The sequence below is a fragment of the Montipora capricornis genome, chromosome 2 (assembly GCF_036669925.1).
Source record: "Montipora capricornis isolate CH-2021 chromosome 2, ASM3666992v2, whole genome shotgun sequence".
In the NCBI taxonomy this organism is placed as follows: Eukaryota; Metazoa; Cnidaria; class Anthozoa; order Scleractinia; family Acroporidae; genus Montipora; species Montipora capricornis.
Window position 1 is genome coordinate 60,969,970 of NC_090884.1, and position 62,901 is coordinate 61,032,870.

At 38.1% G+C, this 62,901-nt stretch overlaps 4 protein-coding genes across 5 annotated transcripts; 3 read left to right on the forward strand and 1 right to left on the reverse strand.

The window, feature by feature from the left end:
• The first annotated feature begins 605 nt into the window (after positions 1-605).
• LOC138029815 (long-chain fatty acid transport protein 4-like) lies at positions 606-19,343 on the forward strand. Its single transcript, XM_068877638.1, has 7 exons — positions 606-1,294; positions 9,018-9,403; positions 9,915-10,082; positions 12,995-13,064; positions 13,704-13,908; positions 15,107-15,479; positions 16,240-19,343. The coding sequence occupies exons 1-7, from the start codon at positions 1,131-1,133 to the stop codon at positions 16,803-16,805; spliced, it is 1,932 nt and encodes a 643-aa protein (XP_068733739.1). The 5' UTR covers positions 606-1,130; the 3' UTR covers positions 16,806-19,343.
• Positions 19,344-25,009: 5,666 nt separating this feature from the next.
• LOC138029823 (death domain-associated protein 6-like) lies at positions 25,010-27,561 on the forward strand. The gene has a single exon (XM_068877650.1). The coding sequence runs from the start codon at positions 25,052-25,054 to the stop codon at positions 26,420-26,422; it is 1,371 nt and encodes a 456-aa protein (XP_068733751.1). The 5' UTR covers positions 25,010-25,051; the 3' UTR covers positions 26,423-27,561.
• A 3,624-nt stretch (positions 27,562-31,185) lies between these two features.
• Positions 31,186-48,688, forward strand: LOC138029836 (WD repeat-containing protein 47-like). 2 transcript variants are annotated; one of them, XM_068877652.1, is made up of 8 exons: positions 31,186-33,244; positions 35,869-36,058; positions 40,303-40,636; positions 41,413-41,517; positions 43,852-44,131; positions 46,288-46,559; positions 47,200-47,442; positions 48,227-48,688. In XM_068877652.1, the coding sequence occupies exons 1-8, from the start codon at positions 31,392-31,394 to the stop codon at positions 48,535-48,537; spliced, it is 3,588 nt and encodes a 1,195-aa protein (XP_068733753.1). In that variant the 5' UTR covers positions 31,186-31,391; the 3' UTR covers positions 48,538-48,688. The 2 variants fall into 2 exon arrangements, with proteins under 2 accessions (XP_068733753.1, XP_068733757.1); XM_068877656.1 differs by having other exon boundaries at positions 41,416-41,517.
• Positions 48,689-53,337: 4,649 nt separating this feature from the next.
• On the reverse strand, positions 53,338-58,715 carry LOC138029854 (uncharacterized). Its single transcript, XM_068877668.1, has 2 exons — positions 57,525-58,715; positions 53,338-55,473 (listed from the first exon to the last, which is right to left on the reverse strand). The coding sequence occupies exons 1-2, from the start codon at positions 58,588-58,590 to the stop codon at positions 54,632-54,634; spliced, it is 1,908 nt and encodes a 635-aa protein (XP_068733769.1). The 5' UTR covers positions 58,591-58,715; the 3' UTR covers positions 53,338-54,631.
• Positions 58,716-62,901: the final 4,186 nt, after the last annotated feature.

Here is a 62,901-nt window from a genome sequence, read left to right on the forward strand (position 1 = left end):
GCTACTGATTTAACTGTTGAAAAAGCCCAAATCCATTAGAAATGCTAACAGTTAAGCCTAAATATTGTTTTAGGCCTAAGGCTAGCATTTCTAAGGGGTTTAGGCTTTTTCAACAATTACGTTATATCCTCAGTCTGCATTTTACCCCCGGTCTGCAGTCTGCAGTCTGCGTTTTACCCTGACCATTTCTTAAACGAAGACCCAACAAGAAACTATTTCAAAAAGAAATAGAGTTTAGTTTCCGGGATGGTAAGGGCAGGAGAAAAGATAAAATACAGAAACTGTAGTGTGGCTCACTCGGTCTGTCATATTGATTTAGTTTCGTCTATAGAAACTCTGAAGAGGGAAAGATAGAAATGTGGACGCCAACTCTTTGAACGGCGAAAAGTCTGATACAGAGTGTCAAGGAATCTCAACCATTAAAGAGAAGGACAGATTATTATCTACAAATACCTATTTTACCTTCAAATGCCACTGCGTTTTACACTGACCGGTTTTCAGAGACTCCCAGCGTTTGGTTTTGCCAAGTCCGGGAAGGGGTGGAGGGAAAGATTTGTACTAAGGGAGCGGTTATTTGGTCACTAAGTGACGTTTAATTGCAGTGCACGGCTGATCGTCACATGGATGCTGACAAAGGGAGAAATTGAAATTTCGTGGCAAGTTTTCCTTCGTAGATAGATACCGAGACTATTCCCTTGAATAGCGGCTTGATGGAATCTTCGAACATGTCGCTGGCCGAGTTTGAGGGGAAGTGAGGGATTTTGGCTCGATTTCTCGGTTCGCTTGCCCGTAAGCCGTTTCCGACCTTCTCTCTCTTTTAGGGATAGGTCTTCGGTTGAGGATATCTCGCGAACTAGTGGACAGAATGGAACCAAATTACCAAAGAAATATCTCAAAAAGACAAAAGTTAAGTAAATGCAACAGCGCTGATTTCTTTCATTAAGGCCTTCTGCTTTGCATCGACTAAAACTCGCCATGCAAGGTCTCGAAACAAACACAACACAGACCTTAGGTGACCTGTGGTGTATCTGAATGTTCGGCTTGCCCTTGCGTGACGAGAGGACTGAAGAGGCGGCCAAACATAGTGACGTCAATGAGTAAAGAGTTCATCTTGTTGTGCATCGTAGGGCATGGCATACACTTGGGCAGCCGTTGTGGCGGGAATTTCATTTCTTCTTTACTACACTCATCTTCCCTGGGTTCTCTTCCCCGTTCTGTTGTTTGGTGCTTTTTTGGCTTCTGGAGGGAAATCTTTTCCACGGGTGTTCTTTCGTACGGCAATTCGTGATGTGAGGTGAGAGCTTTAATTTATAACAGATTATGTAACACACATATTTGCACAATTATTTAACTGCTGTACGGAATTGAAGGGTAGTTAAGCTTAAGTACAGGGCGATCGTAAATATACAATATTTTGTTCATTGCGCATTTCCCGGTTCCTTGATTTATATCAGGCCATAGGTTTGTGGTTTGTAGGCCTAGTATTATACGCGACGCTGGTGCTACGGCGAAACTGATGACGCTTTAAAGATATTTTATCCGTCTTTACTAATAATAAACGTCTGTAATTGCTCCCTCATTAGGCCTCGTTAGGCCTAATACCTAAGGTCAGGCAATTTGAATTTTGAAGCTTTTGGATTGCTCTACCTGTAACGAGTGACCTGTGGAATATGACCTGTGTTTCAATAAAGTCGGGGCTAGTACTTGGTGTAAGACCTAACTATTATGTCCCCAGTTACACCCATACACTACCTATGAGCCTGCAGTAGCTGTAGTACCTGAAGTAGCTGTAGTAGCCGTAGTAGCTGTAGTTGCTGTAGTAGCTGTAGTACCTGTAGTGCCTGTAGTAGCTGTAGTAGCTGTAGTAGCTATAGTAGCTGTAGTAGCTATAGTAGCTGTAGTACCTGAAGTAGCTGTAGTAGCCGTAGTAGCTGTAGTTGCTGTACTACCCAAAGTCGGCTTTTGATCGCTTTCATTGTCACGCAACGAAAAAGAAATGGAAAAAGGCCAAGAAATGTTATAAAACTAATACATAAACAACTTCTCGAAGTCCCAAGTCTTTGTGGTACACCATTTTTTAGTTATTGTCGGAAGCGTCTCGCACTTTCAAGAGTTTTGTATGGAGGGGCCATTTTGGATATTAATACACCAACATGGCCTCCGGAAATCCACAAAAACATTACTTTTGGTATTTGCTTTGTCATGAAAACCTGTTCTTTTTGTTGATGAACTGGTTTTCACACACTCATCAACATAATCTCTTAGGAAAATGAGGTGTCCGCGGAAAAGTGAAATTGTCACGCTGCTGGGAAAATATACTTAATTTGCAGCCCACCAATTAAAGATTTGCAAAAACAAAAAAGTTTGAGTGAGACGCCCAAATTTACCTTTGCTGAGACCTTAAGACTTGAAATGTTGAATGCAACTGTTGAAAGCTAAAAGGAAAGGGCTTTTTTCCAACCAAACAGCCAATATCTTGGTGTCATGCAAGGCAAAGATGCTTTATTTTTTTCTCCAGCTTCTCAGCGGTCTGGAATCCTAAATCCTTGAATTTGATTGGCTAATCATGCTCTCCAGCAGTCCATATTTTCCCATCCAGACCCTGAGAACGGGCCGCTCCGAAATTTCCAAATTTAGCAACTTTTCACGCTTTTTGTAACACGCAAAAGTGTCGTAAACTACGAAAAATGTAAATGTGAATAAAAACATTTGCTTCCTGCACAAATTGGAGGCAAGCACTTAAATACGCAACACCTGAATGGTGGAATACTTAAACACGGAACGTCGGAATGCTTAAACACTGAACAGTGTGAAAAATAACAGAATACATGTAGTTCACCTCAAGGTCCTTCTCACCATGTGAAATCAATGGCTTGGCACTGAGAGTACACCATTTTCAGTGATTGCAGTATAATACTCTCACAAGTGAGAATACAGCAAACAATGCGTATCCCCAAATCAAACCTCTAAAATTTTGAAGCAGTTCAGAAAAGTTGCATGTTTGCCTTTTTAATTCAAAACTATTTTTTGGACGTAATTTTTAATTGAACCCAGTGTCTATTCACCCTGGATAAAGTTATTTCATGTTAAATGCAACGTCAAAATTATTATTGCTGCTGGTAATTATGTTTGGGATTGAAGTAAATTGGCTGAATAATGGAATTAATTTGCTTCTATTTTCATAATTACTAGTTCACTGTATCCCCTTGGTTTGGATTTACCATCTTGAAACCAATATTACAAAATTCATTAATAATTATGCTTGATGGAAAACAAAAGAAATTTTAATATTAATGTCTGTAAATCTGATACAGATTTCTCTTCATTTACATAAACGTAAATACCTAGACTAAGTGTACATTTACACTTAAATGTTGACATTTAATAAGTCATATACGATATTTGTGTCAGATCTGAAATTATAGTTTTAGCTTCACACAGAATTTGTTCTGTTTTGCTAACTCCGCTGTGAGGTTGAGAGTTTGCTTTGTGAATTTCTCTCCCTCATTTTAGAGACTAATTTTTGCCTATGATTTTCCCACAACTCACCATCCATGCACACAATACTCCCCCCAATTACCTGCTTTACTAGTGATTATTATTTCAGTTAGTGGAGAGAAACCCCTTCCTGTGGGGGGATTCTTGCTGCAGCCATTATCATGCCACAAAGGTTGCCAGTCTACTTTTTTTGTTTTTTTTTCCTTATAAAATACAACTATACAATAGTTGTGTCAGATTTGTGTGTGGTACAGATCTGCCACTCATATTCAGCGTTCCAGAATAATTAATGTCCATAATGCAAAGAACAAAGCGAACATAACAATACCTAATCAACAAAGCCTAATCAGAATAACAATCGTTCTGTGGTCTTCCACAATTAATATTTTGGTCTGGTATATTAAAGTCTATGCTACAGTTTTTTTGAAGAGTTAGAAAAAAACTGCAAGGATTGAATAGACTAAAGCAATGTTTACAAATAAAATCAATAGGTCACCAAGCAAAAGTAGTATTTTGATTTGGTACAGGTTGTCAGATCAGAAATAATGTGAATCTACCAGCTCAGGGTGAGACAAAAATGAAAAGATGAGGTTGCCCTTCGGGCAAGCTGTTACTTGAGGCTACTATAGCCCGAAGGTCTGAGGAGCTAGCCCAAAATTAAATTGTTTATAAAGAATACGTAATCAGATTTATTAGTTATGCAAAATACAAGTAATGATACCAAGCATAGATATAAACTAATTCTTCGTAGTATTTTGGTTCTTGAATATGATTTTCGTTTTAACTTCAATCTCAAATTAAACAATTAATGTAACAGAAATGACCACTTTTTACACCTGGCCACTAGAAGTTTGCAGTTACAACTTACATCAAGATTTTGTGGACGAGAATTCCAAATACAGTCATGTGATCTAATCTTGTGATGCACTGAAAACATGATCAATTGATATCGCTTAAGGCTTTCAATAGTTTGCCTAGTGTATTAACTATTGAACAGTGAGCTATAGGAAATATTTCAGTTCCTTGTTTTTACTGCTAACATGAACGAGGTTCTCGGAGTGAACATCATCCACAAATTTGCTGAAAGTTTGGGAATGCCTATAGTCAATTTGAATATCTACAGAATTGCACATAATCAACGCAGTTAACGCACATGTATGAAAATCGTTTCGCTTTGTAAGACCAGAAAATTTTTATAAATCGCAATTGACTGTTTCAGACGGGCGTTACTAAACACAGGAACGGAATGGAACGGAACGGAATCCACTGGAATAAACCGGAATATGCTGGAACAAGGCGGAATGACACCGGAATGAAACGGAATGGACTAGAATGGTACCAGAATATACCGGAGGCGGAATGACACCGAACAAAGTTAACCAAGATTTATAACGTGGATACCTTTCAGGTGTTCCGAGTAAATATTGCAACAAAATTTAAAAAAACGAAAGACAGACATTTCTTGGCTAAAAAGTGCGTTGTTTAACTCGGAATGCGACAAATGATTTGACATTCTTCCAGGTAGTTCATTCAATGTAAGCAAGAAATTAAATGACACAAGGTGATCAAGTGCACCTTTGTGGTTTCCCAGCATGTGCTCAATTTCTTCCTTTTGACTGAACTTCCCCTTGATTCACAGAAGTTAGAGACTGTAGAAATCATAGTGGTTTTATGATCAAATGTCATTAATCTTTCCCTGAGAAGAACATTTGCGTTTCGCAAGAGTGCTCTTCGGAGCAGAAGCTAGTCCCTTCATGCTCGGGGCTACCCTCCAGTATCATTTCAATAAGCAACCACCAGAGTTACAAGATACTGTCCAAGCGCTAAAAGAAAACACTTATGTGGAAAATCTCATGAAAACCGGTAATGGCGTGGAGGAACTAAAGGAGTTCAAACAGGAAGCAACTAAGATTCTTGAAGATGGCAGGTTCCCAGTACACAAGTGGGAGTCCAACATCCCAGAATTAGACGATGAGGACAACCCAAGCAAGTTGCTTGGACTCGCATGGGACAAGAGGGAGGATGCGCTAGAGATCCAAGCACAGATACAGGGTGAACGAACACCAACAAAACGATCCATACTCAGTCAACTCTCAAGTATATATGATCCACTCAGCATAATTTCACCGACCATGGTGGAGGGAAAGAGAATTTACGGAGAGTCATGCGATGAAAAGATTGGCTGGAACACTGAAGTGAACTGTGTCAATGCACGAGATTGGTTCAAGTGGAGTAGTCAGCTGAGGAACATCGAAGTGCCCAGGAGTGTAGCCAGAGATATCAACAAGATAAAGGCTGTACGACTCCACGTTTTCGCGGATGCCAGCAACATAGCGTGTTCAGCGGTGGCCATTGCTGTAGTGGAGCACTCAACAGGTTTTGTGAAGGGGCTGCTAACGTCAAAGTCAAGGATTTTAAAACGTTACACATCGATTTCAAGGCTACATGTAGAACTGGTGGGCGGCCAAATGGCTGCAAACATGGTGAAAAACTTGCTGACAGCGCTGAAGCGGTGGCCTATTACTTCAGTGAACGTGTGGATGGACAGCATGGTTGCACTGTTCTGGATCTGCAACCCTGGAAGAGCATGGAAAATGTTCATATCCAATCGAGATCCCCCAAGAGACGGGAATCGAGTGGAGATATTGCCCAACTGACAGGAACCTGGCAGATTTAGGAAGCCGTGGCGCCTCACTAGAGAAGGTGCAGAGAGGACAGTGGTTTGAGGGGCCAGAGTGGTTGCTAAAGGAGGAGGAGTGGCCAAAATAACCGGAATTAGAAAAAACTAAAAGCGTTAGCGATGAACACAGGCCAGAAAGGGAAGAAACGCTTTATTCAGCCAAGAAGGAGCCTGATGAGTGGGACGCACTGCTTGCTAGAAGCAAACTCTGGAGAACCTTCCGAGTGACTGCGTGGGCACTACGGTTCAAACATAACTCACTCACCAAGAAATACAAAACGAAGAAGAGAACGGGGCCGTTAACGACGGAGGAGTTGAGTTACACAAGAGACCAATGGATAAGGAAGGAGCAGGCAGGAGTGGAACCAGATATCGAGAGCCCCAGCTGGAAGTTAGTAACAGAAGGAAACACTGGTATTTTCAAATGCAAGGGGAGGATCCCTGGTTACCAGCCGACGTACGTTGAGGGGGGAGTATTTGCAGACAAGCTCATACGTCATATCCACGAAGACATAAAGCACCTAGGAGTCGCGAGCACCATGGCCGCAGTGAGAGAGGAGTGGTGGATACCTCAACTGAGATCAAAGGTGAAGAAGATAATCAATAACTGCTACTTGTGCAAGGTGTTTAGCACACGACCATACGGGCCAACAGAAACAGCCTCACTACCACCATTCCGGACAGAACGTGGAAGACCATTTGAGACCACAGGGATCGACTTTGCAGGACCCCTCAGTTACAAGATTTCCAAGAAAGAGCAGGGCAAGTGTCACATTTTGATATTCACATGTGCAACATCACGAGCAGTGCACTTAGAGATGACTAAGTCACAAACAGCAGAGGAATTCCAGAGAAAGCTCAACGGTTTCATCACACGCCGTACCAGACCAAAACGCATCGTGTCAGACAACGCAGCCGTCTTCAAAACCACAGCCACCTGGATCAGGAAGATATGCAAGAGTGAAGCGCTGCAAGACTTTTTAGCGCAACAGCAGATAATGTGGCAGTTCAACTTATCAAGATCGCCGTGGTGGGGAGGATTATACGAAAGGCTAATCAAAGAGGTGAAGAGAACTTTGTACAAGACAATGGGGAGAACACACCTAGAGTACGCGCAAGTTGAAGCTGTAGTGATGGATATCGAACGACACCTCAACAACCATCCCCTGACGTATATGGAAAGCGAAGCAGGAGAGGAACAAGTGCTGACGCCCAACGCAATCATGTGGGGACAAAAGGCGTATACCATAGAAGACATAGAGTTGGACAGAGATGAAGTCACCAAGTTACATGCGCGATTGAATGAAGGTGGAAGAAGGAGTATGTCCACGGCCTCATGGAAAGTCACCGAATCAAGAGAGGCAAGTGTGATTACCCAGAAATCGTACTTATCATCGGTGATGAGAAGAACAGAGGAGAATGGAAGAAAGGTCGTGTCCTTACAATAGACACATCAGAGGCAGAGACAGAGTCGTAAGAGGAGTTGGTTTACTGCACAAGGGAAATCAAATCCAGCGGCCACTCCAGTTGATATGCCCCCTTGAAATACGAAGCCGACATGAAGGGAACAAGGAGGAGTTAGAGCAGTTATAACCTCTCAAACTTGTGTTGTTTGCCCCCTCAGAAGTGTGTCGCTAATTTGCATGATAATAGCAAATCCAATATGGCGGCTATCGTGAATAAGGTCTATTGAAAAAAAAACTGGAAAGCTGCATATTGCATATCGTATGTTACATAACAATGTCACATTTTCCCACCATTTGGAAAATTATGATAATATTCCTGCCATTTGGATAGTTATGAAAATATATTCATTCCTGCAGCTGGGCAACCATGAAGCTGGTAAGGTGAAATACTTGTCATTGTTTCATTGATAATATTTGTCAGGACAAATATTGCTTCCATTCGCTGTTTTGAGAGAATTCTACCACAATCACTGAAAACGGTGTACCCGCGGTGACAAGCCGTTCATTTCACATGCCTTGAGGTGAACTACTGTATTCTGTTATTTTTTAACACCATTTCGTGTTTAAGCATTCTTTTTTTCCATGTTTGAGTAACCCCTGACCATGACTTGCACCAAACTCCATTAAACTGGTCGCACATTAGGAATAAAACTGCGATGCTGAATTGCATCATGGTGCCAGGGTGCAGGCACAACTCCATTGAATTGAAAGAACTCCAGTCGGGCTAATTGGGTATGTAAAACAAACATGACCACAATATAATGATTTGTAGGGGAATTCATCATGGCAAAAGATTCAAGAAGTGGATGTACACACAAATCTTCAATAACAAAACCAAAGCTCACTTACAATGGACAGGTGTATTCCTTCCTGTGTGGTTATTTTTCCATTATTGAATACTATCACTCACATTATGAGCGGCAACCCAAGAAGCAAAATATTACATTATCATCATTATTGCATCATTAATTTCAACTCCTGCGTGCTTGCTCATGGTACTAGATCTTAGTAAGGTAACTGAGTCAAATTTACCTTTGTACCAGTTTAATTTTTCTGTTGGTCCCACTGAGAATTTGGCAAACAAGTGTATTTATATGGCATATTCCTGAGGTTTAACAATCCATTCAGTTCAGTCCTGCTGTGGTATTTACCTTCTTGTGGAAGACACCGTTGATAAGCTCATGTTAATTAATATATTACCCCACCTATTACAGTAAAGCCAAAACACAATGACTTGTAAAAAGTGATTACTCAATTCCTGCAGATCAAAAATGTTATTATGGTGTCTCAAACCAGAAGAAAGAGTTGCTAATATTATCAAGAATTGACACCTAAGAGGTTTGTTGTTGACGATGCTTTTCATCCCTGTTCAGGTTTTTTAAAGAGATTATTTCCATTAAAGCTCGGATAAAGAAAAATGTCAAGAGTGGAGGCACTGTGGCTGGTGTTTTTCGTCAGACAGTCTCTAAACATCCACAAAAAGTGGCCTTCATCTTTGAGGGGAAAACATGGTCATTTCAAGATGTTGAAGATTACTCTAATAAAATTGCCAATTACTTCAAATCACAAGGTTTCAAGAAGGGAGATGTTATTGCCCTCTTTCTGGAGTCCTGCCCTGAATTTGTCTGTATTTGGCTGGGGCTGTCCAAACTTGGTGTGGTCACTGCACTTATCAATACCAACCTGCGACTTGAGTCACTGAAGCATTGCGTAACATCAGCAGAGGCGAAGGCAATAATTTATGGAGGCAATTTAGCAGGTAAATTTGAATTTATGAAAGGGATAAAATTATTAATGCCTGATATGCATGGCTTCTTCTCACACTGGCACTGGTGGCTATGCTAAGCCAACCACCACAGCCTGACCTTTATTGTAATTAATCTCAATGAAAAACATACAGTTCATAATAAATAATTATTATTATAAAATATCAGTATGTATACATACATACACATGCAAGGGTCTGTGATTACTGAAAATACATGGGTAAAACTTAAAATCTCTGGGCAGGTGGGTGCACGGGAAAAGGGCATACACTTATGGTAGACGTACAAAAAAAGAAAACAACTTTCTGGCAAAGGAAATCTGACCTTTTCCTAGGCTCACTTCATTTGTTTCACTCAGCCAGTGGAAAATTCCACAAGTATGTAAGATGCTGATTATATCCAACCCTACACCATGTGCCTTGTTGTCAATGGCCACTTCATTCCCAGCACACCCAGATGCAATAATAAGAATGGTTGTTGAAATTGAATATAACCCTCTTGCAGGCGCAGTGATGGACATTATGATTCATGGGAATATATCTAGGGATATTAGGCTGTATTGCTTTGGGCTTGATCCAAATTCAAATGTAGACCAAGCAGCGAACTTAATGCAAGGATTAGAAGGAATTTCATGGAAAGCTCCAGTTACTGGACACACAAAGTCTGCTAAAGGTAAGTTAATAAACCACTGCCATATTATGGTACAAGTACATGTACAATACTGCTCAAAGATAAGGGAACCATCAAACGCACTTATGATGTAATGAAAACCAAAAGTCAACGCACTTGTTGAAACCGACCAATATGTTTTCCAACTAACCCTAACCCTAACCCTAACAACTTGTTATTCATTTTGATACCTTCTCATTGAGCCATTTCACGAGCTAATATATAGATGAAGCCAAGCCTAAAAGCTCCCAGGTTTTTCATTTACTTACAAGTTAACCTGGCTTGAACATGCAATCCAATTGTAGCTGCTCAGCGGTCAACTTTTTTTAAAAAAAGCTGATCTCAATCTCAATGAGCTCTAAACTTGAGCCTGTGATATGGTAATGTGATACTGGTCAGCAGATACCTTGTTTTGACAGGTGTCAATCGACCATAACATGGATGTCCAATATCAAAGATGTACACTGAATACTAGCTGGAGTATGGTTGCCATGTTGGGCACAAGATTTATTATTATTATTATTATTATTGTTGTTGTTGTTGTTGTAAAAACAAACAATAAAAAAGATGAAATCTGACATTTCGGAGTAGTCATGACTTCATTATCAAGGAAAAATTATATCAGATTATGCAAATTACAGTATCTAAAGCGATTTTTGGCGGGAAGAATAAACAAAGGTGCGAAGATTATAAAAATACTTTCGCATGAATGGAGTCTGATTGCACTTTGAGATTTGGCTTTAAAGCTCCTCTGAAAAGCTTTTCGTGCACTAAACAGTAAAATTTGTTTCTGCATTTCTTTTGCACTTCGAAACACTTTAGCGGGTCCTGAGGCATCGTCCCGTGCACATTCTTGTAGTGTTTGGCAATGGCGGAGGATTGTTGATTATGCCCTTTTACACAATTATAAAAATGTCTGTGTGTGTGACATACATAACCGCATCACACAGGTCACATTGAAAACTATAAACAACACACTGCTGATTTACAATTATTGGTGGCTTTGTTTCTTATCTTTTTTATTGTTCATTTTTACAGAAATCGCTTTTAATATTATTATTATTATTATTACAGAAATCAAACATTTTTAGGCCTAATTAGGCCTAAGGTTAGCTTTTATGAATGTTTAGGATAGTGTTTACTCTCTGTATTGTACTGTGATTCCAGATTCCGGATTCCGGGTTTTAGGGTTGCCCCGAAGGTAACAAAGGCTTTTTAGCCTTTTTCCAAGGTAAATCATCTTAAAAATGGCGCATTTATGCAGGAAAAATTTTTCTAAGAAAATTGTTGATTCATGTTTTATTTTATGAACATTGTGCGTTCTTTTGTGAATTATGCGATTTTTCGTGAATTGTGCGATAGGATGTGATTTGAGGTCAGTTGTGCGAAATCGCACCGTTGCGTTACTAATATCAGAAGGCCTGATGGTTTATAAACTGCCCATGAATACATCTGTTTCTCTCTATACATGTTTTCATGTCCCACTTCCTCTAATCTCTTGTACTCTTTTGGTTCAATGCAATCTTCAGTTTCTATTATTTTGCCTGTTTTGACACTCACCAGTAATGGCTCAACGCTACATTGGGACATTCCATTTTTTATCCGCACCCCCCCCCCCTATGGAAGGCATTTTTTTTGTAATGTCAAGGAGGACCCTGTCAGAATCTGGAATTTCTGCCCCAGTAGAGGGGGTCGGACTCGGAGTCTTTTGTTATATTCAAAAACGGACCTGTCGGAATCAATCTTCAGAGTAAAAGGGACCTGTTGGAATCCAACTTCAGAGGTAAATGAGGCCTGTCTAACTTCAGAGGAAAATGGACCTGTCGGAATCATGCCTTCCATAGGGGGGGTGCGGATAAAAATTGGAATGTCCCATTTCACATACCAGCCAATGCTTTCCTTCATTTCACTTTCCTTGATTTGATCACCTCCCATGCCAGTATTCCCAAGTACTTAATTAGCCAGGCACCTTCCTACATTTGTTTCATCTCTTTATAATCGGGTAGTGTTTACACCGTCGCACTGTCAGTACAATTTTTCCTCTCTTCAGTATTACCACTGCGCATTTCGTAATAGCAAACACCATGATCCCAATATCTGTACTGAAAAGATGCACCGTCTTTATTAAGGAACCTACATGTATTTGATCACCAGATATACCAAATAATTTTAGATCAACCAATCAAAAGGTTAATACGGCAATTTTTCACTAGTGAAAACATCGTCTGTCATGACTAAACGATTTTTATTTCATCACACAAATGTATGGAAATCTCTATACTCATATAATAATGTTACTGTAATTATTGGTTGACTTGGTTGTCATTGTGCATACGCGCCCACAAGCAATATATGATGCTTCACTTGGAGAGAATCTTATTATTATTATTAAACAAGGGTAGAGAGCGAGAGTACTCAGGGGATTCTAACAATAGAAGTGTAAATAAAAGGGTTTTAACTTGAAAGAATGCATGGTCTGTGAATGATAATGTGACATAGGATGATCTTGTTAATCACCATTGGTCGGTGCTGACTGAGGGCTGTAGCTGACTAAGTTATTTCCATGGAATATGAACTCCAAATGTTTATATTTTCCTTGTAAATCTATTTCTAAAATGTTAAGATGCAAGGTATTAACCCATCACCACAGTCTGATAAAGAAATAATTTGTAGATATAAGATAATAAGTAGTTTTTACTTTTTTTATTACAAGCATCCAGATAACAGAATGGCTATGATGCAAGTTACTGACCAAATACTACCAAAACAAATATCTGATGAAGCATAAAAATATACAAACATGTATGATCTGAATACTAGTGTTATTTCTGCCATTCTATTTAATCACAAATGAATCACTCAAGTATGATATGGCAAAGCATAACACTTATCAAGTTTCGATACTATTTTTTTAGATGTGCTGCTGTATATTTACACTTCAGGAACAACTGGATACCCAAAGCCTGTTGTCATTGACAATTTGAGGCAAGGAAAAGCTTAAATAAGCCACAGGCAAATCTTGCCGAATGTCGTTTTTGGCAGGTATAAAAGTTGGACCGGATCAACTAGGATCGCTCACCTCGGATCGACTTTAAAATTGAAAAGGCCTCGAGGAATCACCCTGCCCCTAATCTTTGAGCTAACCTTGGCTGACAAAACTGTTTCTCGCTCAATCCGAGGTGAGCAATCGGAGTTGCTCCAGTCTGACTTTTGTACCTGCCTATTTTTTGATGCCATACATTAGGAGATTAATAATTTTTGGATAACCTGCCTGAATATCAGTTCATACCGTATTAATTCCAAAGCTATTATCTTGAAACTTGAGTGCTACACAAAAATTTACGTTTAGTTTTATCAAACTTGGTTGATAAAAGTGAATTAAGGTTTCTCCCTTTATCGGAGCCAAATGTTTGAAAAGGGCTAGCTCCAATTTACCTGGCAAGCTTACATGTATGATTTTCATTGTCGTATAGTAGTTGTAAAAGTCCAGGCAAAATTTCCAACATACTTGTAGTATCTAGAAATACACCAAGAAAAAGCAGACTTGTTGTTGTACCTGATTCCAATTAAGTGCACTAATTGTTTATTATTGAATTTAATTAATAATTAATTTTGTTATTTTAGGTATTTGTCATTGGTTAATCTTCCTTATGTGGTAGTAAATTCTTATTCCTCTGAAGACATCATATACAATACTTTGCCTATATATCACTCAAGTGGAGGAGTATTATGCGTGGGAGCTTGTCTTATCAATGGAAATACAGTTGCCCTGAGAAGAAAATTCTCTGCTAGCAGGTTTTGGGATGACTGTGTGGAAACCAAGGCAACGGTTTGTAAAGTTACCTTTTTTAATATAGATACTAGAAGTTTATGGCTTAATGTTCAGAGGATTGAATGGGCCCTTGTCCAATTCCATTTAACGGGAGAGATGTGTATATATTTATTAATTACAATTTAATGACCTTTGGTTAAATTACAACAGACTAAGGTTAACAAGATGCCTAGCTCAACAATGGCGTTTACGTGGGGTGCTTTTTTGACAACAAAGTGGTAATTTGGCCTAAAATGATATAACGCTAATTTATTATTTTAAAAGACAGTTCTTTCAAGGAAGAAATACTCTTGTTGTGTTCTAGTTTTAAATAGAATGATTACCACTTAACTTCGTTGATAATTACATTATGAACAAACTGAGTTCTTTGTTGTATGACAAAAAATAACTTAAATTCCTTTGTCATTACACGAACTGTATTGAACAGGAATTTTATTAATGCCACTAGATTAAGCGTGTGTAGACATAAGAAATGTGTTACATTAGGACCGTTTTTTGAGGGGAACACTGCCTTGCGGTTGGTTAGCCTATGCGACTTCAGATTGCGTGACATAGAAAAACCTCACTTATCTCCCCAGCACTACGAGCTGAGTGGTAAACAGCTCGTGCTGTATCAGACAAGAGTATTGGTTAGCGAGCAATGTACAAAGGAAAACGAGCCAACAAGCTTGGGGGAAGTCGTTTCGTACCTAGGCTTAACCGCGCCACGCAATTTTAATGAAGGCAAAGCGATATATCCAACCCTGCATCTCCAAAGGGAGGGAGAAAGGGGAAAACTTTAACAAATTGCAAACAGCTAGTTGGTTTACTATAGCAGACAAACTGGCAAGTGAACCTTGGACGTCTAACTGAGGCTTTTATAGCTAGACTCTGTCTATTAAAGTAGCCAGTTGTACGGGTTCTACTATGTGTCAGGTAGGCATTACACGTGCTCTTTAGCAGTAATGAATGAGGTCTTTACAGATTTGTCCAATGCAGATGTACGTTATAATCTGAGATCTAGGAACAAGGTTTTTAAGAAAGACGAAAGAACACGAAAATGACTATCTCGAAATGAATAGCTTTTTTAGTTAGGTCACGTTCCATTAACCGTATTTTACTGATGGGGCAGTAAAATCTCGTGATAATATCTGTCTTGGTAGAGTAGGGCTGACCATTAGTTGTTATTAAAGTATTCTCTTTTCTTCTTCTTTAGGTTGTTGTATACATTGGTGAGCTCTGTCGCTTCCTCTTGGCCCATCCGTATTGCCCATCTGAAAAGCAGCATTCAGTCCGTGTGGCGTTTGGCAATGGATTGAAGCCTCAAGTGTGGAGCAACTTTCAGTCTCGCTTTGGCATCAGATATATTGGAGAGTTTTATGGTTTAACAGAGGGGAATGTTGGTTTCTTTAACATGGACAACACCCCTGGTACTTGTGGTTTTATGTCAAAGATTGTGCCAAAACTAATGACCACAAAATTTATCAAGGCCGATCCCATGACCGGAGAAATAATCAGAGGTGACAATGGTCTGGCAATTTCAGCAAAAACTGGAGAGCCTGGACTTGCAGTGGGAAAAATAAAGAAAGGTAACAATGGTCGAGAGAGCAGATAGTTAATTGAAATTTAAAAAAAAGATGACAACATTTTATAAGACATTTTTCGATGTTACGACCATCATCGTCAGTTACAAAGTGTTTGCAAAACCGTTAGAACTATATAACACCTGAGCGAAACGTGCGTAATCAACTATGATGAAGTGACAGAAAATTGATAACATACCGTATTTACCCGTGTAAATTTTATTTTTTGAGAAATGAAAATTCACAGTCTCTTTTCCAGAATTGTGCTCGTGAGTATCTCCAACATTTTGAGTTGGACAAATCCTTTTTCATTTCAACTGGGATTGCTTACGATAGTCTCCTTAACCCATTGACTCCTGGGGGTTCCCCATTGACGAGTAAAATCGTCTGGCGTTAGACAGAGTAAAATACTAAGTATGGCCGGTTTAGGGGTTTAATTAATGGGTCATTAGTGGGAGCAGAATCGAGGATTTTGATACAATCCACAGAACATTAGATTCACACCCATCTGTTTAGGTTCAGGTTTGACATGATTTCACGTGCATGGCGGTTTTGTTTACAGTGTATTTGCCTCGCAAACAGAGCACAGCATTGATAGCCAAGTTATAGAGGCTTTATTTGATGGACATAGTGCATAAATTGGGAATTTTATAGGGGAAGAATTCCTGTCCAGTTAAATTTTCACAAGGGGTTATGTGATTGAATCTCCTACTTGCTTGATTTAGTTAGTCGGTATTGTTTTCCTTCCTTTTTTTTTTTGACACAGACAACCAATATTGCAGATATGTAAGCCAAGAGGAAACTTCAAAGAAAATTATCCATGACGTTTTTGAAAAGGGAGATTCATATCACGTTACAGGTGACCTTCTCATCACAGACGAGTATGGCTATGTTCGTTTTCATGATCGCATTGGAGATACCTTCCGTTGGCGCGGGGAGAATGTGTCTACAACTGAAGTGGAGGCAACAATGAGCAATATATTGGGCCTGCGTGATGTGGTTGTCTTTGGTGTCAAAGTCCCTGGTAGTGAAGGCAGGGCTGGAATGGCAGCTATTGCTGACACTGAGAACAAAGGCATCGATTTGACAGCACTTACTCAAGGATTAAAAGAGAGCTTGCCAGGCTACGCATGCCCCATTTTTCTGAGAATTGTTGATAACATTACAGCAACAGGAACATTTAAGCTGCAGAAAAACAAGCTAAGACAAGAAGGCTACGATATAAGTACTGTCAAAGATAAGTTGTTTTATTTTGACGCTAAAGCAGGTAAATACCTTGAGCTTGATGAAGACAAGCATGCAAAATTCACTAGTGGTTACATGCAAATGTAGGAGACTAAGAACGAACATGTAACTGTAAAATGGCCAAATTTAAAAGCTAAGCAAGTTCTCAAAAACCCAATAAGATCCTAAATACCTCAAAAACCAGATGATCTTTTTTAACGACTCACCATTAGTTTTGCATGTAGTGTTTTTTTATGTATTAGGGAATTTAAGATCTACGACGGCAACGGTTGGCGAAAACGTCACCTCAAAATATAACTCTAACATAAGTCTTTCGCTATTATTGAGTCTCGTTCACGTCTTACAATATCGGCGAAGTACCCTAAAAATAAATTGGAACGAGTGGTTTCAGAGTGAAAACAGAGAATGAAAGATTCTCTGTTGCATGCTTACGTTGTTGTCAAAACCTCAAATTTGGTGATTTCACGTCGCTATTACGCAGGGGACCGCTAAGATACTTACTAAAATCCGTGGTATTAATGTTTTGTGGCAATGTCGTAGTAGTAGCCGTCGCCGTTCCTTAAATTCCCTATTAGGCTGATTTAGCAACAGAACGAGAACCTCAATAGACCTTATTCACGATGGCCACCATGTTGGATTTGCTATTATCATGCAAATTAGCCACACACTTCTGAGGAGCAAATAACGCAAGTTCGAGAGGTTATAACGAACATCTTAGCCACACAGATGATTTGTTTCACGTTCATTGAATGTTTATCATTTAAGTAGTAAAATAAAATGATTACACAAGTTACTTCCGATGTTTTATTTCAGTGAAAAATGAGCAGATAACGAAGTAAAAGTCAAAATGTCAAAGGTAATCAAAAGATATATAAAATTATTATAAAAGGCACTTAATTCGAAATTCTAAAGTGTACTTTTAGCAATGATGTTTCAATATTTCGACGAGCCGATTTTCCGCAATTTGCCTTTTTTCCAATATTTGCCCCCCCCCCCCCCCCCCTTAGCATAACACATGGCTAATTTGCATGGCAATTTGAAAACCAACATGGCGGCTATCGTGAATGAAAGCCTATTGGCGACGGGAGAACGCGCGGAATAGTCTGGATTCTAATCTAATGTGACCTCATATGGAAAATTTTCCGGAAGTCAGTTCGTTACTCATGCGCAGTTGAACTGAGAACGAGCGCGAGGAAGGACGAGGAAAAACCTTCGATGCAAGCAACAATTTGGAGATTGATATAAAATTTTCCAGGTCGGTGAGTGGGTTTCTGGAGGGTGGGGGTAGGCATGCTTTATCTCACCTAATGTCCTGGAAACCAGGTTAAACGTCTTCAGGATTTTACTTTTACGTACATTATTTTATATTATCTTATTAATATCGGCAAATGTTCTATGTTTCGTCCGGTCAATGCATGATGTTACAGATAATTTCACACTATCCCCTAAAAACTGCTCCTCGAGGAAAAGTCAAACAGATGCGTTTATCCTAATCTAAACTTCAACGTTTACCTTATTTTTTGTTTATAGAATAACTGAGATAGTACATAAGCTCTTATTGGTCAATAGGTGCATTTCCATGAGAGTATGTAAATTTACATGGTTGTCACATCATGCTTTCTACTTTTGCCAGTGAAAGGTTAAATCATAAGAGGACTGTTTCCGTGTTTGCATAGTCTGGGTAACGATTCGTGTAATTTTGCGGTTAAGTACTTAGGAGGTTTGGAGAATTCTCAAAAGTTATGCAAAACCTCCACAGTGTCTCGGGTTTTCATGACTGTCTCGTATTCTCCCAACCAAGTATTGTACACTATTTTGGGGGTTACATATGCTACGCTTAAATAATAGTATTCAAAGTTGCTTCACATGCGAATAATAATAATAATATAGGGAAGATATCTGTTTACAAACACTGCTTTTGTTATTCAAATTTGCCAACCACGGGAACAAAAGACCTTTTGTTTCGACAGCCAATGAGGCTCTGGTCGGCACACTAGGGAGCTTACGAAACGACGACGCCGACGGCAACGACGACGCTACAAAACAATAGCTTTAGTGAGCAAAAACAATGGCTCTGCACGCTCTGCACGTGCGTTTTACATTTTGGTACATTTCTTTGCCGTCATCTCCTAAATGACGACGTGAAATGACAAAATTCAAGGTTCTGTAGAGGACGTTAGCACATGATGAATTTTCAGTTCTCTCTCTACGCTTCCAACCCACTCATACCAGTTTAATTCGTCGATAGTTACTACACATTTTTAACGCGAAACGACATGAAATAGTTTCGTAGTGATAGAAATAACGCGAACTCGTATTTTAAAATGAAGTTCTCGTTGCCGTCGCCGTCCTCGTTTCGTAAGCTCCCTATTAATGACAGTAGGTGACGTCGACGATATCTTCCCTATTGGTGTAAAGCATATTTGTGTAAAATAATATCATTTATCCACGTAACAAGAATAGTCATTTAGGTCCATTAAAGTGATGATATCTTGCATTAGTACTCTGTTTTTCAATAATTGTTAGCGAGATTCATAATACGTAATGGCCTTTTTACCAAGTAAATGTACGTGTATTTCCGAGTTTCATATAAAAGTAAAGTACAATAACCACTTGTCCATCAGTTACATGTCAGAATGTGGTCATTTTCACAATCTCCTGTTGGGTTAGTGTGAGAAATCATATAGAGGCAGTGTGGCCCAGTGGTTAGCTGGGAGATCCAGGGGGTTCAACACTCGTTCAGTTTGATCCTGGTAGTCCTTAGTTCAACTTGCCAGCTGCACTTGCAAATAACCAACTGGTTTGCCTCCGGCCAGTTGGGATTCTTAACAGTTGTGGTTTTGTTGATTTCGCTTCATTGGCCCTAAAAAGCCCCCTTGGGGAGAGGTATGTATGTATGTTCTTGAGGTAGCAAAATTTATTGCCCCACAGGGATTTTGCCTGGAGGGTGATTTTCTTGAAGGCATTGGGGGTTATTCACACTTTATTTTCAAGAGTGCATTGTTTAAGATAAGCTTTTTATCTTTAACAGATATTCTTCAAAAGTAATGTTTGTATGATAATAGTCAACACAACGCTTACCATTTCTCAGCTTTCATCGGGAGTAATTTAGTCTCCACGTGGGTACCGCGTGTTGTAACACGATTCAATGTCACATTTTCGTCAATAAACGGTGTCTTTCAAAATTGCGACTACCACTATTCAATTCTAACCACTTCTATGTTGTTTGATACGAGTTTGGATGACTTAGTCAGTTTGTGTCCCGCGAACTGCGAGCCTCGACTTTGACTGACAGGTACGTCTCTGAATAAACATAGGAGGCTGAGGAAGGGTTCTACACCCGAAACGTCTGTAATTTAAAAAATAACTACTGACACTTTTTGATATTTATTTTATATCACTCTACTTGTTTACTCATTTTAAAGTGTCACGCATCTCTTACAAAAAGTTATGGTGTAAATATTTAAAAATATTTAAAAAAATAAAAATTTCGGTTCTCGGAGCGCAATTAAAACTTAAAAGTGGGATATTTCGTTCGGATCCACCGAACTTCGTCAGCCACAATACAAATTTGAATGTTAAGAAGGGTTATATAATGGTCTCAAGGGGGTTAAGATGGCGTCATAGATGCTGGCTAATTCGAAGCCATTGTCTCTTCAAAGACGGCTTACGTAATCTCCGTTGTCAAGAACTTTTGTTTTGCTGGAATCCACTGAATGACCCGTGAGCTTGCAATGTTCATGAACAGCTGACGAATTCCTAGAAAGATGTTCCTTTACTCGAGTTTCTAATAACCGAGAAGTTGCCCAAATTGTATCGGTAGGTCCTGGAATTCGTCCACAGAAAGCCCAGAGAGACAACTTCACACTGGCGTCCCAGTCTGCATGAACTCTTTCACCTCTGTCTCGAGAAGACCAGACACGCACGGTTCTTACGTTACGTTTATGCTTGTGCAATCAACTGAAATGTTAATTCCGAGTAAAAACCAGCTTTTAGCATTTTACTTTTTTTGGTAGGACAGGTATCGGAGAGCGCCAGAACATTTACGCATGCGCTGACGGAATGTTTGAACAAGAGAGAAAAACGCAGTACCTCCAGACATCCGGCGCTGGAGCGTCGTACCAAACGAGTCATCCCGGGATTTCGGCCCGTTCGATCGCCTTTGGACGCAGTTGGCCCTTCGCTGCTTTCTGCTACCGACCTCGCCTCCTGATACGGCATTGAGAGAGAGATATGTCGGCCCCTAAACCATATGAGACAAATCCCACGCCAACTCACAGCTCCAAACCGCTCTTGTCAATTTAGCATAAGAATTCGATAGCTTAAATATACAAGGGAAAAGTCATTTTATCTGCCATATGGTAAGCACTGAAGTTGCAGATTACAAAGTGTGCCCACGCGCCCTGCTTAAGGTAACATACATACATGTATGTATGAGAAATTTTGAGGCAAATGAAACGTATAGACTATGTTACAAAGACAAACACATACCGTGCATTTTACTTTTCGACACACCCATCCAAAAAATTGGTTTTTGGCGTTGGTTATTGTGGACATTACTGATTTAATCAAAACGCTGGTCATCATGACGTCATCTGTTCTGTTATACATACATACTTAATTGACCGCTCCCCATAAGGGCTTTTCAGGGCCAATGAAACAATCAACGAAACAACAGAACACAACAACAACAACTGTTAAGAATCCCAACTGGCCGGAGGCAAACCAGTTGGCTATATACAAGTGCAGCTGGGAAGTTGAACAAGGGACTACCAGGATCAAATTCAACGAGTGGTCAGAGCGGGTCTTGAACCCGGGATCTCCGGATCTCAAGGCAAGCGCCCTAACCACTGGGCCACACTGCCTCACAAATCCAGTTCTATTTAAATAGAGCGGTTTTCAATCGAGAGTCGTAAAGCAAGTATCGAAGTAATTACATCGACCAATCACAGCAGGTGCAAACGGGGCAATGAACCAATCCAAATCCGTAACAATTCCATGTGACTTGCTCAAAGGGCGGGAAAAATCACGCGTGCAAGTAGCGGTTGGTTTTAAGGTCTCGGGAAAGGAAAATGAGGTGTCCGCGGAAAAGTGAAATTGTCGCGCCGCTATTTTCTGTATGGCGTCAAACTATATATCATATCAAAGCTAACAGATTGAATTATTGGAATAAAGTTTTAGTTTCTTGGCATTTAATATTGCCTTTTAGTTTTGAGGCCTTAAACTCAGAACCGAGTCTGCTCAGAAGCTCCTGCCCCTTCATTTTATTGCGAAAATAACAGCCGGCACTTTGTTACATCTTAGGACTCTTTCCATTTGACAGAACTGACCGGCCAGACCAGGTATTTGGAAGGACTAACTCTACAACTCCGTTAAGTCGACACATTTCGAGGATGATATACATGTATACTCCACAGGAAGAATAATGCAAGGGATTATTACGCAAGTGTTCCTTCGAATTGTTGCATTTGCTTTGCAACTTGACGGGCCTGGCCAGCCAGTTCTGACAAAAGGAAAGCGCCCTTAGTCACAGATGAATGCACTTGATATTTTACGAATTGAAGGAAATATCACGCACCAAAGTCGAAACTTTTATCTCATACTTAATTTGGGCAGAAAAAGTGCCATAAAATCAGTCTCCGAAAACAAACGAAAAATTCCACACAAGTTATTTGAGGTGGTAAAATCATTTATGAGAAATGAAAATTTGGATATCTTAAAACCCGTCGGGACAGGAGGTCCGAGAAGATGTAATTTTGGAGTCAAAACAAACTCATAGAAAATCGAGCCAGAAGATTTCGCGTGCAGTTCACGGTCCGGTGAATAACTCCGCCCCCTACTTGAAAGCCAATTATGCGGTGCCAATCAACGTTCGGGCACGTGCTAAAGCCCACCGCACACGGTGAGGAAAGAGCTGAGCAAACTGCCTCGCGAGGCGGTTTGCTCAGCCGTTGGTGAGAAATTGGCCTCGCGAGGCCGTGAGAAAAAAATCAAACATGTTTGATATTTTTCGCCTCGCGAGGCAAATTCCTCATTGTGTGCGGCCATCGTGAGAATCGAGTTGAGCTTGGGCAATGAAGCACCATTAAAAATACATGGCATTCTCACATGCGTTCAGTGAGGTTGGAATTTCTTCCTCCGACACCATCCTGAACCACTGGAGTCACGTGAGTATGCCATGTATTTTCATTGGATGCTTGATTAAACCAAGCTCAGCTCGATTCTCACGATGGCCGCACACATTGAGGAATTTGTCTCACGAGGCCAAAAATATCAAACATGTTTGATTTTATCCTCACGGCCTCGCGAGGAGAATTTCTCACCACAATTTCCCCGCACACGTGATGAAACGGCTGGGCAAACCGCCTCGCGAGGCAGTTTGCTCAGCTCTTTCCTCAAGTGTGCGGCGGGCTTAAAGTAGCAGATCCGGAGTGAAGACTGTCAATTGATACCCAATCTTTTCACGTGTGATTGACATGGTAAGTAAATAATTTTTCGCGCGCAGATTATGGCGGGAAACAAAGAAAACTGATTTTAGCGATTTTATCGCAGTTTACCTTGGTTTTGGTTTTTCTTCTCATCGGTTGATAAAGTGGCGCGAGATTTTTAACTAAAATCACTAAGCGTAGCAACTGCGATCGACCGCATAATTTCTTTTGACAGTACTCCACAAACTTACTCAATCGATGTTTCCATAGCAGCATCCGTATTGCATGCTAGAGGAGACTGAACTGTTCATAAACAATTCTTTTGTTATTTAATTTTTGGCAACCACAGAACAAAAGAATGCTTTTGTTCTTGGGCCATCGTAGTTTGATCAAAAATAAGACACAAACAGCAGTGATAAACATATTGAACTTTCTCATTTTGATAATGACTTGACGTTTCGTATGTGCTCTACATACATTTTCAAAAGTAACCGTTGAAATTTAAAACAGCTATTTATATATAACAAATCGGATGAGGGGACTGGAACCTAGATTAAGCAAATACTTAACCGGATTAATAATAATAATTATAGTTATAATAATAATAAAAACAGAAAAGATTAATAAAGCATCAGCTTTTCACTTCCGACGTTGACGTTGAAAGCTGGCTCAAGTTCTTGAATAAAGAAGGTCTCTTTTATTTTCGATTTGTTATATATAAATAGCTGTTTTAAATTTCAACGGTTACTTTTGAAAATGTATGTAGAGCACATACGAAACGTCAAGTCATTATCAAAATGAAAAAGTTCAATATGTTTATCACTGCTGTTTGTGTCTTATTTTTGATAAAAGAATGCTTTATCGTAAATATTTTTGTTCTTGGGCCATCGTAGTTTGATCATAAATAAGACACAAACAGCAGTAATAAACATATTGAACTTGTTCATTTTGATTATGACTTGACGTTTCGTATGTGCTCTACATACATTTTCAAAAGGAACCGTTGAAATTTAAAACAGCTATTTATATATAACAAAGCGGATGAGGGGACTGGAACCTAGATTACGCAAATACTTAACAGTAAAATATACAATAATAATAATAAAACAGAAAAGATTAATAAAGCATCAGCTTTTCACTTCCGACGTTGACGTTGGCTCAAGTTCTTGAATAAGAACAACCCGGGCCTGGTTGGCACATTAACTTATGAACATAGAAGATATTTGTGAGACGGTCCTTATCCGAGAACACTTGAAAGTCTTCGCATTTGCAGATGAAATTGCAAAGGCAGCACCTTCTCCTCACTTATTTTAAGATCCTGAGTGTTGATCCGTCCAGGGTTCGAACCAGCGACCTCCCGCGAGACAACCCCGTGCTAAACCAACCGGTGCGCATGCGCGCTCATACATAGAGTAATTGTTAATTCAACACTAGCCCCGTTAAATTGAACCCCCGCTATTTTTCGATTCCCTTGGGGTTCGAGTTATCCGGGTTCTACTGTAGTTACTTGAAGTAATTCACTTTGCTGGTCCACTGATTCCGGTAAGATTTCCAACCCTCGAGTGCAGTTCTTTATCAACGAGCGCACTTGGGTTTTCCAAAACCACAATAAACTTTCCTTATTTTTTCATAAACTTATGGCACTAAAAATTTTAACATTGTCTCCTAAAACGTAGGAAAAAATTGTTACATTTGGTGTCAAATTGACATAATTATCATAAATTATGTAAAATATATGCGCATATTAATTATAACAGCTCGGCCAATCAGAAAACTATGTTTTCGTCTTTTTACCATATTTGGTAACCTATTGTATTTTAATTTCCTAATTTGGACATTTTGTACTAAAATGAGGAAGAGACTGGAAAAGGAAGACGCCATATTGAAACGGGGAACGTGTTTGAAATGGAAAGAGGGAAGAACAAAACTTTAAGCGATCCGATCGTTGTCGTGTCCAGCGACGAGGAGGACGATGCAGATGTGGAGGAGCTCTTTAAGGCCTTTGCCTCTAAAGTGGAGCCTTTGATCTCTGAAGAAGAATTCATCCTACTTCGGTTGAAATTTAGGGATGCTCGGTCAGAGTTCGTTTCGTCCGCGAATTTCAAAAAGTCACTTAGGTGGAGAACGGAAGCGCTTGCTGAAGAGAACGCATATATTTTTACAGGCAGTATTTTATCGCTTCTTGCTTTCGATTCAAGGCAGTGTCAGTCTAAATCGAAATCTTGTGAGGAGAAAAGTGCAACGACAGATAATCATGTTAGTAACATTGGAAACGAAGAGGTCACGATATACTCAAGAGGGGAGGAGACGGGACAAAACAAGACCATTATTCATATAACGATCGACACAAACGAGGAAGTTAAACCGGTCGAGGTAGAAGCTCCTCGACCGAGCACTAGTTCAGATGTTTCTTCTAGACATTCAAAAGGGCCCACACAAAGGAATAAAACGGGGAGAAGAAAAATCAGCGAAAACAATCATGAGTCGACGCTTACACGTGCGCTTTCGCCGAGAAAACGAAAGCGCCTCCTGAGAAGACTGGAGGAGAAAATGAAACACGTAAACGAAAGAATAAGGATTTTAAATCAAGCGGAGCTAACCTTGGACGAGATGAACATGAATGACAGCACTTATATTCAAGAGTGCAGATTAAAAGATCGCTTTAATCAAATCTGGAATCAGATATGCAGAATTAAAGGCAGAACCGCAGAGACAGGGAGGGTAACAGAGAAAGAGGTCAGATGCCCCCCCACAGGATTCCCAGAAATTGACAGAGCTGTTAACAGGTTTTTGAAAAAGAAAAAAGGTCGTTTTCCGGATAGACATGACATGAGCACTGTCATTTCAGAGGCAAAGAAAAAGCATGGTTTGAAAATAGCACCTCAGGGCCTTGCAGACATTACTGATGAAGTATTTATGTATGTTGGTAACAAGTTACAAAAGAGGCGTCGGTTAGATTTTACAAACAATTCTGGCTGTTTTTTAACTGATGACTATCTCACAAGGGATGACCCTGCCATGAGAGATCCGTCTCTCCTGAAGAAGCTAGAGGAGAACAAGAGGATGAGCAAAAGAGCTCTTGATGAAGTTTTTAACAAGTATGCTCATTATGGACGCCTGAAGAATTGTGGAAATGGTCATGGGAGTACTAGTGATTCTGAAAGTTCAAACCAAGAAAACGACTTTGAAGGGAAAAGAAAAAAAAGACTTTCTCAGCTTTCTAATGCAGGGGCCTTAGATTCTAGTGGTGGAGAATGTGACGACTTTGAATTATAAAGGAAAAGGGAAAAGTGATGAAGATGAGAAAGGGTTTGATGACCATAGTGGATCTCTTTCACAATGCAGCATTCCAAAAACAAACTCATTCTTAAAGTCAACAAACTCGAGTGCCAGTGACATGGAGGATTTTGAAATAAAGAAGCCACGCCAAGTAATAGGCCTTATTCACGATAGCCGCCATGTTGGTTTTCAAATTGCCATGCAAATTAGCCATGTGTTTTGCTGGGGGGCAAACATTGGAAAAAAGGCAAATTGCGGAAAATCGGCTCGTTGAAATATTGAAATAACATTTCTAAAAGTACGTTTTAGAATTTAGAATTAAGTCCCATTTATAATAATTTTATATCTTTGATTGCCTTTGACATTTTGACTTTCTACTTTGTTATCACCTCATTTTTTACTAAAAAAACATCGAAGTAACTTGTGTAATCATTCTATTTTACTACTTAGGTGAAAAACGTTCAGTGAACGTGGAAAAAATCAAGATGTTTGTTAAAACCTCTCGAACTTGTGTTGTTTGCCCCCTCAGAAGTGTGTCGCTAATTTGCATGATAATAGCAAATCCAACATGGCGGTCACTGTTAATAAGGTCTATTAGTGGAGCACATACCATTGGGAACAATGCTAAAGATGGTGAGAAAAATGATGTGACTTTGCAATCAAGTGAACTTAACTGTGGTATTATGGAACTGTCTTTTCCTGTTTTGTCTGAGTGTGTTGCAAAATCTGAGAAGCAGACAAATGTTACAGAATCTCATGAAGCCTGTTATGATGAGGTAAATGAAGAAACCATAACAACAGAATTAACATCAGACATAACTAAAGGAACTGTGGAACTTCTTGGAATAAAGGATGTCTCTTTTAAGGAGTCAAATACAAAGGAAAGATTGAGACAAAAAAATGTTGCTTCTTCCTCTTCAGCTAAAAATGGTGATCGTTCTATTAGTGCTACCTCAAGAATTAGCTAAAATCATTTCTGCAGACAGATCTAACGTAATAATAGTTCTTTCAGATGACGAAAGTGACAACAATGATAATTGACCTTCAAACTTTGCAGCTGTATAGAGATAACATTATACAAGATGAATATTTTAAAATATTGGCATTAAATAATTTTAGTATTTTTATTTGAAAAAGAGAATCCTTGGTCAAGTGTCAAGTTAACCCTTGGTGTTAAAACCTTTCTAGTGTTTCTTTGTTTTGAGAGTTGTTCAACGAAAGTTTAGCAGAAAGCTGAGTTAATATCGCAAAAAACTAATGAAAGAAAAGGTTTCTTGCCATTTCAATGATTTCATGTCCTCGTAATCAGATCAAAGTGAAGAAATTAACACAACTAGCTCATAAGTATTCAAAATAAGAAGCATAAAACAGATTCTTATTTTGTATGCACCGGTATTAGACAATATCAAAAATACCATAATACTCTGTCCCTCAAAAATTTTGCATTAGCATTTATTTTATTTTCTCTTGGGACTTATAATGGTCCCAAAAGAAAATGGAAACAATTGCTTATGCAAAATTGTGGTGGGACAAACAAAGAGCATTATGGTATTTTTAAATTGGCTAATTTATGTGCATCTGGTGTTTACTTTCTCCTGTTTTCTTTCATCTTTCATGTCAAAGCTGAAAGCAAATTTGCAAAGAATAACATTGATTGGTTACCACAAACAGTTTGTGGCCAGTATTCTGGATTTGTTGGAGTTTATCCCTTTGATACTTTGGAGTACCATACAAAAGACAATTACAATAGTCCAATCGTGAGATGACAAGGGCATTAACTAACATTTCAAGTCCGTCTAGCAAAAGATATTTCCAAATTTGTCCTATTGATTTTATGGGAAGAGTAGATTTCTTACAAATTTCATTTATGTGACTACTAAATGACAAATTATTATCCATGATAACACCCAGATTCCTTGCTTTCTTTGTGATGTTCATTCCAGTCCATTCAAATGTGATGCTGTCACCAAAGGATGGTTGCTTCATAAAATGCAACACCTCATGTCTTCCCAGGATTGCTTTTAAGCATTTTTCTGGTGTTCCATAAGAAAATATGCTCAACGCACTTCTGCAAGGTAGTAAGGTTGCGCTTGAATGGTAAGGGTTAAAGGCAATATATACTTGACTGTTAATTTTGCTAATGGTAAAAATAATTTACTGTGACTTTGTCATGCTTTTTTAGCAGCCAGTCAGATTGTACCATTTAATGTGTGGTGTGACTTACTGGTTCAATCCAATTGGCTGCTTTAAAAAAAAGACATGACATTGTGATTTACAACATCAGTTTATCCATCGAGTAGTTTTCTTCTATGCGGGGTAAGTGGGACATGTTTTTGTAGGTTCCCTTGTGGCCTTAGGGGGAGTCCCAAAAGGGCATATTTTACAACTATGAGGTGCAGATTACCGGTACCTATCAACGAGGAAATGCTCTTTGTCCCGTTGCCCTTGTTTCTTTAAGGTGGAGAAATTGCATAATTTTTATTTTAAACGGGCTAATATGTATAATATATATAATTATGTTCTCAATATACAACCAGAAACCCATAGGGGTTGAAACTTGTAACGCGCGTTCACAGCCTCCGAATATTCAGTGCGAGCTGATTGGTTGAATGTTTCAGTGCTATGTACCATATTTGGAAACCCCTCGCTCTTGTTGTTCCAAATATGGTACTTAACAAATTGAATATTCAGAAGCTTGTTTCCCAGCACACAAGGGGTCGTTACACGTTTCAACCCTTATGGATTTCTGATACAACTTAATGTTAACTCAGAAAGTACTTTTAGACAACACAAACCAAAGCTTCATACTGGAAAAAAAGTGTCTGTTGAGCATACGTAATTATAGTTACAAACAACAGAGATCAACTTTGAAAAACTGAACAGTTTTCAAAAACCTCAAACACAATCCATTTTAATCTTCTTCAATTTTGCTCATCCCTGTCTCCTTTCACATTTGCTGTTTTATTCAAACCTTCTATCAATGTTCTAAGCAGTTTTGCACCTTTGACAAAGAGAATCAATCCTTTTTACAAGTTGATGATAAAAAATATTAGAATAAGAGCAATATAACTTAATATTGCTGGCCTCTGAAAGTTGCTTGAAACGCAAGGCAAAAGTAAAATCTATCATTGCCAAGTAGGGGTACATTATTACTATTTAGGGGTAACAACCAATGGTCCCCTTGAAAAGGAAGTCTTTAATAGAGCAATCACAATTTGTTATTTGTTTATTTGTTTTATTTACTTATTTATTTATTTGAACCCGCTACTCTTGGAAAAGAAAATGTCTGCTTCCTCCATTCTCTATGCAGTCAAAGCACAATTTTTCACTTTGAAATAAAATATGGGATGCTGCAGAAGATTATGATGATACTCAATCAATCAATCAGGACTTTATTTGATAAAGCAGATCAATAAAATTGGCAACTATACAGCTGATGTTGACCTGCTATTGCTAAGAACAAATTATACACAGAAATATCTACAATAATTTAGCTAAGAATTTCATGAATAGTAGGACTTACTAGGAATTTTTAGAATACCTAAAATTGACTACAATAAATTGTTCAAAATATCTAAAATTTGGATCTTTATCTGAGGGCCTGGAACAGGCTAGAGACATCAATATTCAAGGATTTCCTCAGGGTATAACTGGAAGGAGTCTTGACAACTAATCTATTTTATAATTTATTTCATCTAAATGTAAATTGTTAAAAGCTTTATGAGTGATAGTTAGAATGCAAAAACAATAGAAATAACTCAGCGGCATCCACTTAGCATTTATAAGCACAGATTCATCGTCCATGTCTCTCGGCAATTTATAAATAAGTCTTGCAGCTCTAAGATGAATCTGTTCTAGGTCTTTCAATAAATGATCCGAGCAAGAGCCCACACAGCTAGACCATATAGCACACTTAGGATAACTGTTTTATACTAAATTGTTTCCAGAGATGCTCTAGATGAAAAACTTACTTGTACGTCTAACATTTTAACTGTAGAGCTAAAGGATGTGGAGACAGACTGTACAGGGGTGGATCCAGGATTTTTCTTAGGAGGGGGTGCACCACTAAAGAATAGCGTAGCTGACTGGAGACGTTTTATTTTTTGCAGAATACCAGTGTTATTAGAAAGCCTCAGGTCACCACACGGGGAGGGGGGGGGGGGGTGAGCACCCCCTGCACCCTACTCCTAGATCCGCCCCTGCTGTATATACGTCAGATGCTTGCTCCAAGACAGCTGATTATCGATGGTGACCCCAAGGCATATAGAAGAAGAACTAAATTGAACAATTTTATCTCCCCATATAAGGGGCTTCAGAGGGCCAATAAAAATATTTGTATCGAAAATTAAAGCATCAGTTTTCCCCTCATGCAAAATTAGCCTATTCTTTAGACACCCAAGATTGTAGCTGGTCCAAAATCTCCTGACGGGATATACTGGAGATTCAATTTAACTAATTTTAGTATCTGTAATTTCCAGCAATGACATCCGGAATGACAATAAATAGTGGTAAACTAATATGCCTGCTACCGTGTTAGGGGAAACCTATACGGTACCCTCTCGAATGCAGTCAAGAAAGGGAGAATATGTTAAGACTTACGAAGAAAAAATCGCACCAGTCGTTTAGTAAAATTGAAATGAAACATTATTCCATTCGTGCTTGTTGGATTTGAGATTGCTGTCATTGCTGGCGAACACTAGCAGAGCCGAGTTGGCTGTACCGGAAGTTGCTCTATTGCTTTTACTGGAGCATGCGTGCAGAGGAAAAGTTTTTGGCGCGATGCATTATTTACAAACCACGTTAAAAATAATGAAAAGACAATCTCGTTTGACGGCCGCCGGCGAGAGAAATTTAAACGCTTTAATGGCCTTTGATTTTTCTTTAAAAGAGACGAGCCTTTACTTGACGTTAGTCTGTAGAAGAACTTTGAGGCCGAGGACATAAGCTCACAATTGTTTGGTCAAAGATGATAAATACCAGCGTAGTTGTGGAGGATCGTCAAGTTGTCAAGCTTATCCTCGAGTTTTTGGACTCTAGAAAGCTTCACAACACCATGAGAAGCCTTGAAAAAGAAGCTGGGATTGTGAACTGTAGCTTATCGGACGACATTCTCTTTTTACGAGACTTGGTGCTTGACGGGGAATGGGAAGCCATCTTGATCTTTGCTCAGCCATTTGAAGGCATCGATGGTTTCGATTCAAAACGATTCCGTTATATTGTTTTAAAGCAGAAATTCATGGAAGTATTGTACTTCAAGTCAGGCTTTGGAGGAAATTCAACAAGCTATTCGATCGAGGATTTGATCAAGTGCTTGAATCAATTGGAAGAGGATTGTCCAAACAAGAGCGATTATAGCAAGTTGTGCTGGTTGTTGAGTGTTCCAAATTTACCTGAACAGCCGGAGTACCGTGATTGGAGTCCTGCAACGGCACGACTGAAATGCTTTGAACAACTGCTTGATTTGCTTAAGAGGGTTATTCCTATTGAAAAGAAGGGCTTAAATGGCAAAATACCAAAAACAATACCACCAATTAAAGACCGATTATTGCACTTGCTAATCAAAGGTTTGTGTTTTGAGAGTTGTGTAGATTATTGTCAACTGAGAGCAATTAACGGAGTTCTTTCAGAGGATATTCGTGTCTACACCGGAGATCACATTCTGCATGGACCTTCACAAGAGAGTTCTGGTAATTTTCTGTCATGGCTGCAGAATCTCTCACAAGAAGCTTTCATCACACCATTTGAACCTGCTAATTTAGAAGTTGACTCCAAAAAAGTCAAGCAAGCCTCTGGTGTTCTGTTTCACAAGTCTCCCAGACGAGATGATGCTGAAATTCTTTCAAGAAGCTTATCTCTTTCTGGAAGGCCTGCTACGGCAGATATTGCTTCACATCTGGCTGCATTAGAAAAAGGCAAAAATGCTAATGCAATATTAATAAACAACCGACCACATTCTGCTCAACCTGCCAAGGAAGTTTCACATTCTTATAATGAATTTCAATATAAAAGTGGCTCCAAAAGGGAACCATCTTCCAAGGTTGTCAGCAATGGATTTAATGAGTATGCAACAATTATTGATCAGGAAAATAAAGAAAGGTTGTCAGCGCAAGTGCACATTCTTGACAACAACTTGCATAACATTGATCAAGATCATCACTATACTCCTGTTGGCGAAAATAATTATGCCACTGAGTTAAGTAAAGATTCCAAAGAAATTCATTCCCTAAAAGAACAACAACAGCAAGATGTTCTGAAGCAGCTTGAAGCTCATGAAAAGCAAAAGCTAGAGCTTGAGAGACAACTTAAGGAATTATCATTTAGAGGGATCAATCATGGAAAAGCAGATGGTGAGGAGCTAGGCCAAGATGACTTGCAAGACGAGAGGCCAATGTCAATGAAATCTCTGAAAAACTTGAAAAGTGAGAATGTGTCTCATGGTGGTGATTCTCAAGGGACTCCAGTGCAAACCTTTCATGTAGAAAATGGAGAAGACTCTGTCCAAAACCATAACGTATTAGAAAAAGAAAAAATTAATTCTGTGGAGAACACTCCTGTTTCAGGTCATCTTTCAAAATATCAAAATCCGAACAGCTTCTCTGTCAATCAAGTTATGACATCCACTCCTGCCAGAAGAATCAAAACTAAACCAGATGACTTAAACCTGGAAGAAAACAAATTTAACATGACAGCCTCTGATGTGATACCAGTGACACCAGCGGAGCAAACCTTTCCTGTTACACCTTTGACTAATGGACCTGTAGCACTCAGTGCGGGTCATTGGGTGGCCTTAGCTGATGGCTCTGGAGTTCTTAATACCAGGCAAGTGATCAAGTTAAATATTGTCTTGGACAGTACCTTCAAACAGGGCTTTTATTTAGAGCCAGGATGCCGGGACCTTTAATCGGCTATTTAAGTTTTTGTCCTGGCTATATCACTATCCTTATAAGAAAGATTTTTTTAAAAAGTAAGAGCTACAGTTCGTTGCTTAGTTGAGCTTTACTTTCTGCATAATTATGAAACCAATTATTTATTTATTTATTTATTTATTTCATTCCTGTTGGCCTACACACTCAGGTATTTTGTTCCTTGTCAAATTTTTGGCATGTGCTTACTTTTGCTGCACTAATCGTGATGTTTCTCAAAACTTTGACCGAGAGGGTAATAGGAATTGTTAAAAGTTTTTTACAGGTCTTATACATGTAGATCAGACCCCAGTTGTTCAAACAATGGATAGCGCTATCTGCTGGATGAATCACTATTCAGTGGATAACTCAATTCATTTTGCTAGTGTTTATCTGCTGGTTAGTGATTCATCTGGTGGGTAGCGTTATCCATCATTTTCAACAACTGGAGCCAGGTGCACAAAGAACAGTAGTAGGTGACCACCTTTTTAAATTATTACTGTTTTTTTGTTGTTATCACCCAAACAATTTTTCTAACAGTACCAAAAAATTCATGAAAATAATCTTAGACGTAGCTACTGGTGTTTATTCCAACAATGCCTTTAGATTATCAATCAAAATGTTTTGACTTATGCCAAGTACATGTTTCTAGGAGCCATAATATTTAACAGTGGTTTTATTGGATTTAAGATGGTTAATGGCCAGTGAGGCATGTTAGCTATAACCATTGACTAATTTTTTTTATAAATTTCAATTAATTCTGAACATTTGGATTTTTGGAAATTTTGCTTCCTGGCTCAAATGTTTCAGCTTGGGAAGACTTGGTACAGTACATAATATATACAATTAGCCAAGCCTAAAACCAGAACTCCTAGGTGATTTATTGTTACTGGCTGTATGGTTAGTGAAATTAAAAGGTTTTAGTGTATCCGGTTACTGCTTTATTAAATCATTTTCGAAAAATCCATTGCCTAACTAGTAAATTCCACAGTAAATAATCATGAAGCAATGACTGCAATATTGGTCTTTCAATAATGAAATATACTGTGGAATTCACCAGATAGGCAATGAGTTTTTCTTGAATTGCTTGAGTTTTAAAAGAAAACCAACACATCCTCAGTGACTGAATGGAAAAGGAAAAAATGCCATTTCAGAGTCAACTGTCAATAGACTGCGAATAGGAATCACACTAAGTAAAATTAGAAACCGTTAGGAAACTTTTGACGGTCAGTTCAAGGTCAAAAAAGAGTGTTTTATGTAATCTATTCCACTTTATCTCTAAAAACGAAATCATTCACATTTTGAGGTACACGCCAGCTTGGCTTGAAACAAGAATTGGAAAAATATGGCAACCAAGAAAGGACAAACTTTGAACAAGATCAGCTCCAACAAATTACCTGTATGTGCTTTAAACAAACTTCTGAAACACAAGATAGCAATATTTCTCCTTAATTTTACGAGAGCTCATTGCGATTACGTGTTTATAACATATGGGCAAAATTTTCTTGTCACTGTCATGTCGAGGCACATCGAAAAACAGTTAGGCAAACAGAGTAAAAAAGCACTTGTTCGCTCGCAGTTTAGAGCAAAACAAACAAACAAATCAACTACATGTACATTGTATTTCTTTATGTCCAAAAGAGTACAGATAATTTTTATTTAATTCCAGTTGAGAGTAAAAATTTGAGTTTCATTCCTGAACAAGGAACAAGGACCGTATGAAAGGATGTATAGTAAGAATGTAATTTAGTAGATCTAGGCCAGCTCTACACTGTCAATATGCGTAAAAATAAGCACCACACCTGGATGTATGTAACAAGGTAATGCAATATAGTTTGTGTTTAATTAAACAAAAAAATATATGAATAAACAAACCTAGCTATCATTACAATATGAGGGTACAGTGTATATTGTAACAGTAATTTTAGAACCTCATTACAGGAATTAAATTTTTAACTTTAATTTCAAGTGAACCAAAGTTTACCAGTCACCTTTACCTTGTCAGCAAGATCACTAGTAACAGCAGCTACTACATGTATCAATAATAACTTAACATGTAGATCCCTGTCAGTGTGTGCTTTCTTTAATGTCCCACAAAGTTTATGAAGAAGGGTCCTTGTAAGAGAAGACTTGAGAGCCTAACCATTTCCAGATCTGCAGACAAGGGCAGCACATTCTTTCTCCTCAGTTCTTTAAAGGCACTGGTTGTTGGTTTTTCTGGAGCATGAACCCACAATCTCCCTCTTGGTAGTCAGATACTCACGCAACTGAACCTATCGGTTGGGCATTTCTGATAAGTCTACTGGGCTCTTTGAACTTTCTTCGTGAACCTCAACTTAATAACCTTGTACTAAAAAATGAACTAACAATTATTAATTTTGAGCATATTTCGTTCTCTTTCAAAAGCTTTAAGTGATGCACAGTATTCTCTGTGGACAAATTAATTCCCAATCAGTCATTCTTTCACCTCAACCTGATGATGTTGTACGTGTTAATCATCATTTTGTTCTTGTAATTTAGTGTTTTGCTTTACACATTTAGCACACCCAAGTCTACAAGACATGGACTATCATCAACCCCAGCTCCTGAAGCATCTCCTGTCCTATCAGTGGATGGTGCCACTCCTCGTGGCATACCTTTTGACTATGAATCAGTGCCATCTAAAGTTGGCAGAAACTACAATACTTCAGCAGAGCAGCCTTTGTCAGATATACAACCTGACTTGATGAAGGTAAGATGATCAATCTTCTTTTTAAATGTATTATAATATTTGTACCCAGTCCAAGTTCCACCCTGGGGAGTCAGGGAGGGAGGGAGGTCTTGTTAATAGATTGGTATTGCTTTATGATATAAAGGACAAAGATATTGAATTGGATCCATAGTCTTCACCATTTGTCTTTAACAGACCTTAAATTGCTCATCTGCATTTACTCTGAATACTCAGATATTTCTTCAGTAACTGCTTATTTTTGAAAACCTTCTCACTGTACTGTGTTTTCTTTGTGTTTCATGTTTTCTTTTGTCTAGTTCTGTAATCATTGTGATAATAGTTAGGGTAGTAGCTATCGCTTAACTTGCCAACGAGACAGTCAATGTAATACATAATTTGCAGATTAGTATCAGAGTGCCATTTTTGGAACCCAATAGAAATTGTAATTTTTTATTTCTTTTGCAACTCCACTTACAATGTATCTAAGTTAACAATGACACAATAACAATAGAAATGTGCATGTAATTGAAACCCTTGCACACTTTGTATCTCAAACTAAACCATAAATGACATCATGTTTTGTATACAGCAATTAAACTGGATAAAATCAATGCCATGTACAAAATCGCCAATTGAAAGTGTTTGCAGTGTGAAACATGCCATGGGTAATCAAAGTCTCTTGCACATGAAAGTTGTTTCACTTGTAGAATTTTTATTTTGCAAGATACATCTCCATGAATTATAATTATGTCAAATTGATCGTTTAATAATTATTCTGTACTTTATAGACAATATTATTTCCTTTGAAAATTTAATTAAATTGTTCACAACTCAATGGTCACAAAACGAAAAACAAACTGGTCACATGGGCCAAAATTGACTACAGCAGCCGATAAGAACATGTACGTTGGTTCAGCCTAGAGCTTGTTCGCTCAATATGTAACGTGCTGGTTCGAAAATAAATGTTAAAGAACACTCAAGGCAAGGGTACACAACACAATCATCAGAGAGATGGAAAAAAATGTGTTTTCTTTCACTTTCGAATACAGGATCATACATACCCATGTGAACTATATCTGTCTAATGACATCATACATCAAAACACATGCTTTTATTGGTGCTTGAAGTCACATGATAAGTGGCCTGTGTTCCCTTACATTACATAAAAATTTTCTCTGGAACACTCAAAATTTTTTCTGCATACACAACACTCTCGGCTTCGGCTCCATTAAGGCTGGGCACCGCCTCGTCAGCCTCGCGTCTTAGCTCGGCTGACTCTTTGGCAATTATATTCATTGTCATTAACCAGACATCTGAAAATTGTATTTACTCTGACTAGTTATCTAAAGAAAACCAAGTGTAATTAAGATAAGGGTTTTTGGTTAACTGTTTGCTTTGATCTGTTTATTTACAAGATTATTCTTTCGGATGGTTATTTTATAAATTCCTAAAGTTGCAATACATTTTCATGAAGACTGGGCAAAGAATTCAAAAAAATATAGAAAATAGAAGGCTAGAATTATTGGAGTTTTGTTCTGTGCAAAAATTGTGCTGTAGAAGTGATTGTCCCTTTTAAGTTTTGAAGAAGTAACTTGAATATTGCTGTGATCATTTAAGTTGCAGTCTGGATTTGGCTTTTTCTTATGGTACTTGCTTGCCACCTTGGAAATTGGGATGAAAGTACTGTACTTGGATTGTGTCTTTATCAAGTGATGATGAGTTCTTGTTCAAAAGCAGATAAACTCACCCCTTTCACACCTGCCTTTAGTTATGACTTAATGAGGTCATTTCTGTTTTCACTGAATTTTTTAACATGTACTTCTGTGCAATGAAAGGTGTTTTAGTGTGGAAAGAGTTAACCACAGCTCAGCTTGCATGTAAACTACTGGACAGAAATGCCTGTTTTCACATTCAAAGTAAGTTGAAAAGGTTGACCTGTGTCTACTGTTAAACCAGATCAGATTTACCAGACCATTGCAACCTTCTTTTGACTATTTATTTCATGGTCATTGAGGGCTACTACAGCTGTTCGATCATCACTTGGATCACCAGTTGTCTGATCACGTCTGTTGGACAGACTACATCTCTTGGAGTGTTCACTCCGTGTACCTTATATTTTCTCCGGTTTTTATTATGAAACTCCCACTGAATCTTATTATTCTTTGAGATATTCAAGCTTTCATTCTCCCACTGAGTTAGCACAGTCACAGTGAAAATTTGAAGACCGTAGTTACTGTATGTTGTGTTAAAGTTTAAAGATAAGTGTCATTGACAAAGTAGGTCTATTTGACACACTAGGTCTATCCTTTTCACCTTTCTGTAAAGCAATACTTAAACAATAAGCTTAGTTGTTGTTTGTGGAAATTTCAAAGTCAGGGTTACACTCTACAGGGTCGCCCTTCAGTGATCCATGTTTGTTTTCTGAAAGCTTTGATTGAATTGCGGGTACCAGACATGATGTTTTATTTTTGGGTATCTCCTGAACAGTAAAGTGTGTCATTTCCCTCATACAATACAGGTACCTGTATGTTAAGGGCTCTTCTTTTGCTTCAGTGAAGCGATCAGCGATCCTTAGAATCTACTCACTTGGCTAGCTTTAGCTTATCAAACAGGTCTTATTTTCATAGTACAGCTTAAAGAAGTTTCTATATCACCTTTTTGTGTTCACAACCAAGGGAGCACCTAATATTCCAGACAGAAACTGCTACTATTATTGTTTGCCCTGCTTACCAAACTATAATTGAAAATATTGGTGTCCAGGACTGGCAACTTACAGACTAGAGCTGTGCAGTTTTGGAAACAATCTCATTGACGCTTTCAAGGTGAAGATTACATCATTATCAAACTGGGATGCAGTGATCTTTAATTTAATCTATGTAATTGTATTTTATCAAAGAAAAAATCTTAGAAAAGCTGACTTCAGAACCTCTGGCTTGAATCAATACATTCATTTTCTTTGCAGCCATCAAAGTGTGATTGACAGCAATTTATCTCCTCATTCAGTGAATTGTGATCTTTATCTTTTGTCTGCATTTATGTATGGTAATATCTATTGATCGGACAATGTACAATTTTATCACTAAAGTTATTACCTCCTTTAATGTTTCTATGTCAGTGTGTACCTGTGGTTTAAGTGTGGATCTGCATTCTCATCCTTTTGAATGGAATAACATTGTTTGTAAAATAGGTTGTGCCCCAGGGGAGGGGGGACTCCCATATAAAAAGGAGAGGGATGCTCGTCGTCTCGCTTTGGGGTGTAAATTTCGGATTTTGGTCTCACCTAATTAGGGTGTTCTAGGCAAAATGCAATCATATGTAGCCATGAAGCTCTCATTTATGGTTGCACGCAAAGAAAGATAAAAGTGTATATTTACACTTGTACATTTCGTCACGTAGGTCAAAGTATTAGATGATAATGTCTTTGCCATTATTAAAAGTCACAGTATTTTTGTATCTCTGTGTTTTAATATGGTCTCTTTTAGGGGTAAAAAAAAGCCTGGTCCACGCCTAAATTGGTCTCCTAAAGTTAGGGACTTAATTTAAAATTTCTGACGAGCATCCCTCCCCTTTTCTGCTTCAAGAAATTAATAGGTTTAAGTCAGAAACTAATTATGTCTAAAAAGACTGTGCTTTATTCCCGTTTAGAGAACATCTTAAAATTTTTGTATTTGTGTGTAGAACTTTTATGATTTCTGAATGCCATGTGGTTTTGGCTGTCACATACCAGTAAATTATTACTAGAGTAGGGTCAAAATTAGCCAGTTTCCAGGAAGAAAAATAGCCACCTTCAGCACATCCGCTGGCTACTTAGCTGCAGTGTTTCTCAACTCGCCAACTATTTCTCCTGAATGGCCTGAATAGTTGCTTGCTGCCAGCTAACAACAAGTGAGGACAATGTGCAAGGCACGTGCAAGTCATGCGAACCAACATGGCGATCCATGCAAGTCAATATGCAAGCCATGGGAGTCAACATGCATATCACACAGTCATTGAAAGCTAACCATTTTAAAATAGGTGCTTATACTTAAATACTGTTTATCAGCACAATTTGAAATGAGTGCTTAGACTAAAATGAGAGACTCACATGTTTCGCTGGCTCGCAGGTCGTCCAGCCCCTCTAACAAGCCAGAGTTACAGGCGAAGTTGTTTTGAAAGGGTTCAACTTTACTTTCTTTGAGAGGGATATATCTTGAAGAGGTCCAAAACTATTTGTTTTTAAAGTTTTCAGAACTAAGCCATTGCAACTGTCCCCTTATCATTGTCAGGATAAAGAGAACTTATCTAGTTCAGTGCATCAGCAAGTACCATTGAAGAGAGGTCCCAAGGTGAATGGAGTTCGACGATCTTTGGTACCCCATACAGGTGCTAAACACAAGGCCACTTCTTTTGATGAAAGCAAACAAATGAGAACTCCAGGTCAGCACCTTGATAAGAATTCACAAGCCTCATCCTGCCCCAATGGTGAAATGTTACCTGGTACACCCCAAAGACAAACCTCACAGCAGCAAATGGGACAGGTCCATCAAGGGATTGGCCAAGAGGGGTACAAAGCAAATGCACAACCTTCAAGCAGTGCAAGGACATTTGTCGTTGGCCCTAGTATGTACAACCATTTTTGAACAAATGAAATTGAATGCAAAATGCTTTTGTTGTTGTTTCAATGGAGCATTGCCTAATTTCATTAAGTCCATTTTAAGAGTCAAGGACAACAAAAAAGAGGAAAAGACATAAAAAGCTTTTGTTTATTGCTTCAATAGTCTCAGACTTTAGGGGTCCTTACAATGTAGTTATGTAGTTAATATGTAGTTGCCATTAAACGAGAAGTACCTTCTGGAACCACAATCTTGGACAAAACTCTTGGGAAAATTCTAGCTTAAGCATCATTTGGCACGCACTCACAAAATATCTTGGTCCTTCCCCCCTTCCCCCCATACCAATGTTGGTAATGTGATGCAAAATACTGTGCAAGCCTTTGGTTGCTTTTTAAAACAACATTGGAATGGGGGGACGGGGGAAAGTAGGAAGAATTTACTCTTTATCGCACAGACAAATTAGAGCGTCACATTTTCCCAACGAGTTTTGTCCAAGATTGCAGTTGTTCCAAGGGTGGATATTGCTATCATCATCATCATCATCTTTGCAATGTGGTGCTAAGACACCAATAGTGCGAGAAGATAAAACTATCCACTGGGTAACTCAATTGGTTTTGTTATTGTTTATCCGCTTGATAATGATTTGTCTGGTGGATAGGGTGATTCAGATCTGGCCTTGGACCCTTTACAAAACCAAGGCCTGTTCTACAAGTCATGGTATTTATTGGCAGATTCAAGAGAAGTCAATCCTGGGTTTTAATCTAATTTTGACTTTAATTATAGCAGGTTTGGGAATGCAACCTTCAGATGTCAAACCACCTAATAGTGAAGGGTACATTGGGGAAACACAGACTTCAGACAGTAAAATTAACAGTGATGTTCCCAAAGGTATGGACAGCTCGACCTTTCTTTTGGATAAATGTTCTCTTTTCTTTTCCTTTATTATAATTTTATCCCACCATTAAGATTATGAGGACATTATTTTTTGAGCTTGTTGCATTGTTCTTTTAAGTTTAGAATCAGCTGGGGCACGTTGCTCAGTGGCATTTTACACCTGTCTGAATATAGTACATGGAGAGGGGTACATGCATGCAAATTGTCTTTTTTTATAGTTACGGGTATGCTCTTATCATAATATATACATCTTATTGGATGGTTTAACATATAATACGCGCGGATATTTTGCGAGTTGTGTAGTATTTTTCCGAGCCACGCAGGGGCAAGGAAAAATACCAGCAATGAGCAAAATGTCTGCGAGTATTATATGTTAAACCATCAAATAAGAGATTTATTATTCCACTATACAAAAAGGTGTTATTTTGCTTCAATTTTATTTGGTAAGAGTGTTTCTAAAAAAAGCCATCATCTGTCCTTCAGGATGCTTGCGAACGATGTAAATGGCACAGAAAGCCAGCCAAATGTCCTTTATTTGATTGTATAAACGAAATGACGAGAGACCAGCGGTGACAAGCTAAATTAGCGGGCTTTGTATCGTGTTGAAAACAATTTTGTTCATCAAAAACTCCAGTTCCGTCCATATTTGCTCTGTTCTACAGTGTAATACTCTCATATTTTGCACGTTCTCTTGACCAAAATTAACATGGTAAAATGATGTAATAGTGGAATAATGAGTGTACCGTATTTACCTGACGTGTATAAGTCACAGTGTATAAGTCGACCCCATATTTTTGATGGCAAAAAAGGAATTTCTTAATTTCTTTTTTAAATGTTCAAGGGATACAGCTTTACTAATCTTGTATTCTTCGATTTCTGGAACTGTGGATACACAACAAAATCAGGGCCTCAAGCACTCAATAGTTTTGTGGTTCAGCAGTTGTTGTATATGTGGGCACTTTGCCCTTGAGTTTCGAAAAAGTTCTCAGAAAATCGAACATGTAAACCTCAAACTAACCTGATTCATTGTTCAGGGATAAAGAGCTTTAGAGGATAAGCACAACGATGCGAAATGCGCAAGGTTTAATTGGCCCTTGATTTATAATATCTTGCATGATAAACAAAACAATTTAAAACTCATAAACCAAACACTACGAAGTTTGCAAAAGCATTTAAATCAGCCAGGTTTGTATACAGAATAAAAAACAATCAGTACCAACCAGCATTTTCATGCAATGATGCGTGCATGCAAACATGCGGTATGCGCCAGGTTACTAGGCAGTTGAACAACCATGTTTTATTTGAAGAAACAGAAATCCCTTTTTGTGCTTTCCGACTTCGGTAACCGAAAATTTCTAGTGCAGTGGTGCGAGGCAGACATGCAAGCCACTCAATGCCAGTTATTGAAAACCAACCATTTTAAAATGGGATCTTAGCACTATTTGAAATGGTGGTTAGACTTAAATGGATTTGCTTATGCAGGTACTGGAGCAGAGATTAGATAAAACAAGAGAAACAAAAGAGAGAAAACAATTTAAGCAGCTCCAAATAAAGACTAATCCCAAGTGACCAAAAATACGATGCAAGTCAACAGGCCTTGCTGGCTTGCAAATTGTACCTTTCCAGTTGGCTGTTGACAAGTGCAGCTTAGTGAAATTCCATGTGTAATTCTTCCACTGTAACATGGCATGGACTGTATCAATGTTATTAACAGTTATTAAAAAAATGAGGGAGAATGGATATATAGTTTATGTCATAGAAAGTGCGGCGTACAGGGTTTTATTCACGAGTTGAATTGTTTGTGTCAAAACACAGACAAGGAGTGAATACAACCCCATACAAAGCTCTTTCTATGTGGAGAGCTGTTTATTACACATAAGACAAGAATTTTCATTGATTCAGAAATAGTTTTCTGAACGCAAATTAAAAACAAAAACTGACTAACAATAGAACCAAATGCGAATTTAATTTAATTCAACAACAAAGTACGGTTTGCATGAGTGATTGGCTTGGAAAGGCCTTTAGGCTATCGTTAATTAGTTATACTTCCACACGTCAAAGAGCTGTACGCCATTCTGATTGGCTGTATAGGCTTTTTTCACATGTGAAAATAAAGCGAAAACACAGTGTAGATTTGTACAAATGAGCTTTATGGAACAAAATTCTCATGTTATGTGTAATAAAAAATATTACGGTACAGCAAATCACTGAAGCAGGGACAACAGGGATCAACTCCAATGATATTATTGAGAGATCTCCAAATTTTATCCTTCATTGTAGCCAATTGGCTAATGAATATTAATAGTTGTTGTGTTTGCTTTTAACTAGGTAAGGAACCAAGAGTGATAGATATGACATATCGTAAACCTTCCACCAATACGCCACCAAACAACACAACAGTAACTGTTAACCATGCTCCATTTCTGGAGAAGCACAAAGAGCTCTCATCAGATACAAACTTTTACACAGTTGCCACATTGGAGGACGTTCAGGCCATCAGAGCCATAGCTTTCCATCCCTCTGGAGATTTGTTTGCTATTGGATCAAACTCTAAGGCATTACGGGTTTGCTCAGCTGAAGGCTTGACTTCAATGCAGAGAATAGAAAGGTATTGAGTTTCTTTGCTTCTTATTATGCATGTAAACTCTATAATAATAATAATAATAATAATAATTGGTTCTGTGGCACCTTCCATAAGGGCTTTTGGAAGATCTGCAAGCCACACCTTTTAGGTGTTCCAGTGGTATGAGGCTAGACTGTTATCAGTAGAGAGTATGTCAGACTCTTAGTTTTCCAAGTCTTTGAATATGGCATTGAAGTGTATCTTGTATGTTGCTTTATGTGGTAATATCATTTGTTAATCCATTGAACCGTCTGGCCACTGGGTGATACTGCCTTCCCATCAACAATAATGTAGTGTCCCCCAAACTTTTCTCGTCATCTTAACCCTTTAACACCCAAACCGGCCGAAACCAGCCAGACTTAGTATTTTACTCTGTCTAACGCCAGACAATTTTACTCGTCAATGGGGAACCCTTGGGAGTCAATGGGTTAACATACACAGTTAGAAATTCTAACTCTTTTAACTTATTAACAACACAAGCAACAGTGTGAACTATGTTCAGCATAGCTTGAAATGAAAAAAAAATCCAGATGTGAAAATTTAGTCGTAAGTTCGAAGCTTTTACCGGTATTCGGAAAGTCACTGTGCTGTTCTGTGTTGCCAGTGGTTGACTAATTAAAAACAAAAATGGGCCCTCAATACATGTGTGTAGACACTGAATGAATGCTGCTGTTGTGCACATAACATAGCTAAATTACACTGCATTTTTGCCCCATATCTTCAAATTAAACCAAAGTTCATTCATTTCCTTAGTTATTTTAGCTAAAGTAGTGGGAAAGTGGCAACAGCTAACACTTAACTTTCACGAGTAACCATCGTTTTAATGCTACAGAACTGTTTGTTGTGGTACAAGGACCACACTCATCAGGCAATTTTAACGACTGAACTGTTGAAATTGGAAAGCTGGCAGTTAAATATGGAAATTTGAATTGTTGCTATAGTAAAGGCGTTACATTTTTGCAGATGCTGGGTAACAAAACATGTCATTGATATAAGGGGATTATGTCAATATTTTACATTTATGTTACTCTAAAGTTCCGGAGTACATATCGGTTTCTGTGGGGGCATGAAGTTGCTAATTCGTTTCTTCTGTTAAGGCTACACTGTTCTTTCTTACATATGATTATGAACTTTTCATTCAGACAAAGACTACATTTCTTGCTAATGTTGCTGTAGGGTCTACATATTTTAAGAATTTTCCAATTAATTTGAAACGGTTTCTTGCGTCTTGTAAGTTCCAAACGTGTTTGGAAAGCTCTGTCTCATTTCTTATGTTTGAATGTAAAAGGATCTTTTGCGGTTCTTGTAGCGTTCCTTGAAGTTTGTGGCTAGTCCAACGTAGGTTTCAGTTGTTTTCTCGGTGGTGACTGTTATTGCTCCTCAATCGATTGAGTTGAGCGCTCTATGAAATACGTTCTAGATTTAAATTATATATAAAAATTATATATTATATCAGAAATTTAACATACAAAAATGTGGGAAAACCAAAAAAGTCTATCAGCGAATTATGAAAAATCTGTGCAATGAAATTCTATAAAAACAGCTGTTAGATGTACTTTATTTTTTAAATATTATTTTAAGTAAGTAAATGCTGCAAAAAAAAACTTATAAGTGAATTTTGCATAAAATTTAATGTGGAATAAGCATCTTTTAGGCCTTGTTTTAATGCAGATGCATTACCATGGTAACAGCCTGCAAGAGCACATTAACTGTCAAAAATAGAAACTTTGTGGTTTCACTTATCAGTGAGCAAATTTAAGCTTCTAAGCAAAAAGTACATAAATGTGGCAGACATGGAAGTACAATATAAGTGCTTAACCCATTGACTCCCAGGGGTTCCCCATTGACAAGTAAAATCGTCTGGCGTAAGACAGTAAAATACTAAGTCTGGCCAGTTTAGGCCGGTTTGACAGTTACTCTGCCAATTAGCCAATATCAAAAATACTCTTTGTCCCTTCAAAATTTTGCTGTTTCCAGTTTCTCTTGGGACCATTGTAAGTCCCAAGAGAAAATAAAAACAATGCACTATTTTTGGTAGTGGCTAATTATTGAAACCCCTGCTGGTGATACGTGTATGGTGTGGGTGAAACCAGTAACTCAGATCTGCTTACATAAATTTTATGGTTTTTTTTATTCAATAGAAAAGACAATAATCAACCACCTCAACCCACCATTTTATTCAAAAGCAATCGTCACCATCGTGGGTCTATTTACTGTGTAGCTTGGAGTGCAGCTGGAGACATAATAGCTACAGGATCGAATGATAAATGTATCAAGATGACAAGGTTTGACGCAGAAACTTGCTCTGTTACATGGCCTGGGTTGGAATTGGCTATTCATAATGGTACTGTCAGAGATCTGGCATTTGTCTCAAGAGCAAGTGGTACACCAGTATTAGTATCTGGAGGTGCAGGTGGCCAATATTAATATGCCTATTTTAATTTATACAGTTTCATGTATATTTAATAGTAATTATTATTCCACGAGGGCTCGTTGGATGTGAGATGATAGGTAGCCATGGAGCAACATAGTGCCAAGTTGCCTGTAATCATCTCTTTCCAACAAGTGCAAGTGCATGAATAATATTGTTTTAAATCTTCCCTACTTCATTTTGTAAAAACAGAAAAAAAACACTGCTCATATACCATGATGGCTAAGCCAATCAAAACTCTAGAATTGCTTTATCCGATGATCTAGCTTTTAATAATTAATATAATAGGCTACTGGAATAGTTTAACGTAAACATCTCTCATGGAGAAAAGATACTAAACAATAATAATTTATTATTAATGTGGTTATGTGAAGGCACGGTTAAAAAGAGAGCAGCTCACTTCTGGTTTCTGTCCGCCTCTCAAAAACATTGCATGCTTTTAAAAGCTCCCTACCTGTGTTTCAATCCATTCAGTCTTCAAAGTGACACTTTCAGATGTTAAACTTTCTAACACCAGTCTTTTTACTCATCCATGAGGTACAAGAGAAGGTGACCACCTTCTTGTCGCATTGCGAGGTAGTTCTTTTTAATTTTGACTGTTTTACTGAATGTAACAATGCAGGTGATGGGAATATCATGATATCTGACTGCAGCACTGGTCAGACAGTAGGACAACTTAAGGGTCACTCTGGACATATCATGGCAGTCTATGCTGACAGTGATGACATAATAGCATCAGGTTCTGCAGATAACACAGTTAGGTTGTGGGACTTGCGATCTCAAAGGTGCATAGATGCCATAGCCACAGGTGACAGCTGCGTGGCTTCAGTCTGTGTTAACACATCTGGCAACATGTTAGCTTCAGGTAAATATGGGGTAATGAGACATCTTTCTAATGATGCGTGCATTGTACTTATTTATTGCGTACTCCTTTTAAGGCCGATGAAAAAAGTTATTAAATGTGGTTGAAGAGTTTGAGCTGCGGCCACACGGGCGATTTTTTGCCTGGGATGGTGATACGAGTTTTTTTTTTAATTGTCACATCGCCAGCGAGCAGTGGTGGCTACACTTGGCTTTGCATCTGATTGGTTTGATAACCCCTGGATGCATCACAAATTGTCATGAATGCTGGGCAGTGTTCCAACACAGCTACATGAGTGACAAAGTTCGTGACTTTGCCACAAAAAATTCAACTCATTTAATTTCTCGCAATTTTTTCAGCTGTCTCATCACCAGTGTGAGGGTGTCTACACAGCCGATTTTCACTGCACGCTGGCAATGCAACAATTTTTAAAAATTGCATCACCATTGCAAGCAAAAAGTCACTTGCGTAGCTTCAGCTTTAACCTGTGCCTGCCCGGAACATCTTGAGCTTGTGGTCAGAACAGGTCTGAAACTAACTACCGGTTGCCTGTCCATGCTGCCCTTACCTACCATCCCCTCCCATCATTGGAATGGTTTTTTTTTTGCCCTACCCCTTTAAATTTCACATGAGATCTATACATTGCTTTAGGAATAATGGCTTTAGTAAAGACCTTCTGTGCTAGCCAAGGCATCCAGTGGTCTTGAAGAAAAAAAATACTTATGTTGATAATATTTCCACAGAAAACTGTTTACAAAGGTTAATCATAGTTGTTTCTTTTTCACAGGACATGAAGATGGCAGTTGTATGATCTATGATATTACAGCTGGTAGAACCCTCCAGCTTTTCTCTCCCCATACAATGGACTGTAGATCAGTGCGATTTTCACCAGATAATAGATTTCTTTTGACTGGATCATATGACTCTAGCATCATCCTTATGGATGTCAGAAAAGACCTAGACATTAGAATTCCACCATACGCAGTTGTAGCAAATCATAGAGACAAGGTGATCCAGTGCCGATGGCATCCAAGCCTTCCAGCATTCTTAAGCTCTAGTGCTGATAAAACTGTCAGCTTATGGGCTCCTGATGGCTAAAACCTGTGGTGAAATTCACTTTAATAACAAAACGAGACCAACACTACATTCCCTTGTAGGTCTAAATATGGTGTGAAAAATTGCTCCATCTTTGAGAGTTGCCATACAGTATTGTCTGCAGCCTTTTAGTGAGTGTGATACAGACATGGGTGAGGACAAAACTGTTTGGTCTATTTGCATAACCATGCACAAGGATTCTTTTTAAAAAACTTTGATTATTTTATTTTTTCCTGACAACCCTTGTCTTTATAACACTTAACTGCAATTCAACACTAGCTATGGGTACTGTCTGAAACTTGGACACAGTTTGACAAAATAATGGAACAGAAAAATTATGGCAGTCTTGCATAAAGCGCTTATGCAAAGATTACAAAGGGTTTTTCGTAAAAACAGGAGATTTTAGAAATCTCCAATTACCTGGGGAACATTTGCAAAATTAATAGTTTGCACAAACTGAGAGAAAATGTGAATGATTTGTCAAAAGCACTATGTACAGGGATGTGTTGCCCGCTTGAATTTATGCATGGCTGTTATTAGAAGTCAGGGAGGGGACAGGGGTTGTCCCAGACAGTAATATATGTTTTTGTTTTACCTGGTGAGTTTTCAGACTGAACAGAGTAAACAGTTCAATGTCACAGTGCTTCCCTCCAACTTTCTAAGTTTTCTTTCTCATAAAGTGCAAAAGTGCAGTCTACAAAAAAAGACATGTCTTGATTCTACTTACTGTTCCTTTTGAAATCTCCTCACATACTTGCTGACTTGCTTTCATGTTAGTGACATTCTTAGTTTAAGAAAACATGTTGAATATTTTTTTTATGTCAGCAGTTTGGATACAAACTTAAATTTGAAACCAGGGTTTAAGGAAATGTCCATGACGTCAAGAAGATTCTAGAAAATGAATGGATCGACACATTGCACAATAATTATCTAATATTTAGTTAATGCATGTTAATGCATACATATGTAAGGAATTTAATAATATACATGCACGAATTTCACCATGCTATGGATAATTGGATGAGAACACTTCATGTGATTCACAGGCAGTGAATATGTTGAAATTGAACTGATTAAGGACGGTGCCTACTATTGTTATTGCGCATACGTTCTGCGCATCTCCAGATACTCGGATTTCCTATCGCCGATGCTTACTAATATAGGGATATTTTTGCGCGGTTTAAAACTATCCGGAGAAAGTAGATCTTAGTAAGTACTCTCGGTATCCAAAAAGAAAATTGAGGGTAACCATGCATTTTTGAGAGATAATAAACTTTCAATTTGAGAAAGATTGCCATACATTGCTTTGTATTTTACAGCTTTTTCCAAAAAATTATATTATTCATGAATTATCTTTGAAAAATGCGTGGTTACCCCCAATTTTCTTTTTGGATTTCAATAACACTTGTTAAGACCTACATTTCCTGCATAATCACACACCGGGGCAAAAATATCTTTAATTAGTAGGCACCGTCCTCAAAAGGAAAATCAGGAAAGCACAACAAAAGAAAGTGGTGGACAGGATAGGAGAAATTAACAACATTTTAAGTCAGAGTTTGAAGGTGAATGTTTTTTTCATTTTTGGTCTGTAAGTTTCCACAAGTGTAGACATGTCAATCAAGGTTGTCATCTTTCTACCAATGACGGAGCAAAACAGGGTCAGGTTTTTGCATTGTGTATTATAAACAAGTACGGGGGTAATGACATTTTCTTCAGTGCAACTTGGGATAAATCAGCACTCGTAAATTTTTCCCAGACTACAAATTGCACTCACCCGAATTTGGCTAGCCTTTGAAAATTTACTTGTGATGGCTTATCCCAAATTGCACCAAGACAAACAATAAACAAAACCTCAAGTTAAAAGAAAATATAATGATGTATTTACCCTGTGCAAGAAGTGTTACATTTACGTTTTAATAATCATGCACTCTTTTTGCAAATGGGGTCCCGGCTTGCTTACAGAAGTGTACAAAATGCCAAAAAATTATATACCACTTGCACAGGCTTTCTTGCATGTAACATCAGGGTCATCACGGCCAAAAGTCAAGGCTTTTCTCAAGACCTTTCAGTCAACTGTGATTTGTAAATATATCAGGGAGTATAAAACAACAAAAAAAGAATATTTAAAAGAGATAGAATTGTTGCATTAAATTTATTTATGATTTCAGACTATAAATATTGTTATTGTCATGTGTTCAGTTTGAAATAAAAGTAGAACAATCTGAGAGTGTCATAAATTCTATACATTTGAGGTGTAATAGGCTATGGTTAAATAATGGTGTAAAAGTAATTTGGACTTAAGTGTAGGTATTGTGTGATTTTATGGTCCAGAAAGATGCTTCGAGTTTTTAGATCAATCAAAAATGTAGTAGAAGTCTTGCATTTTACATAAAAGGACCAAAAAAAATATTGACTTAGTAGATGCTTTGATTAGCTAGGATTGCCAGCATGCAGAAGGAGCTGCAACAGTTTACATTGCAGCACAGATACATGACAAAATTCTTACTGAATGGACATTGGGTAATTGTGAAGAAGAGCTCCCCAAAAAACCTGTCGGCCGACAGTTGACCGACAGGTTACCGACAGTCTACCGACAGCAAACCGACAGGTTACCGGCAGGTTAAGAAAAAAGAAAAATTGTGGTAAAAATCAGCAGTTAACGTGACATAACATTCCGTACTGGTGATGGGGAGCTCTTCTTCACAATTACCGGACATTGTCGTGGGCAGTGTTTCCACCTTGATCAAAATTTCCTTGTTCATTTCTATGATGGACATCGTTAGTGGGAATTTATAGACTAGAATCACCCCTGGATAATTTCATTTGAGGGACCTAGTGGTTTCACTTATAATAAACCCTACTTATTCCAAAAACTGTATGCGGCCCAATCATTTTGTGTTTTGAGATGTGAATAATAATTATGAAGTGATATCAAAAATCTTTCCTCAAAGTCTTACACATTCGGAAATCGATGCTTCTGACTGTATTACACAAAAGTTATCAAATAAAATCATTTTGCTTAACACGACTGTGTAATACAGTTGAAAGCGTATAACTATTCCAATTTTTTTTCAGTCTAATTACTGGTATGTAGAATGGGATTATTGCATGTGTATGAGTGTGTTGGATTGAGGGATGTTAAATTTTGGGCGACTAGAAAACACTGACCCCCAGTCCATGGACTTCTCTCGATGGACTACCCAAAATGAAATGGACTACCCCAAAAATACTATTTCAAGTGAGTACTATTGGTCGTAAGCAGCGTCACAATTAGTGCTAAGCCTAAACATCCATTTTAAACAGCGTTGGTCAACAGTACTTAAGTCTAAGCACCCATTTTAAAAAGGTTATTTTTCAATAATTGTGATGGCCGATTACTTCATGTAAGTGAAGTGAAACTGGTGCAACAGTTGTCCTCCCTTGAAATAGTATTTTTGGCATAGTCCGTATGGGTAGGCCACCGGGGTAGTCCATGGACCGGGCGTCAGTGCTTTGGGGTCACCCTTAAATTTCTGTGTTTTTAAAATGTGATAAGCCATTTAGAAATGTTTCAGCCAATGGAAGTCTTGCAGTCCAAGGTTTGACTAAACGAAAATACAACTTTTGTCCTATTTGTGTTTACAAGCATTTGGCAAGTACGGGACTCGGTTGTTCAAAAGGTGGATATCACTATCCAAAAGATAAACACTAGCAAAAACAATTGAGTTATCCAGTGGATTGCACTATCCACCCTTTGAACAACTGGGGACAGGTCTTTTATCTTTCCAGTGAATAAACCGTTTGATATATGGACAACAGAGGTTCATTCTTGTATGATTTTCCATTCCCCACACCCAGAATCTGTGGGAGACCCTGCTTTGTATCTTGTCATCTGTCACCATAATAATGATAATAACTTGTGGTTATGGTTTAGGATTTATATACCACACATATCAAGTATCACAGTGGCTTACGATTTTTTCTCTAGGGTGAGATTGGATGTCTGTGGAGAGGAGCATTGCATGATGACCCTAATAATGGCTGTGGAGGAGACAAGTAATTGTGCCTCTGGGTTCCACTATCGGTCATACTTGATCACACACACCCACCCACCTGACCCATGCAGGTTTGTGGGTAAATAAATATTAAAATCTTAGTAGCTGAGCACAAGGACTCTAATAATTGAGGAGATCATACAACATTAAAACAAATCAAAATGTTGGTTTTTGGCCTGATTTCAAGCCGAAAAGGACTAAGGTACGAGTCTGTAAATCATGGGATTAACGACTATTGATCCACATAGTTAGAAAGAAGAGATTAACAAAATCCCCAAGTTTTGTGTTAATCTGGCAAGTTTTGACTGAGATACAGCCATTTATGAATGTCAAAATTACAAAGAAATGTTTGGTCATCCGTGCACAGCAATGGCCATAAAATAATTTCTTTTTTGTTTCTTTGTAAATTTTTTTGACGTTTTAAATTATAAGTGGCTGTATCTCGCTTAATATTGGGTTTATTAACACCAAACTGGGGGATTTTGTAAAGCTTGCGTGTGCACTTGCTGACTGTGTGGATCAATAGTTGCTAATTCCATAATTTATAGACTTGTAACTTGTCCCCCTCAGCTTGAAATCAGGCAACAAACTCAATCCACTTGTGACATGGAGTCAGGGACCATAGTGGTGTAATTGTTACTCCAAACGTGACAAATACTCCCTGGTAATCCAAGGTTGATACACCCAAGATTACTAAGTTTTCTAAGAGGCTGGCTTGCTTGATAATTTGCATGGAAAAATGTTAAAAAGGGAGATATAAGGCCGTTAGTGTGATTCAAATGTTGCTGTATTCACATTTCCTGAATAGGTTTGTCTATTTGACAGATTAATTTACATGACATAAATTATTACCTTAGTGAATAAAATATTTTTATAAGCAAAATATCAAAACATTGATGCAATAAGATTGAAGACACTACAGGGAACAGGTGTCTTTGAAATCTATTCTAATCTCTCACGTTTAAGCTATTAATTTTCTCCCTTTAATTTCGTTCAATCATGTTCAATTTTCATAACCCGACTAGTACTTCCAAATTTTTCTTTTATCAGCCCAAGAAAATGTCATAGATTGTGAACATTCTGGTATCAAAACCCATTGCAAATGGATGTTCCCTGTCAAATCCACACAGGTTTTATCAAGAGAAAAATTTCAATAGTTTGGTCCTTGCACACAACTCTTCCTTTTTCTGTTTTCAAATGACAGTGTAATTACTTTGTTTGCTTATACCTTTCTGTCACAGTTGCTTTAAATTAACTCAATGCTATAGTTTCAAAAATTAACCTTTAGAGAAACTATTGAAAGCCTAATTGAAGGCTAAAATTTTAAAGAAATACTTCATTAAATTTTAGCAAACTGAGCTAATTTTGGAGCAACTCTGATTTCTGTGACATGTTTCCACCCTTCTTCAAATAAATTCTTATCATTAAAGCTCAGCTGTACATTAAAATCTTACACATGTGCTATGTAGAAAATAAGTTTCACAGTCCTCAGTTTTTTAAAAAAGAAATTATTCATTTTCATGTCTATTTACATTTTTCCTACAAGGATACTACTCCACAACAGAAAAATCAATGTCTTTCATGAAAGATCAATGTTCAAAATATTAAGTTACTTCAATGAATGGTATGCATGTTATGGGTGTTTTGAAAATGAAGACCTTAAGAGCCCTGAACACAAATTGAGTTGTGTTTGGCGGTATATTTACAGCAAACCTTGCGTATGAAAACATAAAAATACAACTTTTAGCAATTCTGGAGAGCAAAACAAAATCATCATTCATGGTTCAACAGAACCCTCAATAACAAAAAATATTTAGATAAATTTTAATCCAAACCTTGTGTGATGGCTTCCCTTCTGTTTATTAAAGCATAATAATATTACTTTTTAAGTTCCTGTTTTAAGGAGTTTTAGATCATCCTGATAAAAGCATCCCTCACATAAAGTTGACAACAGATTAATGCATAGAATAGCAGCTAGACGGGTACTGCTATTATCAAATATTGCCATTCTCAAAGTGATGCAAACATTGACCATGTTGATTTAAAATTTTAAAATCCCTTGATTACCAGTCTTTTCTACCCAGAATTGGAAGCACAGTCAAAACAAGTTTGTCTGAGTTCGCCAAGACGTTGTGTACTTCTGACATAGTCTGGTTTATCGTGCTTTCTCCATTAATCTCAAGAATCTCATCACCAGGATTAAGGAGTCCAGCCATGAATTTTGATGCAGAACAGTCCATGATACGACTGACAAAAACTCCTCCTTTGTACTGCTTGTATCCTTTTTGAATAAAAAACCCAAACAAGCCACCTGGGCTCCTCTGAAGTTCCAAAACATAAGCACCTCCAAGATCTTCACGCATCGCAACGATTTTTCCTAAGCTTTGTCCCCCTGTTGGTCGGCTGACAGCAGTTTGAGAGTCAAACCATTTCTTGGTCGATTCATTTACATGCAAGGAACTTTTTTTGGCTTTTTTGCTGAAAATCTTGCTCCTCCTTTTTCCCTTATTGGTTGTCAGCCTTGGCTTCTCACTGATTGGCACATCATTGACAATGTACAAACCAGATCGCCGACCAAATTTCCTCTTCTTTTTCTTCTTCTTTTCATCAAAACCACCTTGCAAAGAATCACGGAAAGATAAACCATCATTTCCAAAGCTACTGTTCCTTGGAAGCTCTGGCATGCTTCTCCATTTATGATTAACCATCACATCTCTTGGATCCGTCTCAGTAATTGGTTTGAGCTGATATGTGCTGAAATATCTTTCCCGGGCTGACATGTGGGGACGCAAGATAAATTCACTTTGTACACTATAAATAGTTTCAGCATCAGAATCAGGTTCATCTTGACTTCCACCACAACTACTGCTGTCTGAAAAAATACTTCTCCGATATATGCTGGATCCTGTAAAAATTAACAAAAAAAGTTGCATTATAGTTTTATCCAACCAAACATACAAACATTACACTACAGCAGAAAAATAATAGTTTCAATCACTTCTCAATCCGTTTTTCCAAGTTCCAATTCGTCACCCATGCATAACCTTCTAATAACCATGAAAACAGTTCTTTTTTTACTCAATAACAATATGTTGGAATCACATAAAAAATCGTGTTTTCAGTGGGGTTTAAAACTTACACGGTTTGAAAAGTGGCATAAAAGTTGTCCAGGTACAAGAGAAACATCACCTTTTTCTCAGTTAAAAACTTGAAATGAAGCAAAATGCAAACCATATATAAAAAGAACAATAAAAATTGTCTGGGGTTTTTACCCATCTGATATTTTTGAAGGAAAAATAAGTATTTTAATGACTTTGAATTTTTTTTTTCGCATTTTGCATATATACTTAACATAATTTCTGTTCAATATTTTTTAGGAATTTTCTGAAATGAAATATAATAATTCACTTCCTTTTCCCATTCTTCAAACCACTTTTGTTCCACTTATCAACATTAAATAACATTATATTTTCATTCAAATTTAATAACTTTTCCTTCTTGCAGCCTTCAAAATTTCGCATAATTCCCTAAAAAATAAATACACTGCGCCGAACGAAGTATTTTAAGCCCCTGCTATTAGTGAAATATTTACAATAATTCACAGCTTGCGTCAGCGGAAGATAATATTTTGCCAAAAATATACTTCAGTCCCAAAGGGCTCCGGCCTTTAAAAGAAAATTAAAACTGTTTTTCGATGACTGGAACGTAAATGTATATCGAAAGAAAATTGCGTTTCTTTTCGTCTTTTGCTGACATTAGGGCCTTTTTAATTTTGTTTTAAAAACACCTGTCTAGGTAAATTACAAATGTTCCGAAGAATTACAAGAATTTATGCGGAAAGAAGTAAATTATGCTCTTCAGCCAATGACTTCCCACTATTTGAGTTGTGATGTCATTATCGAATAAACTCGAGCAGTGCTTTTAATCGGCACTTTTCACTCCACGATTCACTTTCGAAAATCGACATTTGCGCGATCGAGGAGTTTCACAGTACCCGAGAAAATACAAACAAATCAAGTCCAATCTTGGCGGCAGTTCTCCGCTATTTTTAAGTCAATTTAAGTATTTTTAGATAGCTTTCTAACAAAATCAAAACATCACTACTGCGTCATTCGTACGGAAGATAGCCAGATTTAAATAAAGCCGGAAGAAAACTACAAAAGCCAAAAAATGATCGTTTAAAAAAATGAACCCATACTTGTAAGAAAAGCGTCATTACAACATCGTGCTAAAACGGAGAAAGTGTTGACTTTGCTCCAGACACAAGCTTACACTCACATCTGCCTGAGAATCCTATAATTCTGTGGAAATATTGCAGAATTTGGAAGCTATTAAAATTCTTAAAAAATCCTTTTATTGCACTTCCTGGAGGGAAACCGCCCCCGAATGAAGACTTTTGTCGATGATACTTCGTAATCACGTTGAATGTTTCAAATATCGCAGCGGATAAAATCTGAGGAAACTTTGATTAATTATGACGAGGAAACTTTTTCGCTGCTTCCTTTCAGTCCGCGAAAGCCAAAATATTATTTTCCACAACGTATAAACTATCGTAGGTTTGAACGTGAAAAAAACTCTTGCCAAATTAAGTATTTCCAACATCTGTTTGAAAATAAAACCAAACCTTTTGCGTTAACAAGCATAACCCGCAACTAAACTAACTTTAAAAACCACAATACTAGTATATGGTTCCCTAAACTATTATTTACCCACTGCCGATCACTTGCTGCCAAAGACATGCAGTCAAGCGTGTAATAATTTTCGAGCTTGTTTTAGCACGTGCGAGGACATCAGGAACTGAATTGTGATTAACTCATTGGATCCGGATGAAACATTCGCTGTTACATTCTTCCATAAAATCTTGCATTTTTGGCCATCGAAAAATCAAAGCTTTGGTAAATTGAGCAATGTCTGAAAAAAAAAAGCGAAGATGGTGTAAAATCTCAAAACACTCACCCCTTCGAATATTGGCACTCAACACTGATCCACTTCGATTTTGTCTTGCCTGGCAATAAGATGCAGATTCGGGTATGTCGAGGCTGTCAGCTTTGATCTCTTGATTTCTATAAGCTACAGATTTTAGAATTCCTCGCCGATCTTCTCTCTGCCTCGTTGTGTCAAAATTGATCCCTTGATAATCAAGGGAATTTCTCCTTGGAGACGACAACGCTGTCATACTCTTGGATTTCAAAGGAAGGCAATGCTTTTCGCTTAACCCAAGATCTAAGCATCTTTCTGTTTCAGCAGGTCGCCAGTGTGGCGTATGAGAGCGATCAGTCGAAATCCCACTGTCCTTGTCTGATTCTACACTTTCCCCGGGATATAGAAATTGTTTACTATGCCCAAAAGTCGGAGGTGTAGGTTCCCGAGAGGTCTTCGAATGCAGGGACTCTCGATCATGGTCGATTTCATCGAACGCACTGTCGCAGCTATCCTCAAGATAATGAAGTTTCATGGCTGCTGAGAGAGGCGGCGGTTTTCTTCTTGATATAGTGACAGCAGCACGAGAGTCTTCACCACTTATTTCCACTTGTAAAGTATCTGTTTTCGCTGTTTGTATTTCTTTTCGCTCCACTGATTTCAGTTCAGGCGACTCCGGGCGATCAAAACTCACAGACTGCCTGCTCAACCTGGACGATAAAACCGAAGGGGTTCTAGATTTTTTAAAAATTTCTGGGTACTTGAGCTCCAATTCTTTAAAGCGGTTCCGTGCTCGTTGTATGATTTCTTTTTGGGCAAAGAGATCTTCTTCGAACATAACGCTTTTTCGATTCATGCTCCTCGACGAAGAAAGGTCAACCATGCTCCTAGAAAATCCATTCCTGTGGTTACGAACAGATGACAAGAAAGGATCAATATGTCTCTGCGGAGAGTAAATGTTTGCAACGTTGTCTTTGGCATCGTCGAAACTCGGAGCACCTGACATTCGGCTTTGATTTTTGTTCAACCGGGTTGAAGGGCTTGCGTCTTTTAACAGACTATCCAATCTATATATTTCCTCGTTCGTCGACATTTTTAGCATATTCAGATCTTCAATGTGGTACCCGCTCCGAAAAAGAGGCTGAAAATATTCTACACAACCATAATCATCTGCGATTCCTGCGAAACGACGACTGATATTTGAGACAAGAAATTCGTTAAAAGAATTTGTTTGATTTTCTTGACGTCATTTTCAAGTTCTCGACGAGTACCCATTCAAAACCAACCAATCGAATTTCATTTCCGATTATGTTAATATTCTCATTCCTAAAAATAGTTCCTATGTTCTGTTCCAAGACGACGGTCAAGACACAATAGCAAACGCGAGGGTCTTGCCATAAAACTGTCATTATCTTGCTTAACTCCCACAAGTTCAATATCACCTGCATTCATTCAAGTCTAAAGCTTAACGCTTCAGTGCACTTTTTCTAATTTATGCAAAGACCCTTTTCAAAGTGTTAAATTGCAGTTACGATATAAAATTGGTGAGATGTGCTGCACAGCTAAGATATTTTGCCATATTTTCTTTTCAGTTTTGGATCCTATAAAACACGAAGTAAATTAAATAAAAAATATATTTCAATAGATAGATGGAATGCTGTAAAATTCGACACGGTCGGCCAAATCATACTAATGACCTCAATTGTTGTTGAGACTCCCAACCTTCGCGGATAAACATAAAGGTTATAGCCAAATAACCAAATCACCACTGTTAGGTCCTGTTACTTCGCACGAATGTGATCGAAGCACTGCTCGATACATGTGACAATGACATACCCAGAATCTAGGGAGTCATTTTAGTATTTGGTGATTTCAGCAGTTAATTTGTGGATTGAGGTTTTTTTTTTTTTTTTACATCCGGTCTACGGCTTTCAGGCAACATACTTATTATGTCATATGGTTTGTTAAAGAAAGTCACCGAAAACAGGAATTTTCAATTCGATGCCTGAAATAAGAACTTTCCAGTTTGTGTCGATTTCTTTACATGTAAATGAATGCAGTTTTACGGTCTAGCAGTTTTTAAGAACCTCCTCAGCGACTTGTTCGCAGCACACTCTTGGGTCCGTTTAATGAAATAAATTGCTTATATCGGATACCGCTTTACTTTGATCTTCATGTTTATTTTTTGGCTTATAAGACTTATGTTATAAATCATGCTAAGGTGGTGTCTTCCTTCAGTACTTGTCACGCTGTTTTCGCAGAAAAAACGGTGAATGGTCGTCTCATTCAATAGGAGATAAATGATTCTCCAGGACAAAGTCCAGGGCGCATTGGACATTTCTTCTCGCCCCTGCCACAGTTATTATTAACGAATTATGTTAACGAAATGTTGAAACGGTTTATAAAACACTTGTGGGGTCGAAAATATAACTTTTTTATTTAAAATCCATGTTGACTACAGGATGATTTCATTTCAGGTTTTGTCTGATTTTTTTTTTTTTTCAAAATGTCAAGATCAGGAAGGCGAAACAGAAAACAGGGATGCTATTGGGTCTTATTTCAAATCCCATTTTTTTGTGGAATACCCAAGTTCGAATTATTGGTATTTTTCCCCATTCAGGACCCTCTCGCAAGCTATAAAACCAGCTTAATAATATATTAATTGAGAGAGGCCGGACTACTAGGGTGATAGTTTCAGCAAGGTTATGAACAAGAGAGTTTTTTTTAAGTATGTAAGTTTAAAAATGTGTACGTATTTTCATGTATACAAAAACTTAGAGTTACTCGATGGTTTTCACGCTTTACGCCATTGCCGCAAACTTGGTGGACGAATTATCTGTGTCTCCGTAGACATTGGTTAAGCCTGGTTTCCATATTATCGCCCCGATCGACTCAGTCGTTTCAAATAATGTTCAGAGGCGATCGGGACGATGCAAGCACTACCCAGGCGATCGCTGACGACCCGGGTGACTGAGACTACCTCGATCACTTGGATAGAACTCTTTCGACCCGAATGATCGAGGTCGTCTCAGTCGCCCTGGTCGTCAGGGTAGTGTTTCCAGCAAATCGTCCCGATCGCCTCTGAACTTATTTGAAACGACTGGGGCGAACCGGAAGATCATATGGAAACCGGGCTTTACAAACCATCTACCTGCACAAAATAAATATATTATGTTTAAATTCAGAACAATTTCAAATCCAAGTCGAAATAAAGTTATATGTTATTTTGTCGATAGTGACGCGCAAATAATCGGAAAAAATCCTGCTCCTCCTAAAAGGACGCGCAACCACCGAGCGCTAGAAAGGACGCTCGTGGCAACTGTCATGTAGCAAACTACAGGTTCATATCATATTAAAATTTCTTCCGGTGCAGCCTTGTTTGTTTTATGCTAGGAGCCAGCTAAACCTGTAAGCTGATAAAGAGAGAGAGTCCTCTATTAGCATTTCTACACTTGTTTTGTGTATACGGTAACCTTAAATTTGCTTTTTGAAAAATAAACTTGAAAACTTCTTTCATTTTTCCAAGGGAAACTATTCCGCGTGACCAATCACTGTAAAGCACGTTTGGAGACCAAACTCAACACAATTGCACAGTGTCTAATAGATAGGTTCAAGAAAAAGCTGTTCGTTTCATTCGCGCTCGAAGAAAAAATCGAGGATATGCAAGGTAAGATCTAGTCAAATCTCGTCCAAAAATTAATGATGTTGCAGTAAGAAGACGGAAATGGACCACTAAATTATTGAGTCGTCCATTTCCGTGGTCTTAACCACCTCTGTGAAGGGACGAGTAGGTGGTAGAGCATTTCTTCCTTTCACAAATAAAGTGGGTTAAAATGCAGTTTTCCTTGGAAGATTATAGATAACATTCTAAATTACAAGAAGTTAGTACCCTTACAACTTCCTTTTTCCAGGTTGTAAATTGAAGATTACTCCCACTTTTCAAAACAGCTGTGGAGCTTCCAGACGTTACAAGCCCATATAGGTGGGGGCAGAAAGTACTTTTAAAACCCTGCCTCTGCCCAGACTTTTGTCTTATTCAAAATTTAGGCTGAATTCATAAGAAACGCGCGTTGACGCATCAACTTTTCTTTCGAGTGTTTTCGGTCGTGTGAACACAAACCGGGGACAGCTATTCTTAGAGTTATTTTCATAGAGTTATGTCGTAGAGTTAGAGTTAAGTTTCCAAAATTTTGGACTGCCAAAATCCTGAATTCAGGATTTTGGAATTTTAAAATCTTGAATTCAAGATTTTGGTAGTCGTTAACTCTAACTGGTAAGTCATAACTCTACGGAAATAACTCTTTTGATAGTTAACCTCCCAGCAACCATGTTTGCACACTAAAACGAAACAGAGAATTTTCATTAAAATAGAGTATAATTCCCAGGAGAACATGTCACTCTTCCAACATCGCCGTTTTTTTTTGTTTAACTCCTCCAACGAACACGCATTATTTCGTGCTTACAAAATCTACTCAGTAATGATCAAGAACCCATTGATCGAGTTTTTTCTGATTGATTTATTGATTATTCTTTCTCTTCTCTTGTTTAAAGCATAACCTGGGAGTTTTTTAATCAAATGAAAAGTAGAGAAAGGGCAAAATATAGAACACTAATTGCCGCGCGCTATAGTCAATGAAAAGTCATGGATAATACATGCACTTGAATATTACATGCAAAGCTAAAAACAAGTTTCCAAGGTAAAGCCGAATATACATAAACGTAAATAACAGTATGATACAAGAGAGTGACTTTTCAATTCTGAGAAAAATAATGACGATAAGTTACTTCCTTTGAATAATCGCTTACTTAGCATATTTCTGATGGATATCATTCCAAAATTGGCGTCCAATCACTGTTGGGCAGAACTTTGTAATATTTATTCTCAAGGTGTCAAGCTAGAGTTCGGCTCGTCTGTTGTCGTAATTATGTTGCTCCGATACGCACGAAAGATCAGAATTTGTGTAGGAAATCGTATGAACGCAACTGCATTTCGTGATTTATGTGCCCGAGTGATGTTTTCAAAGTTGCACGTGCCGTAGGCAAGTGCAATTTGAGACCTTTCAAAACATCGCGAGTGACCATAAATTACGAAATGCACGAGAAATAATCATACGATATTTTGAATATTACATACTCAACAAAATGACTCTATTGGGCTATTCCCATAGCAACTTACGTATTGCACTCACTAATGGCGTGAATAAGGTAAATGTTCCGCAACCGCGCACAAACTACTTCAAAAACAGCTTTAGCTATAGCCACGGTGGCGCAGTTTTGTGAAACAGTTTGCCTTTAGAACTAAGGAAAGAAGAGTCCCTCAGTCAATTCAAACGACTGATTTAAGAGACTATCTAAGTCATTATTTTAAATACGGCGTTCATGGAAAGCAGCTTTTATTTTATGATATCGTGTA

Coding starts and splice junctions, on each gene's coding strand:
- LOC138029815 (XM_068877638.1), top strand. CDS start 1,131: ATGGCATACACTTGGGCAGCCGTTGTGGCGGGAATTTCATTTCTTCTT. Junction 10,083..12,994: donor ACACACAAAGTCTGCTAAAG/GTAAGTTAATAA, acceptor CTATTTTTTTAG/ATGTGCTGCTGTATATTTAC. Junction 15,480..16,239: donor AGTGGGAAAAATAAAGAAAG/GTAACAATGGTC, acceptor TTTTTGACACAG/ACAACCAATATTGCAGATAT.
- LOC138029823 (XM_068877650.1), top strand. CDS start 25,052: ATGGAAAGAGGGAAGAACAAAACTTTAAGCGATCCGATCGTTGTCGTG.
- LOC138029836 (XM_068877652.1), top strand. CDS start 31,392: ATGATAAATACCAGCGTAGTTGTGGAGGATCGTCAAGTTGTCAAGCTT. Junction 40,637..41,412: donor GACATTTGTCGTTGGCCCTA/GTATGTACAACC, acceptor CTTTAATTATAG/CAGGTTTGGGAATGCAACCT. Junction 47,443..48,226: donor TGGCAACATGTTAGCTTCAG/GTAAATATGGGG, acceptor TCTTTTTCACAG/GACATGAAGATGGCAGTTGT.
- LOC138029854 (XM_068877668.1), bottom strand. CDS start 58,590: ATGCTAAAAATGTCGACGAACGAGGAAATATATAGATTGGATAGTCTG. Junction 55,474..57,524: donor GAGTGCCAATATTCGAAGGG/GTGAGTGTTTTG, acceptor TAATTTTTACAG/GATCCAGCATATATCGGAGA.